This window comes from Anoplopoma fimbria, chromosome 10 (assembly GCF_027596085.1).
Source record: "Anoplopoma fimbria isolate UVic2021 breed Golden Eagle Sablefish chromosome 10, Afim_UVic_2022, whole genome shotgun sequence".
In the NCBI taxonomy this organism is placed as follows: Eukaryota; Metazoa; Chordata; class Actinopteri; order Perciformes; family Anoplopomatidae; genus Anoplopoma; species Anoplopoma fimbria.
The window spans coordinates 4,822,730-4,889,138 of NC_072458.1; the positions used below are offsets into that span (position 1 = coordinate 4,822,730).

The following is a 66,409-nucleotide window of genomic DNA, read 5'->3' on the forward strand; positions in this document are numbered from 1 at the left end:
TGCCACGCCTGTTGGAGTCAAGAGGGGACGTAGCCTCCTGTTGAAGCCATGACAGCGGCACAGAGCTCGCTCAGACTCGGACACGGGACTTTCTGGTTTAGTTCCCTCTAGCTCTGACACTTTTCCTCCAGTTTCTTTCTATTTTTTTGATCTCCTTTGTCTCCCCTCCACTCCTCCGCCCTCTCTCTCTCTCTCTCTCTCTCTCTCTGGTCAGCTGCTGGACTGTATGGGGTTGACAGGGCCCTCCAGGCCCACCAGTAGCCGCCACCTGTCCACCTTCCAGAGGATGAAGGGTCACACAAAGACACAGCGGACGTCCATAAGTCTGGAGGGGCAAAAAAATATTCTAAGTGGCTGCTCTGAGCTCTGAGCTAAATTGATTTTTCACACTTTTTTTTTTACAAGCTAGGGGTCATTTTCTTTGATTTAGGTCTGTTTACAAATGAAATTTTTGTATAACATATTTACAAGAAATCATTGATTTAGAACCGATACAAAGGAACATGACACAAGGCAAAAAAAAAGGAGAATTAGCAGAATACAACGATGTAGACAGCAATGTATGAAAGCATGTCTGTCCCTATTCAGGCTGATTAAAGGCTCCCAACAGGGTGCCTGGTAATAGCATTTGTTACATTACTAGCGAGTGCAGAGAAAATGGAATGACAAAGTTCACTAAAACAGTGAGGCACAGCTCAGTTCTTTAGTGTACAAACCACACACACGTACAGTCTCAAAGTCACCCCATCAAAGCTGCTATCAACTGGGTGGCGAAGCACTTTGATGTCCCAACTGTCTCTCAGGTGCACGCGGGCCAATTAGTGGGAGTTCTCTTTGTGCGGAGGATGTATACAAGTGACCCGATGCTTGATGTCACAGTGAGTTCAAAGGGCTGACAGTGTCAAAGAAAGTCCCAGTGGGGGCTACATGAGTGAAAGTACAGCCTCTGCTATGCAAACACAAACCCCCCGAAGCCACGGAGCTCCAGGCAGGGGAACAATATCATGTTGAGCTGGTGAATCTGTAACGGGGAAAGGAGGAGACGTGTGCACGTACACACACACACACACACACACACACACACACACACACACACTTGGGAGCACCACCAAATGTGAAACTACACACACACACAAAACACACACACAGAGATGAGGGGAAGTCTTTGGAGATTAATTCAGGTTTGTGTGCAGGGAGGCAGGTAAAGTGTGGATTGAAAGCCAGCGGGTAGAGAGAGATTTTTGTCTATAGGGAGGAATGATGGGAGAGTCAGAAATACAGTTTGAAAAGTTTGGTAAGTCATATCGATTGAACACATGGCTTCAATTCGGCAGTGCAGAGGGGGAAAACTTTTTATTATCTTTCACTGTAGCGTGCCTTATAGAATTGTGGAGCAGTAGACGTCATTTAAAGCAGGGAAACGTCCTAAATATCCTGATAGGACTTAATAAAACCGGGGAGCTTATATTTTAACGACTGGGGACTTAAGCTTTAAGAAAAAAATCTATGGCCCAGAATAATAAAAACAATTTGTCTTGTGAAATAACAGTAGTCCTGCTACATGGGGAGCCATCAACAAAGTCCCATTTTGGTTTAGAGCCCTTATCTACAAGAAACACTGCAATTGTGCGAAATCTGCAAGACCTTTTTTGTTGCTATTCTTAATATCATTTTTCGAAGATCGTTGAGAATGTGGTCATTTGGGAATGCAGGCAATAAAACTTCAAAAGTGTGTTTGGGTTTCTTTGAACAACGGCAGTCTGGGGTGGCATTCAAAAACTAAGGGCTTGATGAAAGTCTTACAGCTAGTGATTGTTTGCTGCGTCTGCACCCACGGGGGCGTACAGAGAGCACACTCCAATATCAGGAGAGCAGAACGATCGGAGGCAATTTAAGGATACACTGCATCTGGACCGTAACTTAAATGAGGGATAGCACAACATCTGTTGCATTTATTTTGAACATTCTTCTTTTATTTGTGCCATGTGAGTCCCACAACTTTATAGAAGTGTAATAGTAAATTACTGGAGTGGCCCTTTAATAAATATATTGTGGAGTCCCTGCAAAGTAGTCATTTTGGTATGGGAACTACTTTCTTTAGAGTGCACAAAAAAAGGAAAGTAATGGTAAGGTAATCATGAATTATTAACGCATTCCCAACAACGTCTCATTATGATGAACCATATGGCCACAAAAATAAAACTTAATATGTTAATCATGAACGATTTAATTAAGGCATTGGTCAACAACAGCTGTCTGATCATTACATACATTTACATTATAAGAATTGAATTATAAGAAGTCTGTTCTCCAGTAATGTAAGAATATCTACTATAAAATCCTGTGTTGAGAGTTATTCAGAAAGTACTTTTTTGTTTTAACTGTTAATTTGTCCCTCTCTCTTTCTACATGCCATGTTTGTTAAATACTAGAAATATGTGTACCCCATTGCAAAGTGTGACCAAAAGTGGTAATTCAGAAATACACCCACCCTTTTTTTATGTCTAGGATTTATTGCTTTCTCACTGAAACACTGTCTGTTGAGAAGCAGTAGATATCTGTCAGTGTTTTATTGAGAGACAGCGGCCTGTGGTTTTGTTTACGTCCTGCAACCACCAAAAACAAGTGTACAGTGTGTGTGTGTGTGTGTGTGTGTGTGTGTGTGTGTGTGTGTGTGTGTGTGTGTGTGTGTGTGTGTGTGTGTGTGTGTGTGCGTGTAGCAGACTCATTACTGAAACTACTGGAACTTGAGAGCAGACTACACACCTGGACAGAACACACAGACTAGTTCAAGCTTGACGTGAAGTGATACAAAAACCAACACACACACACACACACACACTTCATTTTCCCTCTCAGCAGTGCGGATAGGATGTTGGCCCCCTGCAGCATTACCTGCAGCCTAGTCAGAGGGCACCATTAAATTTCAACATGCTTTCGCCGGCCCCCCTCCATGACCCAGGAAGTGTTTAGCATTCCGCTCACACGCCAAACACCAACAACTCCCGCTCACACAATCCAACCGCATCCTCAAGCCTGCTCTCTGTGCAGGGAAATATTGTCAATTCTAGCCTACGTGCATTTATTTAGTAGAAAAAAGAGATATTTTGCTGTTAACCGAAGGCATTTGTATTGTGCAAAAAGTATCCGTCTGTTTACGTCTGTCTCCTTCTCTCTCTGTCCTCTTTTGTTTTGAGGTTCAAGGACATTGCACTCTGTGACAGCACAGAGAGAAACTGCCCCTCTACATTTTTCTCCCATTATTAAGTGTCCTATTCTATAAAACATTCCTCTATCTTCTGCAATGAAGTGAAGGAAATAAATAACAAGACAGGAAAAAGACTGCGGGGGAAGTGACACAAGGGTTCATGCCGGTTCTTGCCATTCCCCGGAGACTGAAGGCAGCAGAAGAAAGAACTGAAGGTGGTGGGGTGCTGAGGAGAGAGGGGATAGTGGAGGGAGACGGGTACAGGTGCGTGATAGTGGATGAGGTGGATGGGTTTGTTTGTTGATGAGGTCTGACTGAATGTGAAAACAGAAAAATTTGATCAAAATGAGAGGGAAAAAAACCACTTGAAGGATAATTCCGGTTTGTTTTCTTGTTGTTGTCTATCATTTCTATCAGGGAAAATTAATTGTACTCAAACAAGGTATTGCTAAGATCTATGAACACAGCAATATCGATGTAGCAAAAGTCCAACCACGTCATCAGTGGTCCAACCATCAGACAGGATGCAAACAAGTTAGTTTAGGCAGATAATCTAAACCCCTATATTTGGAAGTGGATATATGTGAGTAAGTGCAGCCTCAGGAAGTTGGCCTGAAACAGTTTGGGTAATAATTGACTGTTCACCTTTGTTTTCACATTCAAATAAGTTAAGTCAAACCTGCAGTTAGGTTTAAAGCCTGTGTGATCCTTTAATAACTCCAACTGGTCAATAAAGAATCTCCTGTTTTGTCGCTGCAGTTAAAGATCTCTGCAATTAGATTGGTGTGCGTCTTGTGTTATCCTTAAAAATATGAGCACAGAATCTCATTCATTTATCTTTTGAATCATTTATTCATTTATTTCTGTGTCTTTACATCATTCGAATTATTTTCAGTTTTTCACCATATTTTCCATGATTTATTTTTTTTTCGTGTCTGTTGCAACAGTTGTTCTCGATATTATCATACATGCTGTTTTATGTGCTGAATGTCTGCACAGTAGTGTGAAAGGTGATACTATGTGATATTTATTGAGTATGCAGGTATGGCTTTCAGTGTATTTTCTTTCTGTTCATAACAGGAATTACATTTGAATCTTTGGGAGCCCGCTCTCATATTTCTGTTATTTATCGAGGGCTGCAGAGCTGATGCAGCCTTGCAAAGAATCCATTCTGTCTAGCAGGGAGGAAAGGAGGCACTCATGAAGATTTCAGCAGACCTCAGTACCTTTGAAATAGTTCTTTTCAAAAGCACCATGGCGTGTATCCATACATATTTCATTGTGCATGCTCAGAGAGGCAATGGGAATTATTTATGTGGTCCAAGAAGAGAGGGAGATAAAGGAAAAGAGAGAGACCGAGTCAAAACTGAGAGAGAGAGGGAGAGAGGGAGACATCTGACGCCATTCCCACCAAACTTCATCACACAGGGCAGAAGCCAGAGAGATACGGGCTCAGCTAATTAAACGTCTAAATTAAGTCATTAAGTCCGTGGCCTTTTTTTATCCAATCGCCTCTGGTTAAAAATAATTAAATCTCCTCTAAGTTTCGCTCTCACGCTCCATCACTCGTTCCTCTCCACACCTTTCTGCAGCTTTGTTTTATAATAAAACTAAAAAGATGTTGGGCCCAAAAACACTGCAACATGCCACTCGTCTCTCACTGAAGGCTGATTTGTGTGTAACGCCGGCAATCGCACAAACAGTCATGTGTGTTTTGATGCTGCGTGATCTTTGCTCAACTCAAGCAGGGTGAACGGGACTCTGTCACAGCATGTCATTTAAAAAAGCGACTGTAAAAAACGAGCTCATGGAAAGGTGGGTGTAGAAAAAAATCAGATAGGTGCATAGTGTATGTGTGTGTTCGGCAGGTGTGTGCATGTGGGTGGTGAATGTGCGAACGCATGTGTGTGTGTGTGTGTGTGTGTGTGTGTAGAGGGAGATTAGAGAGCACAAGAGGTTGAGCATCTGCTGACATCTAGCCAACTTGTCAAACCTGTGACTGTGCATGTGTGTGGTGGATGGGGCCGAAGGGAAACAGTATGTGTGTCTATGCTTGTGTGTGTGTGTGTGTGTGTGTGTAGAGTAGAAGAACTGTACGTTCCTCCGTGGTGTGGGAGCATTGTGATGTAGACATCTGCTCGGGTTGTGCCTGGTGTCAAGTCTCGGGGGTGGCTTGTTTTGCCAACTTGACACGTTCCCAGCATGTACTTTACTTCCATCTCTTGGCTCAGCACAAAAGAGCAATGAAATAGACTGTTCCTTTCTCTTCCTCTCTGTCTCACACTGTCTGTTTGCATGCATGCATCCATCTCCACCTCCGCTTCACTCACATCCCATCAGGCCTCAGAGCAAGCTTTGATAGCGATTCTCTTGCTTCAGAATCGTCCGCAATTTTGTTACGTTCTCCTCAGAGGGCCATCTGAAGGCTCATATATAGATGTTTTGTTTGCATCAAAACTACTTTGAAGCAGGAATAAACTCAATGTGTCAGTGCTGTAGCAATGGAGAGCCAAATCATTGTGCTCCATGTTAATTCATTGAGTGGTAGGGAAGGAGACAAAAGGATAAGGGTGTGTGTGTGTGTGTGTGTGTGTGTGTGTGTGTGTGTGTGTGTGTGTGTGTGTGTGTGTGTGTGTGTGTGTGTGTGTGTGAGAATGGGAGGGGGTATATTTGTCAATTAGTATGCAAATTCATGCGGGTGCCTCCTTGAAATATCCAATCAGACTGTCACCTCAGCAGGGGGTGTGATTATGAAGTCCCTATGAAGTGTGGCTCTTAGGTTGCCATGCAAACTAAGGGAGGGGGCAAGCTGGGGACAGGACGACACACTGTTCGGATGGCCGTGTATTGTTTGATGTTTCAGATCAGAGATGAACATGCGCGTGTAATCTTCATATGACGACTCATGCCACCTCTTTATTCAGGGGTTGAACTTAACCAGTTTAAAGATTTGTCAGGACTTTGATGTCTCTTAAAAGGCATTATTGTTTGTCTCATGTTTGTCATTTCCTGCCTTTACCACTTACTTAAGCGCCCCATATTACTGGTACATATATAGAAATATGTGATTTTACTAGGTAGGAGGTTTAAAATGTTTCAGGGTTTTTTTTTCACAAATAAAAGTAGCCACATTGTCTGCAGTGAACCACCTGACTTTGCTGCCACCTTTCTCTTCATCACTTCCTCCTCTCCATTTCTTTTTTTGTCACTATGTGTCACTTTGCCTCGAGGCAGTCGAGGGCATACCTGCTTTGGAAGAACACACCTCTTGTGTGTGTGTGTGTGTGTGTGTGTGTGTGTGTGTGTGTGTGTGTGTGTGTGTGTGTGTGTGTGTGTGTGTGTGTGTGTGTGTGTGTGTTTCATGGCCGCCACCGCTAACTCTGCCTGTCACAAGGGGAAATGGCTCGTGAGAGATTAAAGCTTTGTCTTGTCATAATGAAAGGTTAGAGCGATGGAGAGATCTGAGTCCAATGAAACGAGAGGGACAAGACAGACAGAGAGACAGAGAGGAGAGAGAGAGAGAGAGAGAGAGAGAGAGAGAGAGGAGGGATAAAAGGAAGAAATAACAGGAGCGGTGGAAAATGAAGATCAGAGGCACTCAAGCATCGCCCCGGTGGAGTCTCGCCATTTTCCCCTTGAATTCAATCAGGCGAACGACAGACTGCCACTGACAAATGTTACCTCTGAGTTCTCTTTCTCTATCTTCTCCCTCTCCTATTGTTAAGCCCATGGATCAAGGGCTAAACACTGGTCCATCTCCTCTGGATGGCTGTGCAGAAATTGCAATTACTGGAAACAAAACAAAGCCCATTTCCAAGCAGAAACGCAGCACCAAGCACTGACATGCATTTTTATTTTGTCCTTCAAAAGCCTCTTTATTTTAGAGGACACATGTAGAATATTTAGTCTTCAGTGATCTTTTCAGGTCAATTTTCATATACTTGCAATGTACAGTAAATGTTATGCTATGTTGTGCTATGTCTCTGGCATTTCTTTGGCATTCATCACTCTGCCATGACAACATGTGAGCCTCTAATAGTATACCACAGCTCCCCCTAGTGGAAGACAACAATCAAATCAAGCGTGAGGACTTAGGCACTTTGCCTCAGTTCATCCAAAACCTACAATATTGTTGCTGACAGTTTGTTTGTGAGGTATTGAGAAATATTTTTATTGTGAATCAGCAGGGCGCTCACTTGTCAGTGTGAAGTTTTTACTCCCGAATGAAATGTCTGCAAAACTTGTGGATGCTATTGTTTGTGTAGCAGTAAAAAACGTAATATGGATCATGAGAGTCTTGGAATACAAAACAGTCCGTTTTATGAGGGTAATCATTTATGCTTTGGAAATATAAAGCGATTAATCAGCCTTTTTATGTGGTTGCCATTCTATCCTTCTACCAATGCTGTTTTTTTATGACTAACAGAAGGACTCTATCAACAGATATCGGCTGTGACTATCAAAAGCTCCCACAAAGATTATGAGCACTACTTTTCACTCACAAAGTGTCATGCAGGCTTTTAGGGGCAGAGTTGATAATGCAGAAGGGGGCACCTCTTGGATGCACAGTGTTCATTTTAGCCCTGAGGGCTGAAACCAGAGTGGCTCTTGAGCTAAACACAGGGACATTTGGGACGACCAGAAGAGCACTTGGGCTGATCAGAGGGACACTTGGACCGACAAGAAGGGGCACTTGGACCTAGTTTCAGAGGGACACTTAGTGTCTCTAGTGCCCCTAAACTGTGACATTGGGACAAATATTAAGAACAGAAAAGCAAAGACATATCCAGGTTAAATAAAGGTTTCAGAAATAGACAACTTTAGCAGTCAGAGTGACCGTCCTCTCCATATGAACATTTCTGCTCTTTACTCCCACATCGTATCAGCCTGTTCAGAGTGCTGGACCTATTCTCACAAACAAAACACACTGATAGTCAGCGAGCATAGCTACACAGCTGTTAAGATCATTGACTTATGCATACTGTATTTCAGAGTCAACAAGATTAGAGTCAAATGTTGAATTTATGCTATGGTTAAAGCTATACATCAAAAAGCTTCAGTCCTGGCTAAAGGCTAAAGGGATGAGGATAATATCGTGATGCGATAGCAGCTGCCTGAAAGTCAATCAGCGTGTCATTTTAAAATGATTTAGCTGTCACCATTAGACATGTACACGTGAGGGGATTTAAGGTCACTGTATTTAAGCCTTTTGCATGTGTTATCCTGAACGAGGACTTCTCTTTCCATCTCAAGCTGATAGAGGGGGATATTTACATTACATTACATCACAGTCATTTAGCAGACGCTTTTATCCAAAGCGACTTACAATCAGTAGTATATTACATATCATTCACCCATTCACACACTGATGACAGGCTACCATGCAAGGTGCCACCATCAGACTCTAACTAACATTCATGCAACATCCAGTCCACACCGATGGCAAGCCTTCGGGAGCAACTTGGGGTTAAGTGTCTTGCCCAAGGACACATCGACTGCCGATATCGAACCACCGACCCTCTGATTGGAGAACTACCTTGCTCTCCACTACACCACAGCCACTACTATTCAAGAACAGTTGGAGGGCAGAGCATCATTCATAATCTTTCCTCAGCACCCTGAGGATGATATTCCCTGCTGTGTCTGAGACTAAAACGTATACCATATTATGCAAGCATGCACTGGCTCATGTAAGCATTACACAAAGACACACCATCACAGCTCCTTAGGAGATTAGGAGAGGAGGAGGAGAAGAAGATTGTGTCCCGGAACAGCCAGAGAGATACCTCATGTCCCACAATGCCTCAGGCCCAGTACCAGGAAGTAGGCACTTCCAGACCTCCAGCTGGAATCAGAAACCTGCTGCGCGTCTGCACACATGGCACCCACAACGACGCTAAAATCCCCCCCAAAAAATCGCAAAACAAACGGGTCCTGACTTGCATACTAATTTGCATCTTCACAATTCTACCTGCCGGAAATTTAAAGAGCATCACACATTTTTTTCAGCCAGCATTTTTATGTGGCATACAAGAGATGCAGTGTAGTACGATAATATGTTTACGTTGGCTGTGCATTCACCTCACAGCTGTGAGTCACTTTAGAGCAGTATTTAAATAAGCTCTCCCCCTAGGTAATCTGTTTGTTTTGGGTTGAGAAAGGTGCATTTGACATCTTCTATTGCTGCCATTACTTCTTCCAGTGTTTTTGTTTTTTTTCCTCATTTCCTTTCATGGCTTTAGCCCAAATTGGCCTTCCCAGCATCAGCTTAGCAACATGGGAAACCAAACAAGCTTGTATAATGCATTGGCCACCGCTGGCAACGTAGCTAGCTTGAGTGGCTAAAAAGAGAAAAGGCTGGCTGTTGTCTCTTCTATTCTGCTCTACTGGCATTACTATTTTACAAGCAAGCAGGCTCATTACAGAACCATATGCTTGGTAACGATGAAAGCTGTGGGTGCATCCCTTGTATGAGCTGGGATGCTTAAATTATTAAATACACCGCCGAGGCTTGATTCAGATGTGGCAAGCAGCCCAGTTCTCTCTCTCTCACACACACACACACACACACACACACACACACACACACACACACACACACACACACACACACACACACACACACACACACACACACACACACACATAGAAATGAATAAAGGCGTGGGGAAAAAACTTCAAACACCTTTCCTGTGCATTTAGTGTAATGAACAATGCCTTAATTGAGATTGGCTAATTACCCAATTTCAAGATAATTAATATGATCCTAATTAGCATATGTAAATGAGACATTGCATAATTGAGAATCCCTGTTTTTTGAATTAGATGGCTCTAAAGTGAACCCGCACGTGAAAAGGTACAAAGCAGCCATCAAGAGTTTGATGCCACATTAAAACAGACCATCATTCAATGTGCGCTGATGAAACGCTCAGCATCTCGCAGATGTTCAGAAACATTATGGAATTTCATTGATTATTGTTGATATGTTTTTGGGACATTGCTAATTAACAGTCATTACCTACTTATCACTTTTGTGCCACTACTTAAGCAGGAATGAAAACAATCTTGGTGGCGGTTCTGCAGTTCATGTGCAAAAGGCAAGCGATGGTGATGTGCACATTCAGCATTCAGCTCGTCTGCGTCCTTGGAGCTTTGTCAGCAAAAGTGCTCCCGCAGCCAAGAACTTCTCGATGAGATGGTATGGTTATTGTTTTGAAAAAAGCATATTTGGCTCCGTGCATTGCCAATCAATTAATGGGAAACGCTGCCTTTGATATCGTACATCCTTGGCAGTATATGCACCTGCCTGAAACATTGACAGGTTGCCCGTATTATGCCAGCTAATAAAGAAACACAAAACAAACACAAAGAATGTCATTATTTCTCTCTGTCAAAGCTTGAAAGCCAGCTATGCAATACACAAACCCCACAAACTTGCTTTGATACATAAAACATGTAATCCACAAATAAGTATTATCATATTTAAGTCTGAACTGTCTTTTATTTTTTTTGCTAAAGTCTTGTGAGCAAGGAAGAAATGCAGAACATTCTGATACAATAGTGTACCCCAAACCACTTTACGCTTGATTCCTCCTAACAATGTTGTCTGACCCCTCAGTGGTGGAATGACATGTTGTCCTCGGTGCAAGCTAATATTGATTTGGTAGCAAGTGGCAGTTGACTGAGCGGGCCTGGAGGGCAGCAGTAATGGGAGTGCCAGGGGGCGTGAGGGGGCAACCGAGCACCTGGCTCACCCAGCTGGTAGAAAGAATCCTAAGGCACACAGAGGACCCTGGCTGGCTGGCTGGCTGACACCCACACTGCGCCACACACAGACACACACACACACACACACACACACACACACACACACAGCACAGACAGAAATGCACATAGTCTGTTCTTCTGTCCCTCTGTTTGGCTCTCAGTCACTCATACACTCCAGGCCCTGTCCAGACTTATGGCATCAGTGCTGTCAGGACACAGGCCTCCATGTTGGATCCAATCAGCAGCGTTGTCAGTCAATGGCACACACACTAACTTACACGCAGGTCGCCACTGCTTTCCTGCCTTGGCAGAAGGGGAGCATGTTGTCCTTCCAGTGTGATTTCCTCTTCCCTCCCGCCTGCCATCTCTGTTCCCTTGGCCCTGTCAGCTTTGCCCCCTCTCCTTGTCAGCAGCCATATGGCTACCCTCCCCCCCCCCAACCCCGACCCCCCTATGTCATCCCCTAGACTCCTTCCCCATGCCTCATCCCCCTGTTGGAGCTTCACTGACAGCTCTAAATGCACCACTCAGCCTCAGGGAACACAGGACGTACTATACAAGTTCTTGACAATCACTCCCCCAAACATTCAATTTCAATTTTTAAGATGATACTCAGACTTATTTCTTTCATACTGCTATGGCTACACAGCGTCTATTTAATGAATCGGTGTGTGATTTTCGTACAAATAATATCTTTGCCAAATGCTCTAAACATAGCAACAAAAACAAAACTATTGCAGAAAATGTCTGCGACTAATGGTTTCTAACAAATTTGACAGGTGCTTGCTAAGATGAATTCATTAATCTAGTAGATTCTCTAGATTCCTTTAGCCCTAAGGAGAATGAAGCATGAACTTACTTTAAGAAATCTAGTTTTCTGATACTTAGTTTAACACTACTATAATCAGTGCAATGTGCACATGTAGCATCTTCTCCAGTAAAACATAGTTCTGCATTTTTAAAACTGACACACCTCACAATGAACATAGCATTTGTAATAATATAATCAGAAATTACATTCATTTTGCAACCCTCAAAATCTGCAAACTCTTGCCCTTATTTTTTATCTCCTATATTTTTTTAAAAGAGAGCTTTATGTGACAACCAAGTTGCACAGAACATTACACAAGCAAACAACTTTAATTAACACGGTCCACCTTCTAGAGCTTTAGGTGCTACAACATCTCGTTGCATTGAGCAGTGGATAGACAGATTTGATGATGATGGATGATGACCTGTTGCTGAAAGCTTCGAAAGAGATCTAACAAGTGAACCTTGTCTTTGATTTTCAGGCTTAACTTCTATAATATAAAGTATATGTTGGACATAAGATGCAGAAATTTCTGTTGAACAGGCATGTCCATTTGCCTTCTCTCTCTTCCTCCCCTCCCTTTATGGGTCTGAACTCTGGAGCTACCATCAATCTGTGTCCTGTGGGGACAAGTGTGAATGTGGATGTGTGCACTCGTCTCTATTTTGTATGATGAGAAGCAGAAAGTGATGGAAAACCGCCCATACGGTTATAAGGAGTATTGGATGGGGTGCCCAGATAGCACCGGTCCCAAAGACATTACGAGAGAGAGCGAAAGAGAGAGAGAGAGAGAAACGGAGAGCAAGAGAGACTGCCAATGCCACCGTTGCCTGCCGACAAATCTGCCGTCAGGACTGAGGGCTGTAAAACTGTGATGGCTAAAAGCTAATGTCAGACGTTATGTGGAGCTGTCATCTGCTATTACAGAGGATTATTGCCACCGATTTGACTCCAAGTAGGACAGGGTGAAAGGAAAGGAGAGCAGGGCAATAGTGTGAAGGATTCATGAGAGAATGCGACAGAGAGCATACAAAAGAAAACAGCTCTTGTTGACAAGCGACAAGTCAAAATAGTCAGACATGACAGCAAAAGACATTTAGAATGTTGAATGGTGACAGGCTGAAGACTGCAGCACATAAACTTTAAACTGCACTGATCAACGCTCATGGCTAAAGGCGTCATGCTCTTAATAACTGTCATAGTGTATCAGACAAAGGCTGGTAACAAGATCCTTACGTCCTAATGGCCTCACAACTCGTCCCAGAACTCAATAGTGAGTTTGAATCCCCTAAAGCACAAGATAAATCAGGATAGAAAGGATTTTATCTGATGCAACAAAGCAGAGGAGAGATAATAATCTTTGAAACACCTAAAATGGTTGAGGAGTCCCAGGAGACATTTATACAGAAGGTATCCCATCATAGATGTTTATGCTCTGGCTCGGACACTATATGCACCTATATTTATGTATTTGTGGCTATCCAACCGCTCGCCTTCAATTTCCTGAAATCAATGTAAAAGTCATCCCTTATAATTGCTTTCCTTTTTCTGCCCCATTTACACTCATAACAGCATGCATTTCCACTCATCCACTTATTTTGTTGTTCAGTGCACTCTGTGAGTTGTTTTTGTGTGAAGTGAAGTGAAGTGAAGTGTTTGCAAACAACATTTCCAAGCACCTTTTCTCAACCTGTCTCCGACTGCTTTTTAACAACACTCAGCGAGTATACCTAAGCATTTCAAAAAGAAAATGCACTTCCAGACATCAAATGGACATACACATGCAGGATACACCATCAGAAAACGTTTTTTTTAACCATTTGAATGAATAGTTTACATTTAGTAGACATTTTTAGTGAATATAGTTATTTTTTGACGAGTTAGATGTGAAAATCGCTGCCACTTTCATGTCTGCATGATAAATAAATAGCTTACGCAAGTTAACTTAGCTTTGCATAATGAAAGGGCAGGACTGGACAGAGGCAGGCTGTTCCCCGTTTCAAGTCTTTATGCTAAGCTAAGCTAACTGGCTGCCGGCTCCAGCAAAATATTTACAACACAGACACGAAAGAGATATTGATCTTCTCATCCAACTGTCAGCAGGAAATGGAATAACCATATTCCCAAAATGTCAAAGTGTTCCTTTAACATTGACCAATCATTACAAACTTAAGCTTTGTCAAATTTAAACCAAAACGCAGAAGAGATTTTTGAAAGAAACCAAATAATTTATACAATAAAACAACATATAGAATAGTTTCATTTGATGGAAAAGTGCAGCCATAAAGAGCTAAAGAAGGTTCTTGGGTTCAAATATTTTGATCAGATGAATTACATTTAACTAGCTTAAAACATTAATTGAAACGAGTTGACAGAGAATATAAGGTATGTATGGGATTTTGTAAAACAGTGTGAAATACTGTTTCTTTTTCAACCTTGAAGCCAATAAAAGGGGAACACTGTATGTCAAAGGGTTAATAGGTGCTTAATGATTTACATGAATTAGATGGGTTACTTGAATCTGTCCTTCACTTTCATCAAGGATGCAAAATTGCACGAGTGAAGCCAATTACACTACTTAATTCAAAGAATCTATCACCCTTGAAATAGTCCTTAATGTAGCCATATAGCTCCATCCAACGAAACCCAACAAAGAACAAGTTTTAATTGAATCCCGTTTACTGTTCTGTTGATTCCATTAAAGCAGCCAGATAAGCACTTTTCTGTCTCCATGACCAGCTGCCTGTCAGTCATTATCACCGGCCTCATTCCAGGACCAGCTAATACATAAAAATCTCAGTAAATCTACTAAAGGTCTGAAGCACAGGAGTCATAAAGTAAATCGGCTGCTTTATGTTTGTGCTTCGGGGGGCAGTGCCAAAGGCAGTTTGAGGGCACTAAATCTGAGAGGGGGGGATGTGCAGGAGGGGGCATCAATCACAGCAGTGTACACACATGTAAATGTACACACACTTATACACACACACACCCAGGAGGGACGAAAATGGGACTCTTAATACATGGACTGTAAGATTAATGGTTATTAATAATGGCAGCTGCCCATTACAACAGTAGAGCAAATAGAGTACACACACATACATACACACACTTGCACGTACAACACAAGTATCATCTGTCAAATCACGTTTAATTATTGTTCTTCCTTCACGCACACACGGTCCTGATGTTGACATCTGCAGCTTGGTGCGTACGGACAGAGAGGAGCTCGAAAGCTTTCGGGTGCTGTGAAGTCCCCCACCGCGACTCTCTCTAACAGTTCTGTTAATGGGTCACATATGGGCGTGACAAATGAACTTTGCAGTGACACAAATAACTGATAGTTACTCACAGATGATAACATGGTTGTCGGGTGTCATCGCGGGTGATAGCTCATCCGTCATTGTCGGTTTGTTTGATATCATTTAGCCACAAATGACACCGGGTTTGGTATCGCAGTTTGAAATTTTCATATGTGGCGACAGAGAGTGGATGTTTAATAGCTTGTGTAATGGAGCATTAATATCAAAACTATATGGTGTAATGATGAATGTGTCATGTTCTACAATAAAATTCCCTCTTTTTTCCAATAATGATACTGATGCCACTTAGAGCAGAGCAGGACATTCCTTGTATACCTGGTACTTCCATTTTCTGCATAAGCTCATGAATGTCACTGATAAAATATTCAAAAGATCCTGTTAACAACTTAGTAGATGTATCGTCCACCCTGAGAGGTTTCAATATTTTACAACACCAAGGTGTGCACAAACAGAGCAGAGATGGAGATGTAATGCTTCAACCTTCTGCAGGAGACACATCTGAATAATGTTCCCCATATACTCGGCTATAAAAATCAGTGGCTATATCCTAACTGCATTTACATGATTTATGCATTATTGCTCTTTTAATGCATCCTGCCGGCCATTTTATAGCAGGCCACACATTGTGGATTGCTGTATTATCCTGTGTAGGGGAAAATACATGCTATGCATTGCAATATTATGTGGTAATTTCACGTAAAACCTGAATTCAACATAATATGTCTCAGTCTCACGTGTGACCCAGCAAAGCAATACAGACTTATCCTTAATGTGCTTTGGTGCTGTTTTTGTACACTAGACTTAGCGTAATCATTAATTACTAATGAAATGTGCACGACTTCTCTAACGCTTTCCTTCAACACATTTGCATACAGCAAGCTATGCATTGTAGCATCCTAGCCCCGCTTTCTCCCCGCGCAGCCGTGAGTTCCTTCAAGCTCATTAACTGGAACAATAGCCAAGCTGGCAAATACAACAAATGACTTTAAGATTTGCTCGGAACAATTACTTATTTATGAGCAACGTGCCCTTTGTAAAGCAAAACAAAGAGTCTCTCCTGTATCTCACTTGAAGTTGACGGAGCAAACAATATCAAAGTGTTCAATGGGATCCCATCATGTGAAGACAAATCAGCTTCAGCTGGATTGGGTAAGCGATGATCTTTGAAGTGTACTTCAAAAAGGTATAAGAGTTTTCTTATACCGTGATTAAAGTTGCCATATGCATTCAGTGCTTGAGGGAGGAAATCTTTTTTTATGCCGTCATCAAAAAAGGCGTTTCTATTCAAGCAAACTTGAGTCTACAGAGCTCCATCAAAGGCAGGACTTGGAGCGAGGCCTACAGCTTTATTTTTTGGTTTCACAATGCAGGGCTATTTTTTCACCCAACAAAGCTGGTCCAAGATGTAGGTTCGCTTAAGGTTTTGTTGTATCACATCTCATCTTGGTTTGAATTATATATCATTTTCTGGATGATTTTGCCAGCATTTTATAATATGTGTTTGAGACAGATATCATTAAATAAAAGCTCAGACATGAAATAAAGGAAGTTGAATGAAAATAAAGAGTCTGCAAAGGTCGCCCTCGCCTTTTGTCCTTAGTGTGACTGCGTTTGTCCTTTTGTCGTGCTCTGAGTATGAGGGAGTGACGTTCCCTGTAGACAACTGATACTGACCTTGTACATGGAAATCAGACCTGGAGAGAAAGAGTCCAGAGTGTGCAGGTAAGAGCAAGAGAGACATACTCAGAGGGTTGGAATAAATGTGTGTGTATGTGTGTGTATCTGCAGATGTGGACAGTACATGTCTCTGCCTGTTTGCCTGTCTTGTCAGTGACAAGTGTCTGGTGTGACTGCACCTCTGTGTATATGTGAGCATGTGTGATGGGTGCTTGCCTCATTTGTGTGTGTGTGTGTGTGTGTGTGTGTGTGTGTGTGTGTGTGTGTGTGTGTGTGTGTGAGGCAGAAATGAAAGGCAGGAGTCCCATCTGTTGTCGTGTAATGACTGTGCTATTTGGAGGCAGGAAAGGTTTGGTGCGGGAGCAGCTGGTACCTCGCCCGGTGACCTTTTAGCATTCCTCCTCTCGCCATCTGACAGATGTGTCAACTCGATTATTTCAAAAGGCCCTGAATAAATAAGCGATTGTGAGAGAGCGCCGCCCGCTAACCCAAAGAGTCCACACGCAAACGTGCAGGTGAAAGTGGATGCAACAAGGAATACGCCTGCAAGCGCACAAACACACTCTAAAAGAGTTGTTAGAATGAAGACAGACACTAGCACATGCACAGTGAGCAGCACAATCAAATATCAGCGCCGCTGAACAAAGTAAATGATCACGGAGGTGAGCGGACGCATCACCCCTGTTGTTGCGTCGCTCGTTTCCTACTTTCCCCTTGCTCTGCTCCACCCTCTCTTTCTTTTCCTATCATCTGCTAAATAACTGCCGAGCCGCTGGTATGAGGCTTGGTAAAAGGGGTACAATGGGGGTGAATTGAACGCCATTGTGGTTCGGGTGCCCTTGGAGCACCGCTATTAGCTGACTGCGGGGTGGAGGGAGGGGGCTGGGGCCGGGTGGTCGGAGGGCCTCAGGTGTTTCCAGGAGGCCGACGATGGACTCTCATTCCCTGGCGGAACCCACAGCGGACGGAGGGGAATGGGAGTCTGTTGCGCATAATGTATATGTGTGTGTGTGTGTGTGTGTGTGTGTGTGTGTCTGTGTCTGTGTGAGTGTGTGCAAAGGGGCGGGGGCTAATTGACTCACTGAGTGATTGGGGGACTGTGAAGAGGCGACCGCAATCAGACCTGCCCTGATAGAGTTTGATGCCTCCCTAAATAGTTTTCAAATGGAGGAGCAGGTGCTGTTTTTCCGAAGCAATCCCCACTGCCCGGGTGTATAAGAGAGGGAAGCGTGTGTGTGTGTGTGTGTGTGTGTGTGTGTGTGTGTGTGTGTGTGTGAGCATGTCAGTACATGTGCACTAGTAAGACTGTATCCAGGTCATTGTGTGGGTGTTGTGTCATTGAATGGCTCTTTTTTATTAGAAAAATCAATGGGGGTGTAATCAGAACTGTAATGTGTGTGCATATTCTTTTGATCCATTATGACATGTATTTTCTTATGTTTTGTGTTGAAGCAACCTTTAATTTTTTTAATTCAACATGTAAAAATATTAAAACAGATAATTCGTGTTCAGTCATTGATGTGATCACAGGAAAAGTAAAAGATGAGAAAAGAAACTGAACATATCTGAGATTATGTACAGATCAGGGATGTATCCCACAGAGGAGCCTCTGTTACCTCAGAATTCAATTTTGGTGGCTGAAATTGGAAAAAAGCCTTCATTTTGTCTATTCCTCTGTGTTAACAATGACTAGATGCTCATGTTCTAAACCCCGGGGATTTAACAGGCCTCGGATCGTCCATCTCTCTCAGCCAGTGTGAAATGGGCTTCATCAAATTATGTCCAATCCTCTTGATTTCACTGTATGAATCCAAACTGGTTTGGTCTGGTTATTGGGATTGTCATGCTTTGAGATGTGTAGAGGCAGACTTGGCGCAGTCCATTCTCTGCCTGTTTTATTGCCTTGTTTTACATCAACTCCATATGACACGCTTTGAATAACCCACTAAGTGCTTAGGAAAATGGATTATTCAGAGAGAATTTATAACACTTCTGGCACAGGAGCAAAGGCATGTGGGTGAGTGCTCCAAACATATGCAACACTCGGAAAACTAAAACTAAAATTGATTTGAATTTTCAAAAGCCAGTCTGTAGCTTTCTTGACAGTCAAAAGTCATATCAATCCAACCTCAGCACGGATGCTAAATTAACATCAGGGCTTTTGCCCGCTGGGTCAGGACCACGCACCATAACCGTGGTTGTTCCTGGACTCCTGTCTCAGTGCTTCTGTCAGCACAGCGAGCCCTCCCCATCTATCATCTCCATTGATCTACACTAATGACAGATGGTCGTTATGGGTGGGGGAGACAGATTGCCTTCAGCACAGCGTGGCTTCACAGGCAAGTTCAGGCAGCACAGACTGCGCGTGTGTTCTCTGGGCGTACTGGAATATCTGATATCTTATTTCTTCTGATAAACAAAGGTCCAAGTCTATTTGGACTGTAAATACAGAGAAAGCTATGCTGCTCTAAGAATTCAGACAGGAGCCTTGAGCACAGGATAAATGTTTCATCATAGTGTCACACGGGAGGAAGAACACATCATCAAACCATGGCATCATCCAAAAAAACAACCATACTACTGCATATGTCTTTTTTTTTTATGTGTCTTTCATATCAGTGTCTTCCTGGTTTAATGTTTGTGTAATTATCAAAAAGGAACATCTGTCAGAGTTGAAAAAAAGCAATTCTATTTTTTTAGACACCTAAAATCCCATTACAGAATCTGGGTCACTAACCCATTCACTCATGTAATGCACCCAGACACTATCCAGATGCGTAGCATGTGGAACGAAGCAAGGATGCTCACTTTCCACTGTAACATTTTGCTGAACTGTTGTATATTATGCATTTTGTATGTGGGTGCTTCCCAGAGAGAAAGCATATTTAAAGATGCACAAGCCATGTGTGCCACAAGCCAGTGCTTGCACTTTAGTTTTGCCCGAAAGGGTCAACATCTGTGAAGCTGAGGCATCAGACCAGCATCTGTAAAACCTTTATCCTGTTCCCTAGTATTTATGGTGATTGCTGTAAAGTATCTAATGTCATTTTTAATAACGAACAAATTGGTACATATCCTCAACAGTCAGGATACATATTCAGAGTTTCACACATTTAATAAACAATAACTCATAACCTTGTTTAGGTCTGGTTTAGGTTTATTCATTTCTGTAACTATTTTTTTATTTTAATAAGCAATTATACATCTGATTATTCATTGGTGTGGAAAATGTCGAAGGTTATGTTTTCAGATGTCTTGTTTTGTCTGACCAACAGTGACAAACCAAAAGATATTCAGTTTACTGTCAAAGAAAACAAAGAAAACCAGAAAACATTTTGGGCATTTTTGTTTAACAAATTACATGAAAGATTCCCTGATTATGAAAATAGTTCTTGATTTAATTTCTGCCAATAATTTACTTTTGTTTCAGATATAATATCATGGAGACTGAATTTAATGAGCAAGGTTATACAGTCCAGTTATAGAATAAGTACCTATCGGTAATATGAAGTGTGGCTACCAGAGTCATCTAAGTATTTACTTAAAGGTGCTCAATACGAAATTCATAGCATATCTATATTGCTTCCACACGGCTCTCAACATTACAGCCATTATCTAGAAGGTAGAGCACAACAGAAAGCATGGACTGCCGGCCCGGCTACATAAACAAAGCAAGAAGAAACACGGATTACGACACACACAGAAGGAGAGCGACGTTATTCTCTGCTCAGGTAGATATTACTCCACTATATCTTTCCATTGCAGATACTGTAGTTGTCTCCTGCTATATCAATTGTCTGAATATTGAATTTAGCAGCAAGGATTCAAATCTTCCCTGCAGCCCTTTGCTGCATGTCGTCTCATTCTCTCTCCCAATTTCCTGTCTATGGTGGACATTGTGCACCAACTCAAACAATGCAATAGATAAAAACAAGATATCACTGTGAATGCTGGGATAATAATGAGGTCAGACGTGGTCATGAGAAGAACATTTGTGCTGTGGAGTCTTTATCCTCGTGTTGTCATAGACATCAGAGGCAATTAAAACAGTATTTGGTTTCAGGTCACACAACAGCAGAGGGTCCTTCTTTTGTTTATTAACTGCGAACCTTGAAAGACTAGCTCTAACTAGCTCAGTATGATTTATTCATAAGACTATGGATCTGCATAAAGCCATGTCAATGCAGCAGGCTAGCTTGAGGAGGTCAATAAGTGGTCAATACATATTGTGCTTGCATGGGAATTATTCATCATTCTTCTGACTGTTTATTCACCATGGTGTCACAGGACATCGATATTAAACTTCAGTAAACACTCCTATTATAGTGGAGAGGGTAGGTGATTTGTCACTATTTTGGTCAGTTATTTGATATACTAGCAAGTTTTTCCAGTCATGAGGTTTGCCTGATCAATATTTCTATCCTTTAGGACCATAGAAGGTCAATCCGTATAGATATATAAAAATAGATGCCATTTAATGCAAAACACTAGGGATTAACACACGATTTACAGCTCATTATTTAAATTAAACAGAGGCCTGATCAATATAAATGACATTATGTCACTTTTAGCAAGTGTATAGCTAAAGAAAATGGACTCAAATATGAATCCATTTTGATGAAGAAACCCTTTTGTACCAAAATACATGTTGCATTAAAAGCCATTAAATAATTCTAGTTAATAATGGAATTTATCGTTATTATATTTTGTGTTTTATTTATTAAAAGCTCATCTAGCTAAAATCCGAAATGGAAACAAACATTTACTTAAATGTCAAGACGTACAAAGAGTAACTGATTTTGCAAATAAAAGGTTGGATAGATAAATAAACAGATGGGTAATAGAGCAAGTGGTAAATTATTGTCTACTAGTTGTCAGCAGAATGAGAACCACATTTTTATTTCTTCAGGAGGAATCAGAAAGTTTGACAATTCCACAGTTTCCACAGATGTAAGAAATTATCTTTCTCTCTGCAGCACAAAGTGATGGAACCAAAAGTCTGCTCGCATTTAAAATCCACAGGGGTAGAAAGTTCATGTTGGAAACAACTTGGCCTCGCTTCCAACTGATGCATTTAGGCTGGATGTGTAAACATTGTTCTTGTGTGCAGCAGCAAGAATAACATCTATAATTCAAAATAGTTATTGGGGCCAAGGTGGAGCTACAATCACAGAGCTGTCTCTGTGAACTTGGATCTTAAAAGCTTGTCCACTCTTCGGGTCCCAAAGATGTCCAGCAGCCAGTCAGGCCCCGTGGACCTGGTCTGGTACCAGCTCAATGATTTAGATGAAGCCATGAAATTCTAAATGGAAATGGGAGGCTAGTTGCTTAATTGACCTTTATTGGGCTTTCTGCTTCATTTGAAGACTGGATATTAAATTAACATGATAATTCAGGCCCAGCGTGTTAATGCCACCCCCCCCCACACACACACACACACACACACACACACACACACACACACACACACACACATTTTAATTTCACCCTGTAACTTTTATGGCTCCATTGATTTAGCACTGCTTTTTATTAACTGGCTTTAATTTTCCATATTGGCACACACTTACACAAAGAGGGTTTTACTCCAATTGAGCAGCGCACTGTTACACGATTGAGGGTTTATGAGGCCATTTCTATTGACACCCTCCTCTATTCTTACAGTGACATATATAGGCAGTTACATGGAGATGAGATCTAATATTTATAGGGGAGCCCTAGGGTTGGCTATTGGAGCAGTGGCTTCAGTACTTGTGTCACAGATGTTAGGGGACTAGTTTCATTATGATTTTCCATTGTTCTGAAGTATTTCTTATATTAAAAGTCTGTTTAGTTACAGTCATATTTATCCCTCTAGCTATCCTTCCAAATATCTCAAGCTGTCAACAAAACCTGGCCACACCGATACACATGCTCATTACTGCATGCAAAAAATGGACTTTCTTTTGCACTTACTATGTAAATATTTTAGGGACTATAACTTATATACCATCAATGTCAAAATGATTAAGGCAGTGTTGTGGTCTGGCTTTGAAAGAGTAGGCCAAGAGAACGCTACTGTCCTCTTGTGGAAGCAACGGGGCTAGCATATGGGGGCAGTGGAGAGAGATCTGATCTTGGTTGATCATAATAAAGTCATATGGGTGGGTGGGGGGGGGGCTTTTCAGTTTAGATTTTTCCCAGAGCGTCACATGAGCAGATTCGCACTGCCAAAATAAATGCATATTTCTGCAGTAAAAAGTTAACATTTTGATGCAATTAGCAGTGACAAGTCAAAGCCTCAGAAGCCAAGTCTCACACTGAGCGTGTCAGTGGTGTCTGTGTGTGTGTGTGTGTGTGTGTGTGTGTGTGTGTGTGTGTGTGTGTGTGTGTGTGTGTGTGTGTGTGTGTGTGTGTGTGTGTGTGTGTGTGTGCATGTTCTATAGACAGAGAGAGACAGAAAAAGAGATGCACCCTAAATGAGCCTTAAACAGAGCTACACTTCCTCACCAAATGTGACAAATAAAAACAATAACATAAATATAAAAATAATATAAAAATATATTTTAAGAACCAAAACTCTACAGCTTACACGAGGACGCTAAGAGCTGTGAGCTGTGTTAGCTGGCAGCAGCCTATTGTATGTTGCTGCCTTCCATAAACCTTGTTATTATTTCTGGTTGTGTGTTGCTTCTGCTTTGTTTCCGGTCGGTATTATTCCAATCTTTTAATTTGTAGGACTTTATGTACTTAAGTTTATTTTATTGATTTTAATACTTTTCAACATTTAAATATGCTTTGGTTGTATGTACAGGGTTACATCATGCCATAAAAGCTACCCGAATTTAAGAGAGAGAAAGAGAGAGAGGGGGAAGAGCTGAATGTAGATGGGGAAACTCCACACACAAATGCACACTAGTCAAATAGGAACACACACTGCCAATCCGACAAAAAGCTTATAACCTACCAGCACATTAGAGGTGAATTGCTTCCTGGATGCAGCCCCTTTTCCACCTCTCCTAAGTGGATGCATTATCACTGTGACTGTCAGGGAAAAAAAAAAAAAAAAAAAAAGGAGCCAAATAATATGAATATGCGTTTACATCTGTCTTCCATTAATATGCATGCCTGAATCCACATCTCAACACAAAGCCAAATTTCTGGCCATCTGTGGGATGGCTGGTAGAGGTAATGAATATTCTTTATGAATATGTTTTATTTTGTGAGGCGGCGATACATCATGAGCATGCCGCTATCATTTCCGACTCTCTCTTTGTCCCTCTCACCCACTCTGTGCTTCTCTGAGGGGCACAACCTGATGAGTTTAATTGGAGTGATGGACGGTGGGATGGAGAGAATATATCTTTAACCACACAGACTCTCTCTCTCGTCTTTATAAGCCACACACCTGCTCTGAATGGTGACGCTGGAGAGAGAAATACGGCTGAAGGTAATAGCTATCATGACTTCTGCAGTAACCGCTCTATAGTCCTGATGTTCATTTAATTACCAAAGTAACTCATGACTGAGGCGCACCTCGTAGAATACTCATTAGTTTGACCATATTTTCCATTTAGCTGTGCAAGAAGCAAATCATCTTCCAGTTTACCTTTAACTTTAGAGTCATAAAAAAAGGAATCAAAGCTGATCACTTTTATAGCTAATTCAAAAGTTTTTATAAAATATCACAACAATGACATAAAGTCAAATATTCAGCAATTACCCAAATAACTTCTGGCACAAATCCAACAACTGCATCTCTCACATATGCTGCGTGGAGGGCCATGCTGCCTAATTACAGAGCACATAGATTTTTATGACACCGAGTTAAGAAATGAGGATAGAGAGGTGGAGTGTAGGATCTGTCAGCCTGTAGGCACCTTTATATGTCACATCGATGATTTAGACATCAGTGACAGTATTACTGTTGCTCGCACATCTCTGGGGCCTTGGCACAGTCCATTGGCTACTAGTGTCCTTTAATGATTTATGATTGAAGTTAGCCTGTGAAGTCCCCAGAGCATCCCCCAGAGCGAGAGGCACAGGGAGTGACCAGTTTTATGGCAGGACTGGGAATCAATTATGCTAACGGTGGCTAATGAATGCACTTGAGGGAACTGCTCCCCGCACTCAAGGGCCATTTTTTCCCATTTGCATATTGATGGCAGAAGGACAGTGGCCACTTTCATCTGCCTGTGATGAAGCACCGTGGAAATGGACTAGTTAATTTTTCCCCTTTTTGTCTCCTCTTTTTTACTAAAAAGGTTAACATTTAGCCTACAAGATCATTTTCATTTCCATACAGTGGGAAACATTATGCACACAAACTATCTTTTCCCCACCTGTTCACACTCAAAGAAATACACACAATATTGTGCCTTCAGCCAGCCTTCTTCTTCTTTTTCAGTAGTCTGAAGTCATTTTCAATTAGGGATGTTTTGCGGTCGGTCCTGGAAGTGCTCCAGTTTCTCCCGGATGGACTCTGATAGACATGTTTTAAGAGGAATAATGGTGAGGCCTTTTACTGCCGCCAAGGTTAACATGCATTAAAGTCATCTGTTTGCAAAGATTGACGTCTGGCAACACTCCCTCTCACTCCACTAAAATGCATTAAGGTAAATAAAGCCTAACCGAGAGAGAAATCACTATATCCGCAGCATCTCAGTGAAGTAAAGAAGGCTATGAATATGGAATGTGCTATGAATAAGTTATGTTGTGGTGGTGACATTGCAAAAAAGACAGAGTGTGAGATCAAGGCTTTTTCAGAATGCCATTGTGTGGCCTTCCTCATTCAATGAGATGACGAAAGTGATACAAGAATTAGTTCATATGTAATCAGAAGCACTTTTTTGGGAAGTAAGCTTATTTACCTTCTTGCAGAAGAGTTAGATGAGAGGACTGATATAACCCTCATATGCGTTTGTTGAATGAGAAGCTGGAAGCAGATGAAGGTTAGCTTAGCATAAAGAATTTAAATAAACTGCAATATAAGTTATTTTTTTTATTCATACAGACAACCTGCCGTTTTTTTGGAAAGGTGATGTGACTTCTTGCAGTCTCCACTGGTTGCCAGGCAACCGCATAAGAGACGTACATTTATGACAAATGTCTGAGAATGTGTTTGTTATTATGTAATTGCAAACATATTATGCCCTTTATCTTATTACAAGATAATCTAATGCTCTTCACTGCTTTAACTAAAGCTAATTTAAAACATTAGTCCCTTGATGGGCTTTGATATTTAATTTGTGTTAATTAATGGTAAGCTATGCTATGCTAACCATCTCTTGGCTCCAGCTTCATACTTAACGGACAGATCTGAGAGTTGTATTGATCCTCTCATTTAACTCTCAGCAAGGAAGCGAATAACAAAATGTCAAACTACTTCTTTAAATGGTCAACCAACTCACAAACCAGTGTCTATAATGTCCTGTAAACCTGCGTTGTGACCAGTCCGGTAAAAGTATGCATGTATATGTGTCTTTTAAGGTTACTAAAAAACCTAGTCCCGTAGAAAACAAATACAGTGAAAAGCTACTAAAAAAAAACTTTAAGAAAAAATAGTTTATTACCGGAGTCATAGAGTATCATACCTGGGGAACGCAAAGTTTGGACATAAATAAACTTCTTGAAACATCCATGAGTGATGCTTTCACTCGGTGGAATAGACAGACAGAGGCAGACAGGCAGTGTTGGAGGCTCCCACTAATTTGATCTGGTGACATTTTCTTCTCCAGCTCCTCGGGGGTAAAAGAGCAGCAGCGAGGGAGTGAGGGAGTTAGAGAAGGAGGTGTTAGAGAGAGAGAGAGTCAGAGAGAAAGAGATGGAGAAAGAAAGAAAGAAAGAGAGAGAGAGAGAGAGAGAGAGATGGCGAAGGAGACACTAATGAACGCAGACAACAAAGACCCTAACCTGAGCTCCAAGCCCTGGAGACACGGAGAGGTTTTTCATTGGGTCAATAAAAGCACTGGACCGTGTCTGCATTGGCTTGCCCTTCAAGCACCCGCTTAACTGCAGTGGGAGGACTTTTTGTTCAAGGTTGCTGGAGTTAAAGGGGAATATCGCTGAATTTCATATCTGGAATGTGTGATTCTGAAACCATTAATCATGACTGTCTGTGCACTTGGATAAAGGACCTGCGACATCTTGTTCTATATGTGATGTCAAACTAATGTTCATCTACAAAACGTCTTCATCGGGAGAGATGTCGCTATGACAGTAGACAGGATTCCAATACCAGTGCATTGTATTCAAAGCTGACAGTTGAGCTTAAATAAAGTTTAGTTTGATGTTCAGTTGACAAGACTGACATGTTGATTGTCTGCATGATAGATTTGGGAGTTTTGCTTTTTCATCCACAAATTCTCCAGGGGAGCATTTAATTGCATCTGAGAACAAATCAATTCTTAATTTAAGGACTAAAAGTTACAACACTGAAAACTGAAACACTGAAAACTGAGTTTTTCAGTGCAGAGAGTGGAGGGGGAATATATTTCCCACTGGATATTTCAGGGTTAATTTCTCCAAGAGAGCAGTGCTGTGTCCCTCTGCCAAATCACAGGAATGCAGCCGCTAGAGGAAGGAGAGCGAGGTAGGCCAAAATCAGCATGATGAGATATTGACTCTTGGCTTGTAATTTCATTTTATGCACCAAGTGGCAAACAAGATATCACACTGTTCATAATCCTCAGCGTCCCTGATCTCACACACACACACACACACACACACACACACACACACTCACACACATGAACAGGGACACACACACACACACAGTGCCACTGTGACACACAACCTCACAGTCTGGAGTCACACACCAGGACTCCCACCTGAATCCTTGTTATGAACAGGGAATCTCAAGCTGTATGAGTGCCTCTGTGAGGGGGGGGGAACCTCCAGTCTGGAGTCTTCACACCAGGACTCGCACCTGAAGGGTAAGAGTCAACACACACACACACACACACACACACACACACACACACACACACACACACACACACACACACACACACAGGCACGCTGGGGGACACATACTTGGTGGCCCCGCTAAGTCCCCCAATGTCTGACATATGTCACTCCCAATCTGTTCAGCAGGCCACACGTCGACCCAGTGTCGTACCGCGTAGAGAGCTGCAGAGGGGGAGAGTCAGGCAGCAAGAGAAGCCGAGAGAAGGCTGAACAAGAGGGCACAGAGGGACAGACAGAGAGGAGAGAGCATGAACGAGGCAGGGAGAGCTGCTTGCGGTTGCTACCCTCTCCTTGCTAATTGTTAGTTTGGAAACAACACCATCTGTTCTTTAAGAAAGTCAGATGCACAGTCGAAATAATATGCCACCGCTCCTGAATACATTTATCAGCAGCCAACGCAAATAACTCAACAGCCCCGGGCTTCTTTCAACACAAAGATCCTGCAGGACACCGGCTAGACAGGCATCTGTTATATTTGTTACTGTAGAATGTTTAGGGATTTTGATCTAGTCCTGGGTTACTGCCAGGGAGTCCTGAATAATGTAAACATGTGATGACGGAGATAGTGATGAGAGAAGCGAGTCAGTGGACTCTTTATGTGCACAACAAGCTCAGAATCCACCTGTAACCATGTACATTCCTGTTTGGAGCTTCGGCAAAGTGACAAATGGAAGTGGTTTGCCACCATGTGGTTGAGTAATGCAATCACACTAAAGAAGCTGAGAAATTCTGCTTTGTCTTTCTACAACTGGTATTGGATAATTGCAAACTCATACATAAATTCAGACAGGAAACATTTTCAATGACTCCTTGTAGAAACATTAACATCTGTAACTAACCGCTGCAAATGATGCAGAACTGCCAGATTCTGTACAAGACTCTTCAACTCCATTTAACCTCCTACATAAAAAAACAAACATCACACACACACACACACACACACACACACACACACACACACACACACACACACACACACACACACACACACACACACACACACACACACACTAAACAGTCGCAATCTTAAACAGACTTATAGCTAGTGGATAGAAAATTTGCACTTTAACGGATGCAATTCTGCATGACAAATGCTTCTATTTGTTTTGCACATGTATGTTGTTTCCGGTTGTTTCATATGTTTTTATCCATGTTCTGTGTTATTATTTGTCATATTGAGCTAAGTAAACACACTTTTATTCTACCGTGTTCATGTATAGTTTTGAATTACAATGAAGCTGACTTTGTAAATTTTGCTTAATGCTGTTTAATCAAAACTCAAATGTGCCTGAATAATTTCATACAATCAGCATAAAACTAAGGGTGCTTACTTGACGGGAAACAAGAAGCCATGTAGGATGTCATCACGCAAAAAATGAGTTGGTACTTCTCTTTTTTAATCAATTTTGAAAAATATATGATTTAAATGCCCCCTCAACGACAGCAGAGGAAGGTTAAACTAGAAGCATTTAACGGAAAACTGAATCTATACCAGCATCAGCTGTACCACAGAGTATAAACCAGCTCCTCTTGGGATTCCAGGCACACAGCTCAATGCAATGACCGTGTTTTACATCGCCAATCTGTTACAGTGGGATCTCCCCTGCTTCAATCCCATGGATGATTAAGCGTGATAATTAAGGTTTTTGGACATTTTCCACAGAGGAGCAGACGTGGCAGCTGGTGACATTCATGCATTCCCAAACACAGAGGAGGGAATTACAATGAGGCCTCCATTCATTTCAGTGATCACAAAGTCTGCTCTTGGCACCAGCTCAAAAGCAGTCAAGCTGTTGTTGAAAAGGACTATTTGTGGCGCTCTTTGTTGCAATGTAGGCAATGTACCTTGATCTAGTTCTGGAATTATAGAAGCCGTAGAAACCAGCCAAATATTTGTTTATTTCCAGCAGGGATGTTCTAACCCGGGAAAGAAACCATGGAGATTAACCAATTACTTTTCTAATATCTTTTAATAGGTGTGACGCAATATTACAGATTTCATGATTGTTTATAGCTTTCTTGGCTTGAAAACAAAAGACTTTACTTCTTGCTTTGCTATAGTGCTGACAGCTTTTTGCTCTCTGCTCTGTTTTCGTTTATGTATTATTTCCTGCTAATTTACTACTTTACTCTACTACAAGATGGTTTTACCTAAGTCATTATGAGGATTATTTGATTTTAGATTGAACGTTTATTGGGAGGATAATTTAAGACTTAAGCATAAAGAAAGTAATCAATGCTTTCATTTCCAGAAGGTTAGATTGCTGCAATGGTCTTTTCTCTGATCTCTCCTAAAAAACTATCAGACAACTTCAGCTCTTTCTGAATGCTGCTGCTAGTGTCATGAAGGCCAAAAAATTGAACACACCACATCGGTTGTCAGGTACCTTCACTGGCTTCCAATATTTCAGGGAATAAGGTTTGAATAAAAAAATACTGCTATCGGCTCTAAATGGCTTATGACCTAAATACATATCTGACTGTATTTAACAACCTCTCATGTCATAAAGTAGAGGACTGCTAACTGTTCCAAGAGTGCATGTATGGAGAAGCAGCATTTAGTCCGTGTTTGCACCAAAGAACTGGAACAAACTTCCAAAGGATATAGACTTGAACCAACTTTGACCACATTGTTCTGCTGGTATCTGTGTCAGTGAATGAGAGGTAGGAAGACTTTTGGATATACTCTTTTAAAGTGTTGTATAAATGAAGTCCAGTCCAGTATTATCAGCAATATATACTGAAATAATCAAAAGTACTGATTTTTCAGAATGGCCCGTATATATATCGGTGTTACATTTATATTATTATTTGGTTATTATTTTTGATTGATCAAGATATAGACAGCATTACTATTTATATTACTATACTATCATATTGCTGGTTTATATATATTTTGTTTGTATAATCTTAATCTGCAAAAAAAACTTAAGATAAAATAAAATGATCCTTCATTAGTCCCTCAGCGGGGACATTTACAACGATTTCGGTTAACTAAAGATCTCTGATGAATAAGGGAAAAATATACAGTACCAGTCAAAAGTTTGGACACACCTTCTCATTCAACTACTTTGAAGAATCTAAAATATAAAACATATTCTGGTTTGTTGAGCATTTGTTTGTTTACCACATAATTCCATATGTGTTCCTTCATAGTTTGGATGTCTTCAATATTAATCTACAATGTAGAAAAAAATAAAAAATAAAGAAAAACCATTGAATGAGAAGGTGTGTCCAAACTTTTGACTGGTACTGTATATATATATATATATATATATATATATATATATATATATATATATATATATATATATATATATATATATATATATATATATACATATATATATATACATATATATATATATACATATATATATATATATATATATATACATATATATACATATATATATATATATATACATATATATATATATATATATATATATACATATATATATATATATATATATATATATATATATATATATATATATATATATATATATATATATATATATATATATATATATATATATATATATATATATATATATATATATATATATATATATATATATATATATATATATATATATATATATATATATATATATATATATATATATATATATTATATATATTATAGTCCTTTGACGTACTGGTCTAGTATAACGACAAGTATAGATTTAAACGACTCAATTTCCCAGAATGCTTTGCTCAAGCGGAAACGCCGGGGACTCCATGGAAACGGGAGACTGGCGTGCTAGCCTGGGAGAGAAGCAGTATAGTTAGCGTTAGCTCAATAGCGCTACAACTGCACTCAGATAGACCTGAACACTGAAAACATTTCATTTACTGCCTTTCCGAAAATATGAACCGCACACCCGACGCAAGAGCGAGGTGAGACACAAACAAACTCACTCCTTATGTAACAGGGGGACTTTGTAAACTACCGTCAGCGTTTACAAAAAACAAAACGCATATGTTAGCTAGCTCTCAGCCACATTGTGCTTTCACCTTTTACATCAATTTCAGATATAAGCAGGGACGAGTCAGCTGATCATCAGTAACTTCAGGTGTAAAAACAAGACGCATTTCGTGTTAGTAAACAATGAGAAGTGTGTGATCCCCAAACTGACTCCTGTGTCTGTGAACAACAAGCAGCTGAAACGGGTTTCTGTAGATAATCCTAAAAATAAAGCCTAAAAAGCAAAGGTCACCTCTTGTAGGTTTACATTTCTGTAAAAGTAACGGACGCTAGCTGTTCCTAAATAAATGTTTTTTTACAGTACAAACACATTGAGACCTCTTCCATGTGAGAATACTGCACTTTTTGTATCCCTTATACACTTTTTGATGGCATGTCGTCAATCACTCTCTCCAGGGACAACCAGACAAGAAAGATCCAGGAAAACATCACCAATGTGGAGAAACATTTTGGAGAGATGTGCCAACTGTTTGCTGCCTATGTCCGTAAAACAGCAAGGCTACGAGACAAGTCAGATGTCCTGGTTCGGGAAATCGGAGTGTATGCAGACACAGAAACGCCTCACCTGAAGAGGGGCATGAAGCAGTTTGCTGACCACCTGGCCAAGATACAAGACTACCGCCAAGCTGAGGTACAACTGCTTTATTTTAGTTCCTGCTGCTTGGACTTCAGTCATACTTTTATAGTCATCTCACAGTCCAAACATGTTGTGTAAGAGAGAACCTGATGTAATCTTATTACAGCTCTGCTCCCAGCAGACCACATGACACATGACAATAAAAACACTGTGCAATAATAGTTAATATAGTTGTTTTTTTTCTGTCTGTAAATATTATATTTCAGTTATTGTGTTTTTCTACTGTTTTTATTGCTTATTTATAATACTTGTTTTTTATTTTTATTTTTATTTTTTATTTTTATTTTATTTTTATCTTGTCTTTCTTTACTATGTCTCTTGTGTGCACTTTAACTCTATGCTGCTGTAAGCCTGCAAATTTCCCCGCTGCGGGACTAATAAAGGATTATCTTATCTTATCTTATCTTATCTTATCTTTGCCTTACAGGTGGAAAGACTTGAAGCCAAAGTCATAGAGCCATTAAAAAGCTATGGAGCTGTAGTGAAGCGTAAAAGGGTAAGTGTCGCTGTGAGCTACAGCCATGTTGACGTCTGCACTGATTCTAAGGGAGCCAAATGATGCCGACAGCTAGAACCATGTTCCAGTTCCAGTTCTTGTTAAATTAGTACAATAGGTCCTCAACAAAAGAACTTGTTTCATAACTAGTTTACTGGGAATGGTTGTAAGGCAAAAGTCTTTCGATATATTAACATCTGTTTAACTGTAGTTACTTATCTGTCTTATTCTTCTTTGTTGAGACATCATATTTTAAACACAGTGATACAGAAACGCAGTTAATGCTGCTCCAGCTGCCAGTGAGATAAAATGTCAACAGAGAATGGACCATGCCTCAAAGATGGGGAAATTGTTTACCTTTCCTTCCTTGGCCCTTCTCCATACAGCATCCCTTACTTGTGTTTCAGTTTCATCTAAATGATTGCATCTTTTTGAAATAGCCTGCATATTTAAACATGTTGTGTTCTAGCCTACAAGGATGAGAAGGGGCTTAGAGGCAAATCTACTGTCAGTGTTATTACCATTTCATGGCCACATGAGGGCAGTGTTGATTGAATGATATCTTCCTACTTCTTGGCACCATTGTTAGTTTCTCCCCCATCAGCATTTTGTTGTAGGATTAAAGGAAATGTTCTGAATAAAAAACACATATGACTGTGATTTTTGGAGTTTCTCTCACACAATGTTGCCATAGTTTTTACGATTAGTCATGTTGCCTTGTGTTGTCCGGTCACCCACTGTTGCAAAATGCCAGAAATTAAAGTATGTGCCAAAACACACAGGACACTTTTTAGTGTGTTTAAAGAAAACAACATGCGTAGAGACTGATTGTAATTGGTCATTGTATAGGCAGAGGGAGCGTGCCAAAGAAACATTACCAACAGTATCAGAGCAAAGATAACACAAAAAACCTGCACAACAGGGTGTTCTTGAGGTCTTGATCTGAAAACACTGAGCTACACCAAATGTTTGTTTGATTATGTCCTGACACAAATGTACAGATCATTGACGACCATTGTTTGTTCTCATAATGACTACTTTGTCCTTTTGTGCTTTTGCATTCACGTAGGAGGATCTGAAGACGACTCAGAGTGCCAGAGACAGAGAAGCCAAACAGATGGCTCAGCTTGAACGGACCAGACAGAGGAACCCCTCAGACAGGCAGATCATTGTATCCTTGCCTTGTTTCTCAAATTCTCTGATATCAAACAGACAAGACAAAATTACTTTCACAACAACCACCTGTATAATGCAGGCGACATCTTGAGTATAGCTTAATTCTTTGGTAAATATAGATATTATTAATATTTAGGAAAATAAACTTGGATCCATATTAAATGTTTACCTTGTCTAGTTCAGAAAGGTTTTACTTTACAGTATCTTCCCATCCGTTTAATGCAAGCTCATATATTTCTGATGTTTCCTTGACCAAGCTTTCAGTCTCAGGTGTGTCCCATGTTATTTGTGCATCTCATCCCTGGTGATGTATGACTACATAGAAGAAACACATTTCTTTTGAAATGGAGGTGTAACAACTCTTTATTAGATGTGAAGCACATCATAGAAAATGACTCACTCACAAACTTTACACTCCCTAGAGTGACTCCAATGTCCCACCAGTTATACACATACACAACCTGCAGCACTTGTAGGAAACAAAAGTTATAGCAGAAGCTCATTTTATGTAGCTCAGATTTTCAGATGTTTTTCAGATGTTTGTAGTAATGATGTTAAAGTGCATGCATGCATGATGCACGATGCACAAGTGTCAAAATTGCAGAAGCTACTGTTTTCCCCTTTCTGTTCAAAGAGCACAGTAGCATGTCAGTATATGAAGGGCTTATGCAGACAGGTGGCACATGTGGGAGTGGAACTGTAAGGGTCAAACTTATGGTACTGCAGCTCTGCTGTTGGATGCTATTGGCCTGGGTATCAAGTATTCATTTTTTTAATTAAGTAAATTAACAAGCATAAAGGGATACTGTTGAATTTCTATGTTCATACACAGTTGTTCTCAAAAACTTTAGCCATAACCTCTCGTGTTGGTCTGATATGTTTGTAGCATGTTGTATATTCATTTGTTCTCCCATTAGGCTGAGAGTGAGCTCCAGAGAGCAACTATGGATGCAACACGGACCACCAAGCAGCTGGAGGAGACCATAGACGAGTTTGAGAAGCAGAAGATCCGGGACATTAAGGTCTGCTGTGCTGAGCTTTCTATCCACTTCAAATTAAGAACTACAATTTCAGTGGTCTGAAATACAGTATATGTCTGAAACTGTGGGTGGGGGGCCTTTTTATTTATTTATTTATTTATTTATACACACACACACACACACACACACACACACACACACACACACACACACACACACCTCTTAATTGAAACTATTCTCTTTTTTTGTTATGTAAGAACTCTTTTTTTTAATTTTTTTTATGTGGTCACCAGGTAGTTGTGATATATTTAAATAGTGCCGAAGCCTACTTAGTACTACATTTATATCCATGTCTTTCCCCTCATAGAAAATCTTTGGTGAGTTTGTGACAGTGGAGATGTCGTTCCATGCCAAGGCCTTGGAGGTGTACACCTTGGCCTACCAGAGCATCCAAAGCGTGGATGAGGAGGAGGACCTGGAGGTAGGCTGACTCTCCGCTTGAGCTTAACCAGCGTTAGTGTGTTTTTCTGGGAAAAAAATGTTAAATTCTTTTGGGGTGTAGTCATTGACCTGCGATAATCGTTGTGTCACAGACAAACAGAGAAAAGGACTTCTATTTAATGTGCTCATGTTTTAGAGATGAAAGATGATCGAGCTTTATGTACACCCTCTGCCGTGCACTTGATTAACCTGATGGTTATATTTATCAACTCATGGTCTTAAGCAGCCGTTACACAATGACTCATTGCTCATGTACACTCTATAGTCCACACCCTCTTACTCATATGGTAACTTTGAAGTAACCTGCGGTGAACTCTTCATAATTCAGAGTAATAGCAAGCTGCTTTCTTCTGTTTACAATTTGGTTTGAGAGGTTGGCTATTACTATTTTAAGAGACAAAGCCTGTACAAAGGATCAATGATCCAGTGAGCGAGGTTCCTCCTGCAGATGCCCTTGTGCTATTTTCCTCCACCCATTCCCATCTCATCTGTGTGTTTTGCACTGAATCATCTCCCCTTCCATTCATATTGAAGCGAAACTCCTCACCCGGACAAGGCTGTTTTTCAATGACTCATGGTACAAAGCATGGGAGATTTAATCATCTCAAAAAGGCACAATGACAGGCATGAAGATAATCCTGATTGAAGGGCCTTGTGGAATTTATTTTTGGTGTGGTTTTAAATGGCAGTTTGCTGTGTTATCAGAGGCATACATGTTGAACCCGCTTTGTTTATTGCCGGTTATTGATTTTCTGGAGTATTCAAGTGGTGTGTTTTTGCTCCTGTGACTACAGTTAATTTATACCACAAGTATTTCGTAACATCCCTTAACTAGCAATCTGCACTCATTATGTGATGACTGGGCCATTTTTTTTTTAAATTCATGGTTATTTTGCATTATGTTCAGTTCAGACATTAAGATTATTGATAAGTCTGTGTAGGCATTGCTTCCATTCTCCTCTTTCTCTTTGGAAAAACGTAGCACCTACTGTCTTTGGCAGGTGTTCAGGAGCTTGCTGCACCCCCCTGACTACCAGTCACGCTTAGACATAGTGCGAGCTAATTCCAAAACCTCCCTCGATCGGACCGGGTCCTTCCTGAGTACATCAGGGACCTTACAGGTAAGATGCAGTCATAGATGCTCTAATACAAAAAAAAATTAATTTTCCCCAGAAGATCCCTGTTTCTGTTATGGCATTGGTATTTTATCTTTGAATTTGGCAGCTATAAAAGTTTCACTGTGATGATGAAATAAAAAAAGTCCCTTCTTCCTTTTTCAAACTCAGTAGTCTTCCTCATACTAGTCGAGGCTGGTGCTCAAATAACTGATGTCTGAATCAGTTGTGCCAAAGTTTACACGCAGCATTACCTCAGCCATCGTTCAGCTTGAATCTCCACACACGTCATCTCATGCGAGTAACATCATGCATTTCCTCCTACATTCACAGTTTACCCCAGCATCTTAACCGTGGCACTGCATTCACTTGTGACTTTAATAGGGTTGCCTTGTAAAATGTCTGGACAGCTAGTCTTCATCGATTCATATCTTTGAAGAACTGATCTCTTTTGGTGTCATTGGGTGTATTCCGATGTCGTGTCTTGTATCTAGAGATGTCAAGATTGCAGCTTGCAGGGGCACATTGCCGTTCGCACGTCATCAGAATGTGCCTCAAATGCATCTTGCGCCACAGCTCGAGATCATACTTTGCGTCCATGATTAGGTTTGATTTTTATCTGTGGCAATCTGCAATCTCTGCCAAACAACAAACACAGAGGCAGTCAGGTACGCAGCGCAGCTAGAAAAGCAGATTGCAGACCCTTGTTTGCATGCTTAACTGCTTATGTTTATGTTCATATTGTATAACACTACAAAATATAGACAAATATGTTCACACACATACCTGTATTGTCCCGAGGGAAAGCGAGAAACGTTCGGGAGAAAACCAGAAGCACCAATTGGGCTCAATGACCTGCTAAGTGTTTTAAGTGCATAGTGTTTATTTGTTGTCACAGCAACAAAGAGGGTCCAGTCGGCAGACAAGAAGAGAGGAGGAGGAAGAGGACGACGAAGAGGATGAAGATGAATCAGAGGAGGAGGAAGACGAGGACGAAGAGGAGGACACAGATGATGAACATTGATTTTTGTCTCAATTTGTGTTTGTCGGTATGAAACTAAAGTAATGTTTCTGTGGCATTGCCAAAAATCACCACACAGGTGGTCTGAGCAGTATTGTAGTGTGTGTTGTAGCTTTGTGATGATTTGACAGAGAACATGTTGTCCTTTACTAACATTTGTCTTTGACATTCAAGCCAATTATTGTCTTAAATATTTTTATATAAAACATTCCAAAATGTACATTACATATTCATATTGTACTCGAACTACCATTGCATTTTATTGCACCATGTTATTCATCTTTATGAATTAAAAAAAATTATAATAATTCACATTTTGTCTTGTTCCAGTGAATTACCATTCTATAATAAGTACATGGTGTACCCTCAGTCGTTTTGCAGAAAAATTGCCGAAGAGAGGTTGATTGTTATTTTAGAAATTGTGTGAATCAGCCTAAGTGACAGTAGTTACATGACCAATGCGGTTGAAAGTGACTCATCTTCTCCACAGAAATGTAACAGTTGTACAAATGAAGCTGGGGACATTTTGCACCATTCTGTCTGTTTATCAGGATATAAATGTGTGTGTGTGTGTGTGTGTGTGTGTGTGTGTGTGTGTGTGTGTGTGTGTGTGTGTGTGTGTGTGTGTGTGTGTGTGTGTGTGTGTGTGTGTGTGTGTGTGTGTGTGTGTGTGTGTGTGTGTGTGTGTGTGTGTGTGTGTGTGTGTGTGTGTGTGGTACAGTATGTGTTGTCTGCCACAGTGGAGGCTGATGGCTCCTATGTCTGTCCTGCATGAGTCACTCAACACATTTATTATTCCTCATTTGCCCAAATACTGGATATTTTTCTGCCCTTGGACTTGTACACATGAACGCACACATAATGTGTTTTTATCAATATATGTTTGCAAAGAAAAAATATCCTGACTTATACACACGCGCACAAACAGAATTCAAACAATGCGGCCAAGCAAGCAACAACAAGATTTCTGATACAACGCAAATGAGGGTGATCAAAACCTCCCTTACAGCAGCACTGATTATCTCGTCGACTGCGAGATAAAAGCTGCGTAGGTGGTGTGACATCAGCCCTCTGTGCAACAGCACCTTGATGCATATAAAGGTTAATGTGTATGCAAACACAGTCTCGCTGGCACGCACTCACGTACCGGTTTTACTTTGGTGTACTGTAGATCTGAATGGCCTGTGTTGCAATGAGTCATCACCTATAAAGTGTGTGTTTGTGTGAGTCAGAGAGCTTTTCCAATCGCAGATAAACCTAAAGGCTCCACTCCCTGATCACAGAGCGGAAGAATGGACTGCGACGGGGCGAGAGAAAAGGGTCTGACAGAAAAGGAAGCATCATGAGAGGCTAAAAAGAAAGACCAATCTACGCGTTAGCCAAGAGTCGAAGGTACAAAGGAGGCAAGAGTTAGTTATGAGTCATTGACTGTAAAAAATAAAAAAAAAGGGGTAGGAAACAAACAAGGATACCCATGCAACGAACCAGATGTGAAGAGAAAGGAGGAGGAGTACAGGGAGGAAGAGGGACAGTTGAGAGAGGTCAGTCGTAACCCCGGGTCCTTATCGTTGACTGTGACTCACTGCCCCTCAGCTTCATGCCACTCCCTTCGACTCCCAACACCCACAGCACACGTCAACCGCTGCACTGCCTCATGCAGCCGCGTTCATCCGCAACACCTTTCCCTTGAGCCTCAAGCCGCTGAGACTACATTGCTAAAAGCCGTTTCGTTTACCACAAGGTTTTCTCAGAACATCAAACTAAATTGCTAGTTTCTTCAAAATACGGTTCTGCAGAAGTCTCCGAAAAATACAAATAAATGCAACTTTTGGCACACAGAATCCCTACAATAAAAGGAACAAGCAAATGAACGAATGTTTTTTTTTCCCTTTGGGATTAGAAAAAACAACCTTGAATTGCTTTGGCAGTTATTGAGGTTGTTCACCCCCCCCCTAAGTCACCACCAGAGGGTGGTGTTTAAAGCTTTATTTTTTACATGGTCTCATATTTTGGGGAAAACTAAGATATGGAGACATTGTGTTCTTTTCAACCTGTAGGTAGTTGCAGTGAAATTGTGTGTGTGTGTCACCTGTTATCATTTACCTCTCAAGAGAAGCAGACTGATTGCATTTTTAAAGCCACAAAAGAGAGCTTTGAACTGCGGGACAAAAACATCCGGATATGTCATTTAAGCGTTTAAAACTTGACTGAATCCTTTCGCTCCTTTACCCTCGTGTGAGTGCAGTGCATGCAAACAATAACACATGTCAACTGACTGAGCCTGGGTTGAGTCATGTACATGTACCATATCCGTGCTAGTAAGAGCCATTGTTTGTGTGTACTTTGCCAGTTTAGCACTGGGACACAGGTAAGGATTCGATATTCCAGCTCAGAATCTGACACAGGTATAAAGACATGTCTTGACGTGACATTTCATGTACTCACCTTTCCATATTTTCCTCCACCTACCACTGCAAGTCTCTTGTGTATACGTATAGGGGGATGATTCATAGGTCAAACCTAATGGAGTCAGTATCTGTGCTGCAGAATCCTGTGATTGGTTCCCGTATAGATCGGGTAAGGATTCCCTCCTCTCCCCCTCTAACTCAACTGTAGTCTTCCCCAGTGATGAGCATGCATCAATGATTGTGTGTGTGTGTGTGTGAGTGTGTGTGCGTTTGTTTGACCGAAGGCTCAAAGGCACGAAAGTGAGTGTGTTTGTGTGAACATCAATCCTAAATTACATTTGTGCAGGTGTACTTTGCCAAAGTTAAACATCATGTTTGTGTGTGTGTGTGTGTGTGTGTGTGTGTGTGTGTGTGTGTGTGTGTGTGTGTGTGTGTGTGTGTGTGTGTGTGTGTGTGTGTGTGTGTGTGTGTGTGTGTGTGTGTTTGTTTGTTTGTGTGTGTATGTGAATGTATATGTGACAGTATACGCTGATGTTAATATGCGTGCATGTGTGCCACAGAGTCCTACAGTACAGTTGTTTGGAATATTAAATACAGTGCCGTGCTGGCGGCTGTTATAAAATCGAGAGGCAGCATAGCCGGAGTGTGACTCACACACTGACTCACTGACAGTGCTGCCATGGTGCGTGTATGTTTCTGTGCATGTGTGTGTGTGTGTGTGTGTGTGTGTGTGTGTGTGTGTGTGTGTGTGTGTGTGTGTGTGTGTGTGTGTGTGTGGTTCCTCTGGCAGACTCGCTGTGTGTTGCTGGTGTTCTAAGAACTCTGAACCCTGCCTGAATCCCTGGATTTCACACCAGCAAACAAGGTTACAGATGAGTGTGTATGAGTGAATGTGTGTGTGTGTGTGTGTGTGTGTGTGTGTGTGTGTGTGTGTGTGTGTGTGTGTGTGTGTGTGTGTGTGTGTGTGTGTGTGTGTGTGTGTGTGTGTGTGTCTTCCTCCCTGCGACAACATATGTGTTGTGCATGTGCAATGGTCCAGCAAAAGATCTTCCCACTACGCTGACAGCTCCCAGCACATTTCATTTAACAGAGCGATGTTTCCATGCCTGTGAGATCTTTGTCAGCCATAACAAATAAATCATCACAAAGCAGAACAAGCAATATATATATATAGACACATATATAGACAAAAACACATTCATCACTCAGATGGTTATAATGCAAGTCAATCTACTCTGTAATAATTGACTGTACCAATCAGAGCAGAGCTCTGTCTGATACTCCCATATAGGGCACAAAACATGCATCTATGGTAAAAGCAAAAGTTTAAAAAAAGGCCAAAAGGTAACAACGACCAAAGAAAGTCATAGTTAGAAAAATAGTTCATCAAAGAAACTTTAAACTATATAAAATATTGATATATATATATATATATATATATATATATATATATATATATATTACTTTTACAAAAGGATTTGAGCAAATACAATCTAACAACAGGGAAATAAACAAACAATTATAAATGTAAATGCACATCAACAGATATTAACTCTTGGGAAAGACAATACAAATATTCCTATTAAAATCTGTTGAATAGGAGTAAGATCTGTTTAAACGATAAACGTTTACAAACAAGGCTTAAGATTAAAAATCTATACATAAACCCTTAGGTGATTAGGTGTAAAGGGTATTTATAGAAAATTCCTCTCTCCCTAGGAAGATGTTGTTGACAACTGTGTGTGTGTTTAAGCTAGATTGCATGTTTTCATGTGTAACTACAGAAGTGTAGACAGGAGACCTCCAGCTTCTCTGGAATGTCTTGCCAACATATATACAACAATCGCTTATCCTCCCATTTACCTGATTTATGCACCAACATGAAAGGTACCTGTTGTCAAGCGCAGTACGTCATAACAGTTATTGTACGGTATCGGTCCTGCATTCCAGGAGCACAGGTACAAAACGTAAATCAAGGGACGCCTGTAGTTTAAACTGTACAGTACTGTAAATCTGTATGTGTCTTGGTGTGTATGTCAGCGTTGTACTGATGTGCTCTGCTACAGTATATCATCGGATCGCGATAAAGCAGAAAGTGACTTCTTATTTACTTTCTGATGCCTGATAGTGGCGTCACTTGGATATCCCCGCACAGCATAAATCACTGTTTGCAAAGAATAAGAGGGAAGTGAAAAACCTGGTGTGGATGTGTATGTGGGAGTGTGTGTGGGAGTGTGTTCTCTACAGCCTGATATTATTGTATGTAAGTCATATATCCTTCACAAAATGGAAAAAAACAGCCATGCATGTAAAAAGGGTTGTTTATCCAGTTAGAGGTTGTCTTATAGTATGTTAATTATGTCAAATTCATTGACTTCTATAAGGAATGGGAAGGACACAGAGAAAGAGTGTGTGTGTGTGTGTGAGAGAGAGAGAGAGAGAGAGAGAGAGAGAGAGAGAGAGAGAAGAGAAGAGAGAGAGCACACGCTTGCATTTGTGTATTGCACAAGAATCTTATCAGACAGAGCTGTGTTGTGATCAGTGAGGGAGGCCTTGGCTCAGGAGCTCACTGTCGCCTCAACCTTGGTGTGTAGCTCTGTGTGTGTACATGTTTCGGTGTTTGCCATTTTTGTTTTAGATTGGTTCCAGTGGGTCATTGGGAGCCTGTGTGTGTGTGTGTGTGTGTGTGTGTGTGTGTGTGTGTGTGTGTGTGTGTGTGTGTGTGTGTGTGTGTGTGTGTGTGTGTGGTTCCTGACAGGTGAGCAGCAAGTGTGTTTACAGTTGATCAACCACTGCCTAGTATAACACTACACTCCTATCAGCCTCACTTTATCTCTGCTAAAGTTAATCACAATATCAAACTATTCTTATGAACCTTAACTCCATAAACAGTTTCTGAACCTTGGCCGCAGATAAGTTGACTTTTAGCTGAAACCCGCCACTTCCTGCTACTCCGTCAAGCTTTCCGAGCTGCCGTGGATTTAAACAGCTGGATAAAACACGTCAGGTAAGATAACGTTACATTTGTGAATGGATCACAGCTAAGTTACTAAGCTAGCTAGCCAACTTAGCCAATAAAGTAACGGCCATGTTGGTGTTGGTGACGTTTATTGTGCAAGACAATTGATGTAGTTCACTGATCGTTTTCACACAAAAACTAAATGCTACTTCAGCAAACCTACGACAAACTGCGACTTTCTTGACTGAAACATGAAACAATTCAAACGGAATAAAAAGTTATTTGTCTTCCCCCGTTGACTTTTGTACTTTATTTCTGAAATAAGGTCCCATTGGAGACACTGGAAGGGGTGGGACTTCGCCTCTCTATAGAACCATTGACTTAAATGTAATGTGAGCTATTTTGCTGCTGCAATAACTAATGTAATTGCTATTCAGTATTGCTGAAAAGAGTCACTTCAGCACTGTTTTGCTACCTGCTCTTTCCTTTGCTTTTGTCTCAAAATGTTTATTTAAATGATGTTAGACTGCAGACACCTACTCAGTAATGGATCACCATGTGAGCAGGTGATGTGAAGCAGAAAGACAAACAGACAGGCAGAACACATGGCGACTCTTCTTTGTTGTTCATCGGTAGAGCCAGGGCCAACACAAGGAAGAAATACAACAAACACAGTAGTACTAGGGACATAGATTATTAAAGTCTAAAGCATATACAGTAGGACTGATTCAAAAAGAAGCCTCATTCACACAAGCAAATTATAAAATATAACTATATATATTTTGTTTCTGTACAAACAGGGTGCAGAAGCTGCTACAGTGCTCATGTCTACGGAAAGTCAAGATTTACAAGAAAGTGTGAAGTGGCTGAACGTGCACATTGAGAACTTGTCTGTCCTCTTGCACAACAAAGTCAGCTTTCTCCTTCCACATTCTAAAAAATCTGAACTGAGTGTTTCCCCTCAAACGCCGCACAGCCTCCCCCCACCCCCATCTCTCCTCCGGCTGAAAAATAAAGTGAAACCAAAGACAGAATGTGACATGAGAAGCTGTCAGGCTCGACTCGGGTCAAAGCTATGTCTGGAACCACAAAGTCATTGAGTGATGTGTTAAGTGTCTCTCAGGGACACTTCAGTGCATGACAGCATGGAGGAAAAGGGAGGACAGCGTGTATGTATGAGTGAATTTACAAGGTTGAGAAGAATCCATGAGTCAAGCTAGTCCCTTGAGAACATCTCATCCGCTAGTAGACTTTCCTGAACTCCCCATGCTGCCTTACCGAGTATCAGACAACATGTGAAAACACAGGCAGGAAGCCCGTGCAACAACACAGGATATCATAGGAGCAACACGGAATGACAAACAGGGAAGAAGTAACACAGAGGTTCTCGCAAACAGCCTCAATATGAAACAGACAATGTGTGAACGTATAAACAAAATGCTTTCATCTCCACACACACACACACACACACACACACACACACACACACACACACACACACACACACACACACACACACACACACACACACACACACACACACACACACACACACACACACACACACACACACACACACACACACACACACACACACACACACACACACACACATATACTGCAACAGTGGCTATAAGCCAGCCTGGGAACAGCTAGTCAACTAATGAGGTCTATCCCATGAGGCTTTGGTACTGCAGAGAGGAATGCAGGCCCTCCACTCTCATGACTGACCTGCCCCAACACACACATACACACAAACACACACAGACAGAGCTACTTTAGTGTCCGAGCGCTGCCCTCTCGCACATGAATGAGGATTGATAGGAGGCATCCAAGAATAGGACACATGTAATGTGGTAGGTACTGCATTGGAAACGAACATAACAAGCACACTGGGGAATTTGACACTAATTTGAGACGAGAGCGGGTAGAGGCAGGAAGAAGGGGGTAACGGGGCTGAGAAAACAGACTGAGACGGAGGAATAAATAAACAGGGGCACAGAAGGGTCAGAGAGAGACAGCAGTGCAGCGAGAGGGACACTGAGTTATGAGGATATGAATCTCTGAGTTTTATTTGCGCTCAACATTTGTTCTCGAGATTGGCTCACGGTTTGGATGCGAGAGCCAACTTCAGTGAGTTTACTAGGACAGATCTGGTGTCTGAAGCAGACAGACCCTGTCGCTGGTGGCCTGCTGCTAGCTGATAGACGGACAGCATGGGTGTCCTTCTCAGTCACGACGCTCTCAGAGAACACACAAGTCCTTAATTATGTAGTGAGAGTAGAAGTTTGAGATTATTTTATAAGTGAGTCTTGGAAACGTCTTTCAAAGGCCGGTGCACGAGCAGATGCATGGCCAACTCGAGTGAGTATATCATTCGAAAGTACACAAACTCTACTGTGTTCAACTATCAATATAAACAACAACATTTTAGTGCTTGGACATAGAGATATAAAACATTATTCATAGTAGAAACCACTATGGAAAAAGTACTTGTTACCTTACTCGCAAAACTTGCTAAAGTTTAATGCTCATGAACAAGTATGGTGGAAGGTTGGTAGCCTTCTTGTATAGTGTTCTTGTATATAGTTACAATGTCCTGAATATGGGAGAAAACATTTTTTAAGAATGTTGTTATGCACTTTGCCTATATGGATGGAATAAAATAACAGTTTGAGAGGTAATAATTAAACTCAGTCTTAACCTTCATGTTGATATGGCACACTGATTAACAAGAAAATAAATAAATAAAAACACTTCTTATCAAAAAGGTTGCCGACCCCTGATCTTTTGTAAATTAGACCTAAAAACAAAATACAGCTGGGTTTAATGGGAATGGAATTCATTTTGAAGTTATTTGATTTAATGTTTTTTTTATCTTATAAGATTAAAAAAACATTAATATCATTTAAAACCACAAATGTTAATGTCATAGTGGCACTAGAGGGAAAGTCAGGGGATCACCTAAGACATGAGGTATCTGTGTGCTGATGGCTTCCCTAAAAATGTCAGCATCCACTACTGTATGCACCCATCCCTAGAAATAAACACTGGCCCGCTGCTAATCGTCCCTGTGTCAGCCATGCGTAACACCACATGTCACAGCGGCCGCGCATGCTGAAAGCCTCGCAGGCTTTTGTTTTGGAAAATGTGGCAAGGGTTGCCATGGAGCTTGTGTTTGATCTATTGTAATTAACTGAGCCCATTGATTGCACAATGCTTCTCCCTGGCTCGTCTCCATCAGCAGGAAGCCCTGACTGGACGTCTAATCAAACACCACGTAAACCACCGTTTATGAAGTCGCCCTCTCCACAATGATTTGTCCTCACATGGCACGACAGCGATAAAAGGAGCACAGGAAGTGGATCATTAGAGGATTTAACAAAGCTGAAGTTTACTGTTTGAAATCTGTCTTGATTCTGAGCTCAAGAGAACTGATAGGTGTTAACTGATTACTCTGTTCGTGTGTGTGCGTGTGCGTGTGTTAACAGTTGGATTACAAACCAAACTTGTTATTTTATTTTACAAAAATGTGTGTGCTAAATATGAAGCTACAGCCAGCAGTCATCATTTTTCGTAAATGTTGGGCTTTAAGGTGTTAATAGGTGAGCTTGAGCAATGCTTGGCCGATTCTTTTCAACTTAGCCATGCTAGCTGTTTCCCCTTGCCTTCACTCTTTATGCTATGCCTTGCTGTAGCTTCGTATTTAACAGACAGACTATTGATCTCTTACTTTCTGCAAAAAAGCAAATAAGCATATTTCCCGAAATGTCTGAAAAATTTCTTCAGTTGCATATTGAGGGGAATTCCTGGGGATTAACCATTGTATTTTTAACTGCTTGTAGCCACAGTGTTTTATCATGACTATAATTCCTCTGAAATCCAGTCATGTTACGCACGGTTTCATACTAAGGAAGTCCTACTTGGTGGCCACATCCCTCTGTAAATGTGTCCTTTGTCTCTTAGTAGTCCAGTCACTGTGTCCCGATGCCTGTCATGCAGCCTGCTTTAAAGTCAATTAGCCCTGCTTTACAACCCCAGGGGTGACAATCTGGGTCTCACATGTCCCGTCAGGGCTGACCTTCACATGAGGGACCGAGCCAACACTCACATATGGCCAAGCCCTGGGGTGGGATCTGCCTATTCTGGCCAAGGACAGGATTGTGCTTGAAGGGTGGATGGATGGCTATGAGGTTGAGCATGTAATCTCTAGAGATATGGCAATTTAATACTTTATTTTTTTCTCAATGATATACAGATAGAAATGTAAAGGTAGGAAGGAAATAAAAGCTAAGTTCACACAATGTTGGAGAGAATGGTGTTCACTTTATTTATCTGGTACTAGTGAAAGTCGGAGAGACGTTTTTTCTGAACACAAAGTACAATGAACTTAATCTGAGAATTATCTGCAAGGGATTTCCAGTCTACTGTTTTTGGATGCGTTCTTTGAAACCAGTTGCAAAATGGTTCAATGACCCTACAGCTATTTACATCCTAACCATGATTAAAGCCATTTATAAGGAATCTACATCACGTTTAGTAGGCCCCATGACTTGAGTCTGGACTTTCCCTAAACCGCTGTGAAAGCAACTTCACTTTTTTCATTTCTTTCTTAGTAATCCAAAGTGGATCAGGAGGAGTGAATCCCCCGAAGCAACACCTAAAATCAGCTCCATGAATCTGAAGACTTGGCATTAAATATGGAACAGAGGACCACCCATCATTAAGCTACTGGATACGAGGAGGTCCACCCAAGGCAGCTAATCTGGACCAGGTTTTCTCAAATGCATATTTCAGGATGAATAACAATAGCTTATCTCTCAGAGGAAATTCCTGTGATGTAAGATACAAACAAAGTTAAGACGTATAAAACGTCTGAAGTCACTATGCATTTCACAAGGTCTGGGGGTCAGCAAGCAGGTATTTCTTATGAAACTGAGTTCTCCCTATGATACAATTCACTTAAAGCGTAGCGTGGGAGTAGGTGTGTGAGATGGCTCACTGCAGGGAAACAAGGTCTTTCTAATTTCAGAGTCTCTTAAATTGAACTGAATGGAAAAACAATCCTTTAATGCAGAAAATTGCGTCGGCTAGCTTTTCCAAACTGTGTTTACTGCAGTTTGTGTTTGTGTGTGTCCCCAAGTGTGTGTGTGTGTGTGTGTGTGTGTGTGTGTGTGTGTGTGTGTGAAGTTTTGAAGCGCTGATGGCTGCACAGTTGTGCAACTGCAGTCCATTTGCCCAAAGCAAATAGCAACATTCTAAGAAAGAGGAAAGGGGGGTGGTGCTTTAGCAAAAGGTTTTTCCTTTCTATTTTCCACCAATGTCATTCTCATTTAATCTGCAGGCCTTGCACAATTTTCTGTTACATTTGATGTTGAGCAACACATTGATAAAGGTCACGAACAGTTGTGGCACTCCTTTCAAAAACACCTCACTGAAATGCACTGGGTCATGAGTATGAATCCTGTGCCAAGCTTTTTTAATAATAATCATAGTCTGAAATGACCGCTACCGCTGGTTCTTGTGATATTTGAAAAGATCATCTGGTTTGCATAATGCCTTGCTTAAAAGGTGTTGGCTCAACTTGTAAGAGCCTGTAAGTCTGCTTGCATTCCTGCATAACCATTACCTCTGGAAGCCACAGGTTGCCAGGTGAAAGCCTCAAGCTTTAGTCTGCTCAAACATCTAAAAGGCAAAAATGTAAACTATTGAAAAAAATGACAAAATTAAAATCCACACTGTGTACAAAATACAAACTTATGGAAAATAATACCTATTGGAATCATAAAGATTACCAAAAGAAAACATTAAAATAAACTAGAACAACAAAACTCTAAATCCGTATCTGTTCTATTCTGCTTATAGCTCTGAAGCGGAAAGGGACTTTACAAAGAAATCATAGATTAAAAGCAGTAAACCTTCACGATACTGTTGGTCACTGAATTTATTGTAACCTGCAGTAAAACCTAACTCAACAACAGCAAACAGGAAAGAGGAACACCTGTGTCGAAAGACAAATATGAAGGATGATGAAACGGATGTTTCGGTAACAAGGTAACCCTGTCAGCACAGAAGTCAACAATGAACCACGCACAAGCGTACGTGTATTCATGTGTGTTTATCTGCACACATGAAGGGTGTGTTTACTGACAGGGCCACAGCTAGAGGGATTTTACCAGAAGGCAAACGGTAGGAGGGGTAAGTGTAGAAGTGTTGGGGAACACCAACCAGATTCTGCTCTCACATGACTTTTTCCATTTCCACTCCTGTTGTGAAAACTAAGTGAGGGCGAGCTGACTTCAGATCTGTGTCAAGAGGTGACATCCCCCCCCCCCGAGCCACTGTAACTGTCATTACCTTTGCCAATGGGAATCCTGTGTTTACCGACCACACAAACACCAGCCAGTGCCTGGTACCAAGATGGCTTACAATCACTAAGCACACATATGTCAGCCTGTTAGTCAGTGCACTTCCCCATGCGGTGACATACGGATGTCTGCTCCTCCTATAATCAGGATGTAAGTCGGTCATCTGTTCAGTGGTTCTCCTCTGCCCGGTCTAATGCTGCTGGAAAGTCGTCCTGTCTAAATGTCACATTTCCATAATTACTGTCCTGTGGCGACAAATAAGGATGGCTTCAAGAGAGAATGAGTGCAGAAATGAGTGACGGTGGCTTTGCAATTCAATTATAGAATCCCGCTTTGAAACCAGCTCTGCTGTTTGTTCTGCCTATTTTGCACGACATAAAACCTAATCTTTGTTATGAGGGGGAAAAAGCAACTTTCTGTTGGTTTAAAACTCATTTACACAGTTGTAATACTTGTAAACTGAGGCACGAATTCCATCTTGTTTATACACATCACTGGCCCTTTAAGTCATTCTAAGTATTGTGTAAAGAGAAACTAATTTCAATCATCTGTTGTGTAACAGTGCAAAGGAGAGGTGGGTGGTTTTGGATGTTGCATGTACATGTGTGTTTTTATGATCCTTTCCATTGTGCCCTTTTCTTTAACTTCAACTCCCTTTTGGTATGCTAATTGTTTGCAAATAGCTCATCAGGGTCAACACATTTTCAATTATTCAACATATGATGCAAAATAGGTCTCACATGGAACCCGTTCCAACACTGAAACCCAAGGTCACATTTTAATTGGCATAGCTGTGATACTCTCATATTCCCAGTAATGATGGGTTTCCGTGCTGAGCAAATTCCTAACCACCCGTTTGTCACTTGAGTCATCTCGCCCTGTGCAATCCTTTGTCTGCCAGCCCTATACAAGGCATAGCCCACAGACAGTGGAGCTTTTGAAAATGCAGCAAATTTGAAATGTAAAAATGTTCTTTCTTTTTGTTTGATTAATGCCCCAGACCACACACTGTGTGGGGGAGCGGTGGAATTTTTCTTCTTAATAAGCATGTTTCAGGCCGAAACAGACTGTTTTCCTTTCATCCATATTCATGTTGCCTTGTCTGAGAAAACAGGCATGTCTGAATCATCATAGCCCATCACAAGGCGACTGTGTATGGACTGTTACTTCAAAGTGAATGTCATTTACTCCCCAACATTAAATCTCTGAGAATTATATTCATTATCTGACTGTGAGGAGCATTTGGTTTTCAAGGCTTTATTACAGAGCCTTGTGAAATCATTCATTTGGCTTGTAGTTACAGTTCGAACAAAACTGTGGCTCAAAACTTTTCTTTTCTGAACACAAAAAAAACAGGTCACATAATTCTCCACATAGCTAAATGAGCACTTTCCCATGAATAAAACAAGGTTTTAGTCACATCCCTCACAACAACGAGCGTCGGCTCTGCAGCAGACAGACTTTTCTTTCTCCAGCTCAAAGACTTCTGCCATGACTTTAGAACAATAAATGGATAGTCTGTGGAAAGAAATATTAACAGTGGAAAGTATGCTCATCCCTTGAATTACACATTCCACCTTCCCTTTCAGATATCTTATCTTGAAAAATGTGTCATTACAAACATATTTCAGACAACTCGGGCCTATATTAGGTATGGAATGCTGTTCTGTATACAACTGGAAATGGAGAAGGACAGAGGATCTTTAAGAGCTGGGGCAAGCTACATTAAACAATAGATTATTTCAGCTCACCAACAGCTGATTTACTACAGCAGGAGCCTTAAGACTCCTACAGCGTCAACACTGAGGTTTCCCCTAAAGTAATCCTTGTGTGCCCATCCCTGATGCATTTGTTTGCATTGTGTTTGTAACATATGGATAACAGTTTGCTCTCAAAACCTTTCCCTCTGTATTATTTGCAGTAGACTGAAGAATGAAAAGTAGAGCTAAATATAGAGTCTATTTAGCCCTTTTGCTTGTGTTGACATTCTATTCAGTCAATGACAATGTCATTGCAAAAACAAAGATATGAATTCATTTTACAAATGCAACTCTAGATCTTCCATCCTCTTTGGTGTAGTTTGTCTGATATATTGAAGCTTTAAGATGCGTTTCCTTTGAACATATTCTACTCACCAATGATCATAAATACTGTGATATTTGATTTTCTCCATGTCTGCTAATAGATCAAATTCTTAGCCATTATCTATTTAAAATGACTGGATGGAAAAATCACCCGTCTCCAAATAAAAAAAACATAAAAACATTTACTTTTACCAATAGAATATTTCCCAATAAATATTATTAGAGACTGGGAAGTACAGACACTGCAATCATTGGTTTCAGTCTCCTGACTGTTACTGTTCCTGTTGCAAGAGCAAATACAATATTTCTAAAAGTATTATACAGCAAGCTGTCTGTGTTGTTATGTACAGCAGTTGATTGTGTTATAAAGCTTTCAGGTCTACAGCCTGCAGGCAGTTAAACAATATAAGTTAAAGTTTCCTGGATGTTATGCAGGTGATGTCTTTACACACCAAGCACAGCACTTGACTTTGGATGAGTTCAGTGATTACTTCATTCTTGCCTGTATTGTCTCCTCAATAATGTAACATCATACTATGCCCTCTCTATCTCTGAAGGGAGATGCCTGCGTTTGATCAATGGCTGCTTGGAACATGTTCCGTCTACTCAACGTCAGACTGTTTCATTACATCCCATCAATCATTCAGTGATGTAAACATCCCCTGAGCATAACGTTTTGCCAAATGCCCTTTACAAAGCGAGCTAACGGAAGGAAGAGAGACGGGAGGAAAGGGAGAACAAACGCGTGAGGAAGAGAGAAGACAGACGATAACCAGAGAGAGAGAGAGAGACAGATGGAGTGAGGAAGCGAGACACACTGAGTCAGAGTGAAATATCCTGACTGAGAAGTAGACGGAGATTCTGCAAGTATCCTGTTCTCCCAGTGGGAGAGAATTTGTTTGGGCTGGACAGGATACAGGGGGATACATCTGGACAGATTAATCCCAAATACAATATCTATTTTCCTGTGCTGTGCGGGACGGGCCTTTTTCTCCAGATACGATCATCTCTCTCTACACCTGGAGCTTCACCATGTGCTAGTGAATGAGATTATCAATACCAGCTATTTCTATGTATGCATATAGTACATTTTGGCCACACTTCTTATCAATAATAATACCATTGTAGTCACATATTAAATGCCAAGATCTGAAACTGCAGTTACTTCCCTTAAAAGAAGTTTGACCAGACAAAAAAATGTGAACAGTCATCATAGAGAAGAAAGAACAATGTCTCACTTATCAGACAATAAAGTCAAAAGCTGCATTTTCAATCATAAGTCAGAACTGTAGAGTGATATGTATCGAACTGAATAAAAACTTGACAGCTGCCAACCATTAAAAGTCATCATGACGTTAAGCTAATATTCATTCATCAGCTCATAAAGCTTCTAAATATGTTGAATATCTAAACATCTCTGAACATTAACACACAGACGCTGTTTTACTTTCAACCTGATCTTTTTTCTCACAGTCTTCCCCACTTTGCTTAATTCAGTAGTTTATAAATTTTCCACATGAAGGATATTTCAACTTAAAAAAAGAGCAGTTAGTATTTTAAAAATCACCGGATTAAAAATTGTTGTAGGTTAGCACAAAACTAAGATTACAGGAGATTTTACTTTCAGTTTTACTTCAAAATAAAGTGGTTTAGATAATCAAATCTAAAATGTTGTCTCATTTACAACCTCCTCAGACTGATTGTAAACAAAACAACATTTAAGACAGATTATCTTGACCAATCATTTTTTTGCCCCTTTAGAAGTCGTTGTAGTGATCTCAGAAATGAATTTGATGTGAGCAAATAATACACAAGTTGTAATAATTGTCCTTTGTTACCCTCCATACAGTACTGTAGTCCTTTGTCTGAATGTATAAACTATTTACTGTGAGCATTAAAATGCTAAGCTACCATAATGTTGGTGGAGTGACTTCTGACATACATTTGGAGGAGGAGTTGACTGGCACAGGACTGGACGTGTCATCGCGCTTGTAAAACTTGTGAAAAGAAGTGTTACATGAGTGAGGCCTGTGGAGGTAAAACGAGCAACCACGGTGGTCCCGTTTCACTATCAGCTTCATTCATTTATCACGAGCATGTGAGGAAGCGTTACATTTATTTTCTTGTATTCTTATGAACACGGCACCTGAAAACTACCTCGAGAATGTTGTTTCTCCTAACTGCATTTCTGTCCTCCTCTATCCGGCTGTTTCCAGTTACATTTCCACCGGTGAAAAATATTTACCTCTGAAAACGAGGAGGATAACTTTCCATCTCCGACACTGTTCCAGGAGACATCTGGCTTGTGTTTTAGGAGCTTCGGGGTGTGTGTGTGTGTGTGTGTGTGTGTGTGTGTGTGTGTGTGTGTGTGTGTGTGTGTGTGTGTGTGTGTGTGTGTGCGGCGGAGAATCATAATCATAAGAGAAGTGGATTGTTTCACTGTCTGTGCTCTCCCACAGGAGAAGTCAGCTGCTGTGAATTGCACACGTACACAAGCCACAAAGCCTCCCGACAAAAGCAGATAAACACACACACACACACACACACACACACACACACACACACACACACACACACACACACACACACACACACACACACACACACACACACACACACACACACACACACACACACACACACAGCCAATGAACATCCTCATTGTGTGTGTGTGTGTGTGTGTGTACTGTGTGTGTGTAGGAGGAGGTTCTCGTTCTGCTTCCTCCTCTCTTACAAATGCACATACACACTCACATGCAGGGGGACGATCCACCGATGTAGTGCTTCCCATTCATTCATATACCGCTGACCTCCGAGGTCAAACATGATGTGTATACAGTCTGCCTCCTACGTGCACTGAGGAATGGGCTCTGATCCTTCCCTCTTCTCCTCAGCGAGCCTCGCGCATACTAAACCCAACCTTCGGACCATGAACCAGCTCACAGTGTAAACCACATGGTTGAGTAAGTCTTCGTGTTGACAGCTTTCAAATAAACAGAACGTCCAGTACGGTCAATGATCTGATCGTCTTCTATAGGTGTGTATTGTGACACAGATGTGAACCGTCTAATTTATAAAGATACTACAACTTGAAGGTTTTCATAGCCGTGACTGTAAACAATCAATTTCTCGGTCAAAATTCAGATTTGGTTTAAGGGATTGCTCCATAGAGACTCGGTTGCAAAAGATGATGAACGATGAATATCAAGAGTCTGCCAGGGTTTTATGAGGCTATTTAAAAGTTTTATATAGACTATGATGCCTTGCAGCCACCTGCCAGCAGTTGAATCCTGAGGAGGTTGCAGGGTTGCCAGTTTGGCAGGATGTGTAAGTATATCAGATTCAAGAAAATATTTTGTTACTGTGAAGAGATCAAATACATTTTTGGCCGTCACCACTTACCTCACAGCCCCACAAATTCTTTAAAATACCTAACAGAGTTAGGTGGGAGGTTTGATAGACAGCGTTTAAACTGGAAATACAGGGAAACAGCTAGCCTGGCTCTGTCCAAAAGTAACAAAATCTGCCGACCAGCATTTCTTAGGCTCACTGATTAACCGAGTAGTTCCCATTTGTTTCACTATTACAAACACTGAAGTGTAAAATCAAGAATTGGATTGGAGGCCCCAGGAAGTTACTGGTCCCGGCCAAGATACTTTCCAGTCATGTGTCGGATTGATTGATTTCCATGTTTCCAGTCTTTATGCTAAGCTAAGCTGACGGCAGCTGTTATATTTTCCATACATACATGAGAGTAGCAGTGATCCTTTCATCTAACCCTCAGTGGGAAATGCATCTCTGAAAAATGTTGAACTATTGCTGATTGCCTGGCAACTTCACAATAACAACAAGACTCTATGAGGTCACCGTGCCAGGACAATAAACAGTTCAGCATTTACAGTAACGCTACGTAAAAACCACAACTTGTCATTTTTGGGCTTTGATTTTTTTACCCCTGTGAACAGTTTCCTTCTCTTTCTCCACACACCGAGAATACTGTATAGCTACATAACCACAAGACATGAGAGTGGAATCGATCTTCTCATCTTACTCCCAGCAAGAATATGAATAATTCCCAATATTTAAACCTTTCCTTTAACAGTAACTTAATGTTCATCACCATACAGTACAAGTAAATATTCACAAGCTACCAAAGAACAAAATTAGTTTGAGTTGGTTTCCCTTTATCTTGCCAGTATTTTTAATGTAAAAAATATCACGTTCTTCCTTTGTTTTTTGTGGTAGTCTGGAACTTGACACCACCGCAAGCAAGTGAGGCATCATGGACTAAAGCCCAAACTTTGTTTTCCATCCAGTTCAATAATGCAAATTTGATGATTTTAATGATATCAAACCAATGGGTTTGTTTCTACTGTCACTAGCTGCTCTCTGGTCTTTGCACAGTGTAATTAGACAATAATGCATTGTTTCCTCTTTCACAGCTGGAAATCATTATCTTTGGTTTCTGGTTTGGAGATAGAGCTGTTTATTCTCTCAAATGTTTATTTGACTTTCCTGACATGAAGAAATCATTTGATTAAATGGTAGTCATCAGAACCTCAGCAGCTAGTGGTGTGGTGCAAAAATCCCTGAAGAAAATTGTTCCCCTCCTCCTCCTCCTCCTCCTCCACCTCCTCCTCCTCCTCTCCTCACACCGTGAATTCTTTGCCCATCTTTTCCAGGCAGGCCTCCATGCAGGTTTTAGCCGTTTCTTTCAGATGCGCAGCCAGGCGCAGTAAAGAATAATAACGCGTCAAAAAGCCCACAAAAGAACAGACGACCGAAAATGGAACAAGCCTGAGGGTGGAAAAACACTTCAAGATTCCTCGCCGGGCTCTTGAATTTATTGAATGCCAAACTGCTCAGGATCAGTGGACAACAAGTTAAAAACACTAAGGCATGACTTTCAGAATGACCTTGCTATGCTACAAGTTAACTGTACTTCCGTGTACCCATAATATCATTGCTTTGCTATTTAGAAGAAGTTATACAAATCATCTTTCCTTACTGTCTTTAATAGTTTTCTTAGGAATCTGTTTTGAAACACAGATGAAATGAGAAAGACAAGTCTGTTAAGTTGTTGTGACAAGGGGAATTACAGAAGTATTTGCTGCAGGTAATAGCTTCCCTCTAAAATTCTGTGTCAAATCAAGATTTGACAGTTGTGGCCAGGCAAAATGAATAACACATTCATTTAACATACCGTATGATTGACAAGGCCACTGCAATACAACACACAGTTCATAGAAATGTTTAGAACCTTTCTTATCTGCAAAGAAAATGCAGCTTTTCCTGTGTAAATAACCAAACTAAAGTTAGTACAAAGAGTACTGTTCCACTTCTATTTGAAACTAATATAAATAAATATTTTTGCACATTTCTCTCTGTGGCTTTTGGCTTTCTCTATCATCTGTGACAACAACTTTCCCTATAAGCCCCAACAAGTCTCTTGTTCCATTTGTTACACCAACTCTCAACCAGGATTTAAAAAAGGACCGGATCAACCTAACCCCTTTAGAATTTACCCTGTGGGAAAATGACATAACACCAAACACTGAGGGAAGATCAACACTAAACATTGAGTCACGGCCTGGTAACACCAAGCCCTGCCCCAACGCTGCAGCACAAAGAAGCAAGGCTCCTCTTCAGCACACTGCGCCACGAACAGAAGACTCCCGTCCTTGTTTGTGTGATTGTGATGGCCCTGTCACGACTACACTCACCCACTGTCCCCATACGGCATGTTTTTGAAGTGGTTTGAATGGCAAAAAAATGAACACACCATTCAAAGCTCTCACGCTGCAATAGATCATACATGCATTTGTTTTTCATTCTCAGTGACTCAAAAGCGTAAAAATAAACACAACCACAACTCATACTGTGTTCCTGTAGTTTGATTATTTTTTGTCTGAAGAACCAATTTGCACCAAATAATACAAAAAACACACACACACACACACACACACACACACACACACACACACACACACACACACACACACACACACACACACACACACACACACACACACACACACACACACACACACACACACACACACACACACACACAAACACACCCCAGGGCTGTTAAAGCAGCCGGGCATGACAGATCACGCTGCCTCTCCATTATTACGTCGTGTTACGATTAATAATGCATGTTTCCTGACACCTTAATTACCTCCGCCCACACCCTATACACACATACAAACCTTCAGTCACCACCAGCTCTATCACATCAACACACACGCTCGTTCTTTCTGCGGAGGGAACAAATCAACAGCACCGACAACACTGGATGAGGTACTTGAAGTAACTGCAGATGTGCTTGAACACATGCTGCAGGACGTGCTGTTCACTCAGCTGTCACGCACCCATAGTGATCCTGTCACACTGACTCAGCGCTCACTGAAATGTGCAGCATTGAAGACAAAACCTGTTTCCTGCAGGTCTGACTGATTGGGTTAAATTTGGCGCAATGAATCACCATTCAGAAATTGTGCAAGACTTGAACCTCGATGGGGACTTTTGACCTGGAGATCTACAGTAAAGGACTGTAGACGGATGGGGTGTGTAAGGATGATGGTTTGACACACTTCAGTAAATGTTTATGAACATTTGCAATCCTCATGCACCTTGTCCACCTTATCTGATGTTTTACTGATAGTGTTGCCAAGCAGAAACAGGAAACATACATTGATTGGAACTACAAATACAGGGGGGGGTATGCTACAACTTCAGTAGCATACCAACACATTTATTTACCCGAATGAAATGGAAGTGAATATAATATTATTTTATGAAATAACTTTATTCCAAATGTCGCCTTTCCTTTGGATACAATTATCTTTTCTGCAATCTGGACACTTTTTCTGTCTTTGTTGAGTTTTTCAAATGTCCGTTTTCACTGCTATAACCAGACCACCATAAACAGAAATCCTTTTGCAAATTAAGTCACAACTTCAAGCAGATAGCGCTTTGCAGAAAAATATTTTAGATTTTTTTTTTTTTTTAAATCAATGCACTGCAGGGAAACTCTTCAATGGACCACAGGATAACACGGCCTCCACAAAGTCAACAAGTTCTAGATCAACAGTTTCAAGCTTCTCATCCATTCAAGAGGTTTCTGATAAATAATTTGCCACATTCTGGTCTACCATCTCCCCTTAATTAGGAAGTTGTACCATCAAGATTCATCAGGGACAAACGTCTACGAATGAATTCCTTTGAAAGATTTTAGCGCCTGTTTCAATAACATCATGTGTACTCCTTTATGATGACACTCTTCTGTTGAAACTCAAACACAAACTTCATGAATGTTAACCCACATTTTCCACATCCTTCAAAACTGATGAAACGCCAAGAAACGCGGGGCCTAATTTTCAGCAGCCACGGAGTCTGCAGTTAATGGAGCAACGCTCGGCTTTCATCTTCCTCCCGTGAGTTGGAGTGCAATCATATCATTAAAAGCTCTGCGTGAGGTAATTTGTGAAGAGTGACAGGTTGTTGTTGCTGGCTGAATAGTAAGCGTGTATGTGTATACACAAACACTTTCTTTTCCTCGCTTCCTCTTCCTCCCGCTGGCCTAGCCCTCGTTCAGGCAGTGTGTTCCAATGCATGGGAAATAATTGGTCATCCCTTTCATCACGGGATTATGAGAATAAATCTCCTTTTGGAGCGGAGCAGCGCTAACAGTCATTGAAATCCTGTTACATGGGGTATTATCCCGCAATTAATTGCTTTTTCCAAACGCTAAGCTCTTCTCTCCCTCTCGTGTTCGCACACTTTGATAAATTTACTACCGGTTGACTCACTCCAGAAAGAGTTTGGGGGTTATGGGACTTGTAGAGGGGATTGGTGACAAAAAATATATATATATATGTCTCAGTGTCTCACTAGAGGTGTCCTTAATGATGGTCTAACCTGTTTTGGCTGCAGGATGTACTTTGTATCCTTGCATATTGAAATGAAGTGAGGATCTGCTCACTTCAGAATATAATTTAGTGCAGGTATGTTTAAGGTGGAAGGCCCTTTTGAACAGCTGCTGTAGCTTATCTATCATCAAAAAGCACAGAGGAGATTAATGTAGGATGACACTTTCATGTGCCATCCTCTGAGGCGCTTTTGGTAAAAGAATATTTTTAACAGCGCTGGTAAAATAAATCAAAGCAACTGACAACCGGAGGAAATTGTGGGAGAGAAAACACTGAGAGGACAGACAACTGAAATATCAAGCAAGAAAACGGTTAATGCATCTTTAGCCATGTGTGCAGTGTGGCCAGATGGAAATGTCAGTTAGTCGTCTACCACTTTGATTCGGACTGAAATATCTCAACATGTGTACCATGACTTTGTATTGATATGTACATTATGTTGAAAACAATGTAACCTAAGGACTTTGGTGATTTCCTGACATTTACTGTTGCGCCACCATGAGGTTGACATTTTGGGTTTCAAGTGAATCATCTTGACAACTGGCTGTACTTTGCATTTCGTGCTAATTTGCAAATGTTTGCATGCTAACACACTAAAATATAGCGTGTGAACATAGTAAACATTTTATCTGCTGCACATCATCATGTTAGCATAGAAACTGTGAGAACGTCAGCATGCTGACGTTAGTATATAGCTGAAATCATCACTATGCATAAGTACCATGGATGTATAAACAACTGGATTCAGGGTTGGAGGCGGGGCCCCGTTCATTCCTATGACATTTCTCAGTGGTGCATGATGACAAAATAGTTTGACTTCTTGGTATAAAATTGCCTGGATTTGCCGCATCTAAGCACCCTCAAAGCAAGAACACTAAGGTGTCGTTTAAAAATGCCTCAAACCACTTCGCCTCTTCTCGCTCACAAGATCAACAACACTAAAATAACCCTGGATTTGGCAATTGGTACATTTTAAAAACCCTCATGATTTTAATAGGGGCTATTTAAGTGTTCGTATTGGGAAGTTGTTTTACCTCAAAAAATGATCAACTGATTTTACAGGCTTTCACAATGCAAGTATATGGCGAAATGTCTTTTTGGGACCACAGGTATCACATGATGGACCCAGACGTTGCAATTCCACAGATTGGCCACCATGTAAAATTTGCTTCAAAGGCCAGTGCTCATCCCTGGTACAGCCTCACATAGTGAAGGTAGATAACATTAGCATTTTATTTATTTTTTTTATTCACAGCTTGCTCCATCAAAGCAACTGGCCTTGTCGTTCCCTCTTTGATCTAACATTTTTGTCATCTACTGTCCTGCTCTCACACAAAAAAGGGAATGGTCACCACAAATAATACAATCATTTGTTTTCCCCTCAGGGCAGCATAAAGGACAATCACTTCTTGTTTCCTTTTTCTCAATTGGTGTTTTCTCATACCGCTGAGGGTGACATCATGGGCCAGACCAGGCTGAGCGGAGACAGCTTGTGTAACCTCAGTGATGGGCTGGTGACAGTATGCTGGTGACGTGTGTGTTGTTGTGGCCACGCACACTCATGCACATGCATACACAATTGCTATCCGCTTCCCATTAGCAACAGGAAACCCCTTGAGTCATCCCGGAGAAGAGCTCTGAGTAAGGCCAACTATTTCAGTGAAATCATGTGTTGAAGAGTGACTGATAAAGACAGAGTTGTGAAATGATGTTCTTGGGACATGAAGGGAAGTAAGTTGATCTTTTTAAGTGAAATTCTGCTGATGAAGGCTTGAGGGGGGTTGACTTTTCCCATTGCATTGTCTACATATTAAAAGGCCACAATGGAAATAAATTCATTGTGTTTTTATCCCTGATGGTTGTAAATACTGCGGTGCAGAGTTACAGTGCAGAATAATTTCTAATTAAATACAATAAAATCAATAACTGGTCAAACTTCCCATTTCAATTAAATCATGCCTTTGTAGTAATAATAAAGGTAACATAACTGATTGTGTAATTATAATTGTGTTTACAGGACATGAAAGATTGACAAGATAGAGAAAAAATTGTAATACGTGGAAAAACATAATGATTGCAGATGCTTCCATACAGGGCTTTGTATGGTTTAATGAGTATGAACACCTATGGATTATATTGTAGACCGATGTATTTGACAGCACTAATGACTAAACACTAAATGAGGGAATGTCCTTGAATCTTTGCCAAAGGGCAGTGCAGCTGTTCTGGAGGCTTGTGGTGGATCAACACCTCACTGAGAAACTTAATGACAATACCACAATACAGTACGAAGAACTCCAAAGGCCAAACATCACCATAATTGATACCAATACATTTACCTAAACCGAGCCCAAAACATATTTTAATTTAAGACGCATCCATTTTTCTTTTTTTGGGCTTTTGATTGTGTTGAGAATAGATCCAATAGATGCTTACTACTCAAGACAAGACCAACTATCAATTCTTCAAGAATAGATCCGCCCTCTAAACCTCAACACCCAACTTAATTAAAAACCTGAAGCACTTGCACCATGTCTCTGAACTTATTTTGAAAGTTTTTTTTTTTTTTTTATAACATCTAGCTCTTTAATTTCAATGCACTTGTGTAATTCGCTTTGGACAAAAGTGTTTTCAAAATAGATGTAATGTTGTTTTTTTCCCTTAGTCTATATACATTAGCTATGGTCTCCAGATAGTAGCAGTTCAGTAAAACTGATCATTTCATTAAACTTTCTGCATGTTCCAACTACATTTAAGACGACGGAGTATCTAGTGTTGGCTTGGGAAAGTTTCACCTTAACATCAACCAACAAGGTAATGTGATCATTGATATACATCATTCTGAAAATAGGAAGTTTGACAACATTGGTATTGTCAACATGACTCAACATACCGGTTTAACATTTGAGGAATGTATTATACATACTTTGTTTTTATCCACCCGATGTAAATGCATTGCTGTGAGTGTGTCACCACATTCCACATTAAAGATTGACAAGATAGAGAAAACATTAATCACATTAATCATTACAAAAAAGTATTTTCTTTTCAGCTAAAACATTACAACTTCTCAGAAGACCTTTAGGGAAGTCTCTGTGCCAAGTATGTTCAAACTTGATAACTCCCCTTTTTGAGAACAATGTTTCCAATCAATGGGGAACAATGTGTAGGTGTTGGTTCCCATGTAAAAACAATTAGTGGTCATGAACTGTAAAATCCGACAATAGCATATTATGAAAATTGAAAAGTACGTATTAAACCGGATTTTTGAATTGCACAAATCATTTGTGTTGCCAAGAATCCAGTTTCTCCAATCTAACCACCCCTGACTCCAGCCTAACAGATCAAAAGAATAGTGATTGACAGATGGGGAAAACTAGAAAAGGAAGGCAGACATTTTTGGCCAGACTGCAGTCTGGAGTCCATCCACATGAAACAAACCCCCTTCTCAGCTCCTGGTTTGATTGATTGTCCTTGAGGTCAGCCAAGGTTGTGAAAATACACATCATATTCAGTAGAGATGGTTATGGCGGGCTGATGACTAATTTTGGATGAGACTTCAACACTTGAGTTCATACAGTTCACAGTGTCCAGTAGCTTATGTTAAGATATACACTAGACCAGAGGAGTATCACAGTCCTATAAGACCTTTCTGTTGTTCTAAGAGCAGAATTTATTGAAATGTCAATTCAATCCTTTTTTTTTGCTAGCATATTGTTGAATATCCAGCGGCCCACTTCTATCTCCCACACTCTAATTCTACATTCATAGCAAATTGCCAGCTGTCCAAAGACACAATGATAATGGCAGACAACCAGACATTTGCAGAAAACAAGTTCTACTTGACAAAATTCATAAAAGAAAAATTGGCAGTGTAATACCAATAGAGGAAGATGGTGGACTTGTAAAAAGACTAATGTTGCATAAAGTTTCATTACTTCCTTCTCTCATTAAGTGCATTTTTTTTCAGATGCTCAGATATGGTTTCAGAGTTCTGCTGTAATTACAATAATTACCGTATTTGCAATAGTTCTGCAAGCCAGTTACAGATAAACTGATCTTGTGTCCGTGCAGAGATGAAAACATCTGAGGTACAATGTGCCCAGAAGCATATATCTTACAGTACATATATTCAGGGTTATTATTAATAAATCTGATTTAATAAATCACTTTTCAAATGTGCATTCATACAATAGCTTTGCATGAACATTTAGTTAAATTGACTTAGCTAACACGAGTAAGCATATCTTAACAGCATAGCATTGTAAGCTTCACAGTACTTCCCAGACATTTGTGACAACTATGAGTTCCCAGTGTATGTGGAAAAAATATAGACGTGTGAACAAACCAGGTTATTTTAGTGGAAAATGTTAATCACAAGGCATCTATCACCATTATCCAATACACTCTTTCCCAGCTTGTAAACAGTGATGAGGTGCATAAGTGTGCACACACAGTTTGGCTGAGAAGTGCAATAGTTTGTCAAGCTATGCAAGGTCATCAAACGCCAAAGATCGTGAATGCAACTTAGACAAATTGACTTTCCAGATCTGCGTCATATCAGTGAATGGGTAGAATACATTAGCAGGTGGAATGTTTAAAGCTTGCTAGCTAGGCTGGATGGCTGGGACAAAAGGCCATCTCCATTGCCAACATGTGCACACATATTTTTTGAAGATGTCGGCTGTTAAAAAAAGGTCTATATACTCACCAGAAACAGATTTGTGAGCAAAGCACCAACCTGATCATCATTTAAAGGTAATTTCACTAGTGTTATTAATTATAAACTGAGCAAGACTTTTACTTTCAAATCAAGTCCTGAGGCAGGCAGTCAAGTTAGTTACAAGTCATCATTTTAATGACTTGAGTTCCAGTCGCAAATCTACAGCTGTGCTCAGAGCAACTCAGATAGAAAATCATTTGCAGCGATTGCTGGCTGTCTGCCAGATCAGATTGAACTATTCTCAGAGCAGATCAATTCCCAGCCTCTCTTTACCACTGCTGGTGGTGAGTGACTCTGCTAATTATAACAAGGGGGAGCTTGCCCTGAATACTGTTTTCCTCTTGCAGCTCACCAGCATGGGGACGCAGCTACACTCCTACACAGCAGCTGTATACACACACACACACACACACACACACACACACACACACACACACACACCCACTGGTACACACTGCCCGACCAGCTATATGATACTACAACCTGCAGTCCAGCATCTTGCATAAGCGTAATGTACAGCTTTACACGTGTAGCATGGTGTGACCTTGCGTAATGACTCAAACGTAAACTCTATAACGCTGGAACAAATCGTCATATCACACGCATGCAAATAAACACACACACACACTGTGTTTATCACAGCCGATACAAATAAGTCAGTTTTTCCAGTGTATACCTAAACCCTGTGTCACACATAAACAAGCAACAAACGTGCATCATCACGTTGATGCGCTGACACACCAGGTCCGGACTATTGTCGGATAACAATACACGGATTCCGAAGCACTGCCGCCCGTTCCCACAGTGACTGTTCATCCTGCGTTTTGAACTTCTAGAGGGTGAGAGACCGCAGGGAGAGAGAGGAAACCTGTTCCTGTGCCTGCTCGACAACATGACAAACACTTGCTCACAGAGACGCACGCACGCATCAATCAGTTGGTGAGTCACCTTATTCATAGGACGACCACTGCACAAAGAAAGAATGCGAGGCCTAAAAATAACAGCCATCATTCCTATGGAATCTGCAGCTCCTCCGTGTTTGGACGGCCTGCAGAGACAGGTTCACATGACCTTTTTGAGTCAAGCTGAGCGGAGCCCTTGTGACCTGGTTAAGTGTGTGACCTCTCGAGGAAGGCGCTGTTCTGGAAATGTGGAAATAAATGGTTGGGAACGGCACGCTTCTGTTTGGCAGGAGGGGTTGTGCAAAATAGGGGTGATAGTGCTCACACACACACACACACACACACACACACACACACACACACACACACCAGCTGGTGCTCTGTGTTGGTGAGTGCTCAGTGAGCCTCTACTGCAGCCACTGTGCTTGAGTGACTTAAAGCGGTGGAAAAAGAGAAGTCTTGTGCAACACGCACATGGTCATGCATGTTTTCCAATAACCCTTTAAAGTCTGGTTCTTACATTCATAAGTAAAAGCCCATAGTTTACTTATCATAATGTTTTCAAGAATACTGCATCATTTTCACACTGATTGCACAGTGTTGGGTTGCCTGTTTGTGTATACAAGTACAGTAGATCTAACTTGGGATCTACCTCTCTGGTAGCCCAGCTGCTATGATGTTGTTTACGGAGCTGCGCTGGCATATTTTATGTGAATGGTTATAGCACAGCACCACTAAGGCTTTATGAGGGTGAGTCATATCCACATAACAAACAAGCCCAGCATGGGAAAATATCATGGTGATGTTAAAGCTAGAGTTTAAGGCTCATACACTGGAGCTTTGTGAGGGCTAGTTCACACTTGAGGCTGAACATTCGGAGAGCAAACAAGCTCCGGTGCCGTACAGGAGGCCTGTGGAGAGATTGTTGCAATAAACGGCTGAACATTAAGGAACAACTGAGTCAGAGAAAAGATTTTTAAAGATTGTTAATTATTGTCTAAACACGTGAGCTTGCTTGATGAGGCAGCCGTGATAAGTAGCAGATGATTTCTTCATTCCTCTCACATGGTTGGGTTTATTCTCAGGATCAGCAAAAAAAAAAAATCTCAGAGCAGCAATTCAGAGAATGATGACACCATAACAAGCAAACAGAGCAAAAAGAAATAACATGAATGTTTGCACCATATGGTCACACAGTCTTTCTGTGAAAGGTAATACAGCCGGCTGTTTCATCAGAGCTGCTCGGGGTCGGTGCCGTTACAGGATTGCTCAATGGTTGTGTCACCAGGAGGCTGGACTGGTCGGGTGAAGTGTTTGAGCTCTGAGCTCAACATCACCGGAGATCACTCACTCTCTGCCTCTCTCTGAGTGTGAGGCGGTCTCT

The 66,409-nt window shown here is 40.9% G+C and overlaps 2 protein-coding genes across 2 annotated transcripts in view; both read left to right on the forward strand.

Moving 5' to 3' along the window:
* The first annotated feature begins 32,094 nt into the window (after positions 1-32,094).
* On the forward strand, positions 32,095-37,956 carry cibar1 (CBY1 interacting BAR domain containing 1). Its single transcript, XM_054606191.1, has 8 exons — positions 32,095-32,352; positions 32,786-32,854; positions 33,924-34,025; positions 34,295-34,300; positions 34,948-35,052; positions 35,378-35,491; positions 36,513-36,632; positions 37,525-37,956. Exons 1-8 carry the CDS (start codon positions 32,095-32,097, stop codon positions 37,648-37,650), a joined length of 900 nt encoding a protein of 299 aa, XP_054462166.1. The 3' UTR covers positions 37,651-37,956.
* A 28,437-nt stretch (positions 37,957-66,393) lies between these two features.
* The window catches only part of trib1 (tribbles pseudokinase 1), a 7,802-nt gene continuing 7,786 nt past the window's right edge, over positions 66,394-66,409 (forward strand). The window contains exon 1 of the mRNA XM_054606158.1: positions 66,394-66,409. This exon is cut by the window's right edge and continues 561 nt beyond it. The gene's annotated coding sequence lies outside the window, so the exon portion shown is untranslated.

Excerpts from the sequence above, each read along its gene's own strand:
- cibar1 (XM_054606191.1), top strand. The coding sequence starts at position 32,095 with ATGTCGTCAATCACTCTCTCCAGGGACAACCAGACAAGAAAGATCCAG. Across the intron at positions 32,353-32,785 it reads AAGACTACCGCCAAGCTGAG|GTGGAAAGACTTGAAGCCAA; the intron begins GTACAACTGCTT and ends TTTGCCTTACAG. Across the intron at positions 35,053-35,377 it reads AGAAGATCCGGGACATTAAG|AAAATCTTTGGTGAGTTTGT; the intron begins GTCTGCTGTGCT and ends TTCCCCTCATAG.